Source organism: Cornus florida, unplaced genomic scaffold (assembly GCF_030987335.1).
Source record: "Cornus florida cultivar Cherokee Brave unplaced genomic scaffold, ASM3098733v1 CherokeeBrave_3.0.0_Hap2_Chr05, whole genome shotgun sequence".
NCBI lineage: Eukaryota > Viridiplantae > Streptophyta > Magnoliopsida > Cornales > Cornaceae > Cornus > Cornus florida.
Window position 1 is genome coordinate 85,620,468 of NW_026775575.1, and position 72,089 is coordinate 85,692,556.

General features: G+C 36.3%; 2 protein-coding genes and 2 long non-coding RNA genes across 4 annotated transcripts in view; all 4 read left to right on the forward strand.

The window, feature by feature from the left end:
* Positions 1 to 13,786: 13,786 nt before the first annotated feature.
* Positions 13,787 to 16,856, forward strand: LOC132307323 (probable terpene synthase 12). The gene is made up of 7 exons (XM_059805043.1): positions 13,787 to 14,038; positions 14,280 to 14,538; positions 14,690 to 15,065; positions 15,350 to 15,568; positions 15,678 to 15,816; positions 15,994 to 16,242; positions 16,326 to 16,856. The coding sequence occupies exons 1-7, from the start codon at positions 13,793 to 13,795 to the stop codon at positions 16,653 to 16,655; spliced, it is 1,818 nt and encodes a 605-aa protein (XP_059661026.1). The 5' UTR covers positions 13,787 to 13,792; the 3' UTR covers positions 16,656 to 16,856.
* Positions 16,857 to 50,392: 33,536 nt separating this feature from the next.
* Positions 50,393 to 52,057, forward strand: LOC132309606 (uncharacterized). Its single transcript, XM_059807898.1, has 2 exons — positions 50,393 to 51,345; positions 51,424 to 52,057. The coding sequence occupies exons 1-2, from the start codon at positions 50,393 to 50,395 to the stop codon at positions 52,055 to 52,057; spliced, it is 1,587 nt and encodes a 528-aa protein (XP_059663881.1).
* An 18,158-nt stretch (positions 52,058 to 70,215) lies between these two features.
* On the forward strand, positions 70,216 to 70,597 carry LOC132310297 (uncharacterized). Its single transcript, XR_009482588.1, has 3 exons — positions 70,216 to 70,275; positions 70,378 to 70,477; positions 70,567 to 70,597. It is a non-coding gene; the product is annotated as an uncharacterized LOC132310297 (long non-coding RNA).
* A 1,059-nt stretch (positions 70,598 to 71,656) lies between these two features.
* The window catches only part of LOC132310298 (uncharacterized), a 1,465-nt gene continuing 1,032 nt past the window's right edge, over positions 71,657 to 72,089 (forward strand). Inside the window, exons 1-2 of the long non-coding RNA XR_009482589.1 lie at positions 71,657 to 71,858; positions 72,016 to 72,089. The exon at positions 72,016 to 72,089 is cut by the window's right edge and continues 83 nt beyond it. This is a non-coding gene — a long non-coding RNA (uncharacterized LOC132310298). The remainder of the gene's footprint in view (positions 71,859 to 72,015) is intronic.

Here is a 72,089-nt window from a genome sequence, read left to right on the forward strand (position 1 = left end):
ACTTTTTCTTCAAATCCGGGTGAGTACCTAGACGGTGGTGGATTTGGTTCTTCATAAAATGGTAGGGGAAGGTAATAGTCATAAGAAGGATTAAAAGAGTGATCAAGTTCATAATATGATGATGCATGAAATAAATTGGGCTCAATCTCATAAGGATTAAAACATGATGGAGGAGCATAAGGTGAAGGGAAGAAATTCCTCCCCAAACTTGGATCAAACAATTCCTCCATTCACAATTAAAATCCAAATACAAGAAAAAAAATTTAGCCTCTACACGGGCCGATGCTTGGACAAAAATTTAAGCAATATAATTAGCCTCAACAAGGGCTATCACAAGCATGTAAAGAAGTGCATAATTAAAATACAAGAGTTTCAAAAATTGCTCACAAAGGTCCTTAAGCAATTCCAAAATTTAATGTTAAACATTAAGCTCCAATGATTGCTTCAAGTTCCAAAGTTTGCCTTTCTTGTAGTCAAGTACCTAATTGACAAATAATAATAAGAACAAGATAAAAGCATATACAATAGAAAATAAAATAAAAATAGAAGCAATCAAATGAACACTATTGTCTAGTCTAATTCTAACAAAACCGTTAATCCCCGGCAATGGCGCCAAAATTTGACGAGCATCTTTCTATGTGATAGAAAACTGACTTTTTAATGCTAGAGGTCGCTTCACAAGGTCAAAATATGATTGTGGTTTAGGAAGCCTTTAAAAGTCAAATTTATATTTATAAAAACCACTCCTATAACTAATGAAGTATAGTGAGTAGGGATCGTCTATAAAGATTATAATGCATTAATTGATTGCAAAGGAGAGATAGATTATTTGATTACACTAAAATTCAACTAATTAAAATATACTAAGTTGAGATAGGGATTCAAGAGATGAGAAGTGAGGACTTGAGGTGTATTGGAATTGCCACCAAGCTCGTTCACCAAACCACACACTTTCAACTAATTTGGGGAAAACCTTCTTGTGAACAAAATGTGACTACCGATTGCAATATTAAGCATGGACTATAAAATTCATGTATGAATTGTTTACCTAACTGACAAATAAACTAAGTGTAGCACAACCCATCAATTTTAAGCATGATCCATCAAACTAGTCACAATTGTAGCACACATCAATCTAGAGAATCATGAAATTTGCAATAATAAGCTATGAAAAATCAAATCAAGTAAAGATTGTCTACCTACCTACAAACATGAATTAAATTGTAGAACAACCCATCAAGTATAAGTATAATCCATTAAATTAATTGACAAACCCATCTAATAAAAATCATGTCTGGCCATCACTAGATTCTCAATCAACCACACATAGACATGTAATTAATATAAAAAAAAACTAGTGTAAAGATCAATTCCCAAATAATCACACATAAGACAACATGTAATCACAAAGAGAATCAATAGGAAGAATTAAACCATATGAATCATGTGAGAAATAATTCCCAATTTAATCACACATAGACATGTAAATAAACTAGAGAATTAATAGGAAGAATTAAACCATAAAAATTATAGAAATATACCAAGATTCATTAAATTCACAAGGCTAGAACACTAATCACAAGATATCATTCCCCAAAAAGTATGAAAAAGATAGAGGTTTAGATTACAAACTTGGGGCTCATCCAAGTCCCAAAGAGAAGTCTAGCCAATCATGGAAGAGGTAGATGTGATCTTGGAACCCTCAAGGGTAATCCCCAAACATGGCTCCATCTTCTTCATCTTTTTCTTTATTGAATTCTAGAGAAAGAGTGTGTGTGTAGATGTTTAGATGTGTTCTTGGTGCCTCCACTCTTTTATTTTCTTCCAACCCTAATTTTTAACTTTTCTAGAGAGAAAATAAAATTACAATGTAAAAATAAAATGATAAAAAGCTCTCTTACAAAATGGTTCAATTTCCTTGAAATATAAAGTCATTTTCTTAGTCACTAAGTTAGAAATATAGCTCCAAAAATATCTAAACCCGCAACTATGTGGTAGGTAGAAATCGGGCGCGCGGAAATAAAACAACTCGCTGCCAGCAATTTTCGATCGATCGAATGAACAGGGTTCGATCGATCAAAATTTTCAGCATTTTTGACCTTTTTCCAAATTTGTCTGAAATCTTCTAAGAACCTTTGCTTAACTCCAAAAAGGCTATAAAACTTCATTTTTAGCCCGTTTGAACCTTATTGACCTGAAATAGACAAAAATACAAATAAGTACTAAAACGGCAAAATAAAGATAGATGAATGAACTAAAATACCCTCGCTTAGGTGCTAAAATGCGTCACATTTAAGCGTTCATCAGTACCCATGGGTTAATAGCCCTAAAGTTATTACAAGAGTACGGTTTTAATCCGGACGATATCCGAGTATCCACATTGGTTGATTTCACTCTTTAAATTTCAAGTCGCTATTCCTTAAAAATTTAAAACTTGTCGTGTTATGTGAAATGCTCCAATCTTGTTAATTGCATAAATATTATGCTTTATTCTTGATTTCATGTATTATTCTTGTCGTGTTAATTGGAATGTTCCAAACATGTTAATTGCATTGATAATGTGATCCTTGTATTCAAGTACCCTTTTTATCGTGTTATATGGATTATTCCAAACCTTGTTCAATTTTATTAATAATGCGATTCATGCAAAATTATAAACTTGTCATGTTCTTTGGATTATCCCAACCTTGTTCAATTTCATAGACATCTTGATTCATGTTGATATGACTTAGGAATGATCCTATATAAGCATCTTGACTTAGATTCTAGGTGGCATGAACCGTTTCAGTAGTTATCACATTTTAGGTTAAAAGTTGATAACTTTGGATACCTATATCTTGTTGCGTTACACAAAGTGCTCTTATGTCGTTTAAATTGCATGAATGATGTGGTTTATGCTAGAAATACTCTAAGGTAGCTTGGGATGCTCCCTGAGTCTCACTTTGACGTAGACGTTAGGTGGCATGAGCCCCTTTAACATATTTCACCTTAAGGTGATAAATTTGTAAAATGCTAGGTCTATGTATGCTCATCTCCTACGAGTTGCTTTATGTTACTCACCTGAAAGTTACCGGGGACATTTTTCAGGTACTAAGACTTGGTTCGTGATACTCATCATTCCTTGGATGACTTGTAATTTTTAAGTTTCCATTTCATGCAAATATTAGCATGAAATGTCATTTTGTAGCCTTATATGTCAAAACTTGTATCATTGATTCCATTTATGTAATGTGTACATAAGTACATCTTTTGTAATGTATTCGACATGTATAAGATGAGGCCGAATGTAATACCCCGATAATTTTAAAAGATTTATTAATTAGGATTAATTATTTTATTTTATTTTTCAATGATTTATTTTATTTTATTGAGTGCTAGATTAATTATCTTATTTTAATTAAGTTATATTTCGTGATTATGTATGATGATTGATTGTTTGTGTGGTTGATTATTGATTGAATTATTGGTGTGTTGATTTTATTGGTATTATATGACCTAGTTGTAAATTCTTGTTTGTTTATGTGCTTCATGTAATTAGTTATTTTAATTTCTGTATTTAATTAATTATCTTATTTATTTAAATTAATTGGATTGGGCTTAAGGAAAGTTGGACCAAAAGATGTGGTCTTGGGCTTGTATGAAACCTTATTGGGTTAATTAATGAAGGTCCGTGGTTATTTAATTATTTAAATGATCACTTTTGTATCAATTATATATATATATATATATATATATATATATAATTATATATAAATATAATTAATTAATAATTGTTATGGAAAGATATATATATAGATATATATTTATTGATATTTATAAGTATATATGATTTAATTAACTAATGAGTTAATTATGGAAGGAATATATATTTATATATATATATGTTTATAGATATAAATTATTTAAAGATTATCATTTTAATTCATAATACTAGTTGGAATAGGATTTGGAATTTAAGGTGTATAAAAATACACATAAGGCTTTAGGGTTAAAGGTTTTACACGTTAGAAAAATAAAACAGACAGAGAGAGAGGAAGAAGAAGGGCTGACAAGGAGGAGGTCGGATCTGAAAAGGAGGACGTCGGAATTGGAAGAGATAATTAAAGCTTAAAGCGTCGGTTTCGTTTCGAAACCTTCAGGCGAGTTTTCTCTAACTTTCCTCTTAGAACTCATAAGGATTTCACATTGAGTATCAAGGCTTTAATTAAATTTATTTGTTTAAAAATTATGGTTAGATCGGAATAATTAAAAAGTATAAACTATTATATTTGATTTTTAGATTATTGGATTTTAATTGATATATATAGGTGTTATGTATATTTTAAAATCAATCTATAGGTGGATTTGTGACCCAAGAGAGTTAATTATGGTTTCTTTATTTTCTAGAATTGTTCTGTAATTTTCTGGAATTTTTCTGATATTTTTAGGAATTTATTAGGATTTATTTTCCTATTATTTGTTAGGAAAATAATTATATATATACTAGGTAACTGGCGCATGTGGAGCGGCGGCACAATAAAGAATTGATCCAGTGCGGCGCGGTGTAGGATAATAGGGTGTATACGCCAATTAGGGCCATTTGATTAATTAAACTTATGTGAATTGATATGGTGCATCGCGGCGCATAAAACTTTGGTGCGCATGTGTATCTGGACCATAGAAGTGGTCTGGTCAACTATGAGATTATTTGGTGTATTGCAGACCATGAGAAGATGGTGCACTCGCTGATCTGGACCTTAGATCTATTATAGTTAATAGAAAATAATCTAGTGTGAGCGTGTTCATTTGCGCACTCATTTATGACCATTGGATGCGGCATAAAGGAAGTGATGGATTCAGTGTGGTGAGCTCACGGTAGCTGAAAGAGCTTAGCCAATACCAGCACACAAGGAGGCTTGAATCCAGCGCGTGCAAGTGCATAGTAAGCACGTGGGCGCGCGTGGGAAACTATGTTGGCCTAATTCGACACTAGAAATTAAAACGGTCATAACTTAGTCATTTTAAATCGAAATTGGGTCATTCTTGAGCTCAAATTCAAGGATTTTTCGTCTTCTTTCCAATGGTACCAATTTCATTATCAGATTCCCATCCTACTAGGAGATATTTATGTTTTAGTGAGAAAGTGTCGGAAAACTATTTAAACCAATATGGAGTATTTAAAGGAAACTATTTCTGACATATTTAGTTGCACTAATTTGTGTAAATATAATAAATTAATAATTTGTTATGGAAGGAAGTGTATATATATATATATATATATATATATATATATATATATATATATATATATAATTATTTATATATGTGAAATTATAGTTTAATTTGTCTATGAGTTGTATGGAAGGATGAATATATATATATATATATATATATATATATGTATGTATGTATGTATATTGATTTTAAATAATCAAGGATTATTAAAGAAGGTGTTAAACACATATATACATTAAATAACATATGTGTAAGTATATATATATATATAAATCATTTAAGATGATTAATATTATCATTCTTATTTGGCATATCTTAATAGGCTGGTTGTTAAATTAATGATATGCGTATAATATGCATGTGATGGCTATGTATGATTTAGCGTATTGTTAATTTTAAAGTTAATTCATGGTTAAAGTGTGGGCATGGATGAATTGTCAAATGATTAAATATATTACCTAAATATTTGTATGAATAGAATACATATATGGAAAGCATGGATGAATTGCTAATTAAATGTATGAATAAATATACCTGTGGAGGCATGGTTGAATTGCCAATGTATAAATATACATACACGGAGGCATGGTTGAATTGCCAATGTATAAATAAATATACTTATGGAGGCATGGTTGAATTGCCAATATATAAATAAAAATATTTACAATGGCATGGTTGATTTGCCAAAGCATAATTACGTTGTTATGTGTTAGATGATTAAAATATCATCTATGGTTGTTGTATGTATGGATTGGATTAGGGTTAGATATTCTTAAATGAGAATAGTTTAGTACTTATTGGTTAGTGTATTATTTTACATTAATAAAATAATATTGGGGAAGACGTGGATGATTTGTCAAAACTTGAATTTTGGATATGTGATTTAAACAATTAAAATCATTATCGGGTTGGGATTAAATAGAGTATTTCTTTTATTATAATTTGTTGTTTAAGTGATTAAACAACTGACTAGGATGGGATTAAGGTCAAATGAGTTTTTATAAAATGAATTGGTAGATTGGTCTAGGTATGAATATTATTTTAATAATTATTTAATAGGTATGGAAATTTAATAAACCTATTAATGGATGTGATTAGTATAGTATATATAATTATATATAGACATGCGTATCATTGTTTAGTAAATTTAAAATTTTATTAAGTTTGGTTTTGATCAGAGATGATCTACTTATTGGTTTTCAGAGGTCTGGTAGAGTGAACTTGCTCGTAGGGTTTAACCCACGATTTATTTTTCAGGTTATTTGAAATTCAAGTCTCAAAGTTGAGGATCCGCAACTGGAGGACTTATCCATTCCTTCTATTTTTATTTCAAAGTAAGATATTTTTACTTCAGTAATTATTAATGGATTTATGCACTGTAGATTTTTATTTATTCTTTATTATTCATCTTTGTATTTTGTGCTTGTTAAATACTTAAATTGTTTTGATATCCCTTGATTTTGTGCGCGGACTTGATCAATCCGTGTTCCAAAATTAGGGGGTATCACACCGAAGGCCAATGACATGTATCTTGTATCCTATGTAATTCTTGATTTTATGAAATATTATGAAAACCTTAAAAATTCATAAGTCATTACTTCATTACTTTTGCATCGGGTGTGGGAATTCCGTTTTTATTCTTACATAGAGTCTAATTAATCATGTACGAAGTGTGACCAAGGGTCAAACGGTAATTTGACTCCATTTCATATTTTTGGATTTCAAAATTTCGATTCTAAGTTCATTTTTATCATTTTTGGCCGTCGGGGGGTTGAATTTTGAGTCTGGACTTCTTAGGAGTTGCGGACCATTCCCGCGCGTTTAGAATCATTTATTACACTTGCGTGCACATTCGTTTCTACCTAGAAATGCATTTAGAGTCAAATGCATACTTGGTGCAAAGTTGCATTTTTTGAGTTTTTAAGCTTTTACTGATCTAGGGGCATTTTGGCCATTTCACAATGTGTTTTTTTCATTTTTTTTGGCGTGGATGGGTAGAAAATTTGATTTCGGGAGGGGTTTCTTCTTCGTGTTTTTCTAGAAAAATTCGTTTGATAGCCCGTTTTTGCTCTCAGATGTGTACAGTTACTGTAGCAACTTTTTGGCCCTCTTGACCTCTTCTGATCTAGGGGCATTGTTTGGATTTTGCAGTGAGTTTTTTTCGTTTCCTTTTGCAGAGTCGAGTAGAAAACTGAATTTTAGAGAGGTTTCTTCTCTGTGTTTTTCCAGAAAAATTCGTTTCGGACCTCATTTCAGCTCTCAATTCTGGCTGAATCTTTTTCTTCCCCTAGCATGTCAAGGTGCTTGTCAGGATGCGTGTGGGGTGCTCGTGGTGCCTCGTCTCGACGTCGTAACGTCGATTTTTGTTTTTGCTCGTTCTCCTTCGTCTGGACTCCAAATTGAGTGAATTTTTTTTTGAACTTGACTAATTTTTTGCTGTCTTTCCAAAGATGTATTCGGTTACACCTGGATCTTCCTGGATAATTACCAGTTTACCCTTTTAGCCTTAAGTACTCGTTTTTTTTCGTCTTGCCGTTTCTCCTTTGTTCGAACTCTGAATCATGCGATTCTTGAGTCCATCTTGATTAGTTTTTCGTTGTCTTTCCAATGGTGTGCTCGGTGGTACCCGAATCCATATTTTCAGAAATAACTATTTTGCCCTTGAGGCTATTTTTGTCCTGTTTTTCTTGCTTTCAGTTTTCGCTACTTTTTTTTTTTTAGTTCCGTGACTTTATGGGAAGTCATGGATGTGTCTTGGGAATGATATACATTCTAGGGACGTCATTTTCATGTAAAATGACTATTTTGCCCCTGGGGGCTTAATTGTCATTTTTTTGATCTTTTGCTTCCGCGTCAGTTCTCATTGAGTTCCACGACCTCATGGAAGGTCAGCAAAGTGTATTAGAGGTGTGTTGTGCCTTGAGAGACCGTTATCTTATTTTTTGCTTCCGCATCTGGATCCGCTACAAGGTCAATCTTTGGTTCATCACAGGACGTACTGGCTTGAAAAACCAAGGTCGTCACATTTCGGGCCTCATTAATTTGCATTAAAAGCTTGAAGAATATAAAAATGGTGGAATCGAAAACTCCAACCACCATCTCCGCCAACATCAAAATCGCCACCATCGCATCTTCGTTGCTGTTTCGGCAAATCCAATCGCAACCTGTGACGACGGCATCGGTTAGGCACGGAGGTGATGGCGATGAAGGCACCCAGATCAGTTGAGCTCCACCGCATCTTCATTGCTGCTCTGGGAAATCTAATCACAACCCACGACGACAACATCGGTTAGGCACGGAAGCGATGGTGAAGAAGGCACCCAGATCGGTTGACGATGACGTGACTGATGGGCTCTCTGCAGCCGTACACGGCGTGGTTCTTCAGGCACCCTCTGCACTTGGGTTTCCTCAGCGCCCCACCATCATCTCTTGCGCTGCCCTGTTGCCATTGTCTTCTGCGCCTGCCCTGCCGCCTCCTCTTACCAATATATATATATATATATATATATATATATATAATTTGGTAAATTTACAAAAAATAAGGTTTTGGTACATTGTTTTTAGACTTGCTAATAATTGTACTCAGTTTTCAATACTGTTACAACATAGAAAATTACTTGTGCTTAACTTTGTAGTAGAAAATTTATGGTTATATGAAAATTTACTGGCTGTATATATCAAACAATATATAAATTAGGGCAACATTAGAATCAGCTGACTTGATATATGGCTTATTGAATACTATGGAGTAATAATACTTAGGTCATATATATGTCTGTGTGTGGGGGGTAAACATGTCATTTGAATATTTAAAGAAATAGGTTAGTTAGTTAAATTAAAGTCAAATGAGGATAAACATGTCATTTAAATCATTAAAAAAATAATTTAGTGGGTCAAACCAAAATCAAAGGATAAGAATATCTTTTTACATATAAAAAGTGGTCTAACACACCTATCAATTAACTTTTGGGGTGCGGATAAAAAACGGAACAAACGTTTGTAATGTGAGTAATAGTTATTTTCGAAAAATGTTTGAGAGTGATATTTGACCAAATCTAAGAAGGTTTCACTGAAATTATTCCTATTTTTTATTTTTTGAAACTTTCTTAATTCTTGCGTTTATCAATAGTTTTTAGGTCACTGAATTTTCTTTTTTTGTACCATCAACCACTTATCCACCAATGAAATTATGAATAAAAATAAAAATGCGGCCACTTTTATTGAGATTCAATGAGATTTAAGTACATCATCATATTGTAAAATCACGTGTACCACGCAAGTTGAAAAAGTCACTAAATCGCGTGTATCACGCAAGTCCTTGCGTCTGTATGTAGTACAATTATTGCTACCAGGTGGTCCAGATATACCAAGCACTTGTGTCTGTATGTAGTACAATTATTGCTACCAGGTGGTCCAGATATACCAAGGACTACCGACTAATTTTAATTAGTAGGAGCAAAACCTAGATGCACAAGATGGAGGAAGAAAAAGAATAAATAATGATAAAAACATTTAGTTAATATGTGAATATCGTATTAATGTGTAATATATTTATATATAGCACATTATATGTTATATGGTCAAGTGCAAAAAATACTTCTATAATATATTTAATTTGGTGTATATAAATCTTTCTTGACACATTTGAATTATAATTTGACTAAATTGCCCTTATATACACATTTTATATATTATTTAAAAATGCATCATTTTATGAAATAACAAAATAGTCATTTAGTACAGAAGGGGTGCGATACGCACTGTAAGCATATTATATGGATGTTTTCTGCACTTTATAAATTGTTGTTGTTTTAAATCTTTTTATCTTAACTGTTAAATTTAATTGAGAACGTAATTTTATCGCGATTTGAATTGTATAATTATGGTAGGTGATTGAACACCAATTATTTATTTATTTTTTTAATAAAAATTGAATACCCATTTGTTGCTATGTAAATAAATTATATATATATATATATAAATTTATTGCAAATTCTAAAAGTTTAAAAATTAAATGTATATTGTTTATATATAATGAATAAGTATCTTTAATTTATTTTTTTAATTATATATTTAATATAAACTTATAACTATATTAAATTTTTAATTTTTTTCGAAAAGGTGAGAGAAAATCCTTAAAAGTAGGTTAAATATAATTAATGTGCACATAACACCTCTATACTGTGAGCTTATTAACACACACACTCTTTTGGGCATTTTTGATAGAGAAAAATGACAAAACATGTATTACAACATTACTTTATGTTAGATTTATGATTGAGGGGTATTTTCGTATAATTTTATAAGAATAGGAGTATTTTTAGCACACTTTTTAAAATAGGGATAAAAGTACTAAATAAAGTATACATTATGAGTATTTTCTATACTTGACCCTATGTTATATTATGTTGGATTGAATTATAATCAAATTGAATCTGCCATAATTTAAATTTGATTTGTTTAGTTAATCGATTATCCAATTCCATCGAATTATCAGGTTAATTAGAGAAAGATGAGAGAGAAAATGGATATATGTTGGATAATTTTAAAATAATTTATTATTCTTATCATGTATTCTAATTTATATATATATATATATTCTAATATATATATATATATATATATATTCTAATTTTTATTAATTTAATTTATATGTTTAAGGATACATTAGTGAAATATTAAGGGTTTTTTTTTTTTTTACCTGGGTCCTATCCTTTTGTATAGATTTTGATATTAGTCCATTTTTTAAAATATGTTAGGGATTGATTCTATTTTTAGATTTTTCCGTTAGTAAACAATGAGTAAATAATATTAATATTAAAAGTGCCTTGTTAAAACAAAAAAAAAATAAAATAAAATAAAATAAAAAAAAACTACTCTATTGCATCTTTGTTTGCTTTCTATTTCACCACTTTCATAGTATAGAAGGGAGGGAACTTTTTTGGATAAAAACTAATTGGGTTGCGAGAAAAAAACTTTCATCCTTCCACATGTAAAATTTATTTTATAAATATTGTTCTTTCAAATTGAATTTAAGTTTTAGCCTGCCGACCTATCAGTAATTAAGTAGTGCTCCTACTCTATGAATTTCTAACAAGAATTACACCCTATAAAATCTATCATTATACTGATCACATCCGCAAGATTATATATATATATATATATATATATATATATATATATTATACACATATAATAATTATTATTATAATTATAATAATATTATTATTATCAAGTTGTTTACATAACCATAAGAACCCGGATATGAGATATGAACCGATACTAAGAAAGTTCAACACCTTTTTGTTAAAAGAAAATAAAAATGTACGGAAAGAATTAAAAGGGCCGGCTAGTCTGAATTCTTCTTGGCCGCTCTGATAAACTGATTCAGTGGTGGGGTGAGAGAGAGAGAGAGAGAGAGAGAGAGAGAGCGAGGTGGGCTCCCAAGGTGATTAGGGATTGATAGAAAAAGTTACGTCACATCGAAATTAATTATCTTGGCCCTCATGACTTGTTTATTAAATTGGTTAGAAGTGTAATTTGTTTAATGATTTTTTATTTAAATTATTTATGATCTTTAATAAAAAATAAAAAATAAAATTAGATGTGAAAAACTCCCTCAATATATACAAGATGTGCAAAAATATCCCTCTAAGCAACAATTATATATATACACACACATTGTAACTCTGATCTCTATCTCTCCTGTCCACTATCTTTCTCTCTCTACAATAGTACCTCCGAAGACCGAACCCAGTGCTTTAACAAATTGGGATTAGAATTAAAGAATTTGATGAGAAATTTTGAGAAGAATTATTAAATATGAAGTTTTATAAAGAATTGGGTTTACAACGTGAACACGTACCATTGGCATTGCAGATTGACTTGTAAAATAATGGGGCAAGATTGAAGTTACGGATCCGCTTCGGTCCAAACAAATTTCTTTCTTCTTAATTTTATTTTATTTTTTTTTGGTGTTAATTAATCAATTGATATGGATGGGTATTTGGGTGTTAGAGAAACAGAGGGGTAGTGGTGGTGGTGCCGGGAAAATGTAGATTGAGAGAGAGAGAGAGAGTAAATTGAGGCTTATATAAGATTTAATAGAAAAAATGTCCCCAGATCATAATAAAATATGAAACAGGGAGAAAAATAGAGAAGAGAAAACATTTTATTTATTTATTATTTATTTATTCTTTTTATGGGGGTATTTTAGACATTTTAATTGCTAAATTGACATAGAATTTGTTGGGTCCTTTTGGAACAGCTCTTCCAATTTATAATTTTGATTCATTTTACCATTTAAATTATATATATATATATATATATATATATATATATATATATATATATCAGAGAGAGAGAGTAAATTGAGGCTTATATAAAATTTAATAGAAAAAATGTCCCCAGATCATAATAAAATATGAAACAGGGAGCAAAATAGAGAAGAGAAAACATTTTATTTATTTATTATTTATTTATACTTTTATTCCTTTTTTTATTCTTTTTATGGGGGTATTTTAGATATTTTTATTTCTTAATTGACATAATGTCCTTATTTGCACAAATTGAAATAACAGGGATTCTTACACATCCTGAATATAGTGAGGGTGTTTTTTGTACTAAACTCTTAAAAAAAATTATAAATCCCAATCCAACCAAGTTATTAAATAGTCTCTCGTCCACAAGATAATAAATTAAAAACACAAGTTTATATAGTTATTATTGAAGCCAATTAATAATGACAACTAAGAAGCTAATGTATATTTTTGCCAAGCTTTATATTAAAATGACCTAATATAAATGGGTTAAATTTACAAGACCCCCCTTATACTTTTAAAATTGTGCATAAAACCCTAATAGAATTGAAAAACTTACTGAACTAAAAAAATTTATCAAGTTACCCCCATATCAGTGACTCGTTAACTTGGTTGTGAAATGGTAAAAATGACTTTGCTATTTCCTTTTACATTACAATGCTGATAATAAAACTTTAAAATAATTTTTGTAATTTTAAACAATTTTGTAATTTAACATTATTTAATGGTCCTTTATTATTTTTGTAAAATTTTAAAATAATAATTTTCAGTATTTTAATTTGACATTAAATAATAAGGTCAATTTTGTTATTTTACAACCAAGATAACTGATCGGTCATGGATATAAAGGAATTTGATAATTTTTTTAGTGAGGGGTTTTTAATTCTACAAAGAGTTTTATGCACAATTTTAATAATACGGGGAGATTTTGTGATTTTAATCCTATATATACTCTCTCTCTTTTTTCTTCCCTAAAAAAGAAAAGGAAAAAAGATTTCTGTCACGTTTTGGGACAAGCGACGTCTCAAGGTAGGTCCAGTAACAAAAACAAAACCTCAAAAGCTAAGAAAAAATGCGACAAGCCATCTCAGTGGTTCATATGTTACATAATAATTTCGTGATCAACTGGATTTTTAATCACAATTTCTCCACTTGATTACGCCAAAATGCATGGCAGTGTCTTGTCTACTCCAGTATACAAGCTCTATATATAGGGTTAACATTGCATATCAGTTTGCACCAAACTACTTCTACAGAAAATGGCACTCCAACACTTCAACACTGTGCCATATTCTATCCCACACAAGCCTTTAACATATACTCTACCCAAACATTCTATCCCACACAAGCCTCTTAATGCCACTCATAAGAAGTTCTGGCAACTTCAATGCTCAGCTATCTCACAAGCTTCTTCCCAACCAGCCACATCCGGGCGACGATCCGCCAATTACCAACCCACCATTTGGAGTTATGATTTTGTGAACTCCCTAAAAAATTATCATGAGGTATGTGATTTAAATGTTGCATTTGAGAGCAGCAAATCGGTATCTTGAAATTGGACTAAATTTACTCCAATTTGAAGACCCTGATTCAGTGCTCCAAAATATAACTTAATTGTGAAACAGTACGTTTGTGTTTATCAAATGATGTACATAAAACTAACTCATTAGCACTGTGTACATTTGGGTGGGTATTAATTTAAGAATTCATGCCCCATTTTTTTTTTTTTCAACATAATTCATGCAGGATGAAGAAGTATACAAGGAAATGGCAAAAAAGCTGGAAGAGGAGGTGAGAATTATGCTTGATGAAGAAGATGCAAGGCCATTGACAGTGCTTGAACTGATTGATGACATTCAAAGGTTAGGCCTGGGCTATCGTCTCGACGTCAATATAAAGAAAGCCCTTGACAGAATAAGATCTAATGGTACAACAGAGAAGAGTCTTCATGCTACTGCCCTCAGCTTCAGGCTCCTCAGACAACATGGTTATGAGGTCTCTCATGGTACTCATTCTTTTTTTGTAAAAATTCCAACCCCTATAAAAGTTACAGATGAGGCATCTTCTTGGCCTATCATTTTACTTCTTGGCCTAACAATTTGTTCATCCTGACAAGCTTGTTATTTGATAAGATAATATTTCGGTGAGACATGCAGAAGTATTTAAGAGATTCAAGAATTCCAAAGGTGATTTCATGGCGTGCCTGTGCGAGGATGTAAAGGGATTATTGAGCTTGTATGAAGCTTCATATCTTGCTTTTGGAGGAGAAAGCATCTTGGATGATGCCAAAGCATTCACAAGCTTGCATCTCAAGAACCTCAATGAAAACATGGACTCAAACTTTAAAGAACAAGTAAATCACGCATTGGAGCTTCCATTGCACCATAGGGTGCCGAGGTTGGAAGCTAGGTGGTATATTGATTCATACAGTAAAAGGGAAGATGCAAATCACTGCTTGCTACTTGAACTTGCTAAGTTGGATTTCAACATGGTGCAGTTAACACACCAAAGTGAACTTAAAGATATGTCAAGGTAAGATCAAGTGCTTATGAACTTAAAGATAATTACTAAATATATATATACAATTTTTTAACTAAGATCATGCTCAAACTCTATAATCATCATAATCATATCCTTGCCTTAATTCAATAAGAATTGGTTGGCCACATAAATTTTCTGTCTCCAATCATTTTTCTTAGATGCCATTTTAATTACTTGCTATATCTAACTGTTTAGTATCAATTTTAATGATCTCATCTCATGTTAATTGTTTTTTGTCTCCCTCTCCGTTTCTTCCTTCTATCTATATGTATTAGGTGGTGGAAGGGGGTCGGTCTGGCAAATGAGTTGAGTTTCGTAAGGGACAGGTTGATGGAATGCCTTTTTTGGTCCGTTGGAATGGTCTTTGAACCTCAATTCAGTAATTGCCGCAAAGGGTTAACAAAAGTCACAGCACTGATAACTACCATCGACGATGTCTATGATGTTTATGGATCTTTAGATGAACTAGACCTTTTTACAGATGCCGTTGAGAGGTTTGCACTGCAAAAGAATCGCTTAGATCCATTATTTTTACGTACGTTCAAGATCGATTTACTAATGCCTACAAATTTCATTGTTTTGCTTTTTGAAATGGTGTATTAGATGGGACATTAATTCTTTGGAAACCCTTCCAGACTATATGAAGTTGTGCTTCCTTGCTCTCTACAATACTGTCAATGAAATGGCTTATGACACTCTTAAAGAACAAGGAGTGAACATCATTCCACATTTAACAAAAGCGGTATATATATATGTGCACATGTTGATGTCAATTAGATGTGACCGCCCAACTATAAAATGAAGTTTTTTTAGATTTTATGTTACAGTATATTCTTGTTGTCTACTACTAAAAATTTATATTTAATAGGTTTTATTTGTTTTATATAGATTCATCTTGTTTTCTCTTCATCTATAACAGTGGGCGGATTTATGCAAAGCATTCTTAATAGAGGCAAAGTGGTGTCACACCAAATACACTCCAACATTCGACTCCTATTTTGAGAATGGATGGCGTTCAGTTTCTGGGGTGCTTATACTAATTCATGCCTATTTTTTGATGAGCCGAAATATCACAAAGGAGGCTATGGACTGCATAGAAAATTACCATGAACTTTTACAATGGCCATCTGTGATTTTTCGACTTTGCAATGATTTGGGTACTTCAAAGGTAGGTAAAACACTCCCCTGGTTTGAAAATATTTTATTTATTTATTTTGTTCAAGACCGCCCCTCTCAAATAATTTTGTGTAGGCCGAGTTAGAGAGAGGTGAAACAGCGAGTTCAATACTGTGTTACATGTGTGAAAGTGGGCTTTGTGAGGAAGATGCCCGCCAACACATGATCAATTTAATGGAGGAGACATGGAAGAAGATGAACGAAGCTCGAGTAGCTGATTCTCAATTCGGAGAACCGTTTACTGAAGCAGCTATTAACCTTGCTAGAATTGCCCAATGCACGTACCAATATGGAGATGGGCATGGAGCTCCAGATTCAAGATCAAAGAATCGGGTATTCTCTATCATAATTGAACCAATAACGACACATACAAGACAGGAAAAAATGGTAAACTTCAATTCTTGAAAGCTGTCTTAGTAAGCAGACCTCAGAACTGAAGTTACCTATTGTGAGAGTTTGTACGTGTACTTTTTTTTTCTTTGGGTGTTGGGGGTGGGAGGTTACTCCCTTAATTGTAAGAAATTACAAAATACATTCTTACAATTACTCGTATTTTGTTTTGTTTGCCAATGAACCGAGTAAAGTGAGTTTTAGTTTGGTGGCTTCCATCTAAAAATTGAGCTCCGACTTGACGTGGTCATTTAATAGCAAAAAGTCAAATTTGATGCTATATTTGAACAATATCATCTTGGCCCGTGTATGACTGAACGTGGTCATTTCAAGAAGTTATACAAAATTATGATTATGAAAATAGTCATACGTTTATGTTCAAAAACATATACCAGTTATGTGGAATGGAAGTTTAATTTAAAGTTAATTTAGAAGGTTGAACATGTTTTACTTGCTCATTTATTTGATTTTTAAATTATTTTAATTTTATTGCAATAAAATAAAAATTAAACTCACAAGACAATAAATAAAGTAAATAAAATTTGAGAGATAACACCACATATTTCTAGCATAAGAATCATTGTTGGAAGATATTTGACAAACTCAAATGAACTACTAAAACTTTCACAGTCTCGAGCGAAATAATATGTTATCTTTGAAGCAAAATATAATGAACTCTGATTCGAGCTCACACACACTCATCCTACCAAAAACTAATTGTTGAACATCTCTCTGGCTTTGTGATTTTCCCGTCCGAACATTCTAGATTTCAGGCCTACTCCCTTAATCCTTGTAAATGGATTGCTATAGATATTGAGCATTCTGCAAGTGGTCTCACTCATTCGTAGTACGATTGAAAACTCCTCTAAACTTTATTTGAATGTGTAGTCGAAGATTATGGGTGTAAGTATACCCGAGTCCACATGGCAAACACCACAACATCAACAATGGCTCACATAACTTGATCAAATTAACGATCAACGGGCTACTCCACATTAGCAACAATAGCCTACATTTTATGGTCAACGGTCAAAGTTATCATGTCATCAGCATATAAAACTTGAATAGAAGATCGAAGATTTGAAGACCTGAGTTATGAGCAGAACTCAGGTTTACATGGGATCCGAGGAGGTACTTGGTTTGGTGGTTGAAATTCAGGATCCGCCGAGTCGACACTCAACCTAACTTGTAGAGAGATAAATACCATTTTGACTCCCGAACAAATTAATCATATCTTAATTAGTATTGCTTTATAATTATTTGTGATATTTATCTCTTTCAATTATTAATTCATATGTGATGTTACATGATGACATCATCGAGCCTCCCCCTTGGCTTATATAAGGAAAAGCTTTAAGGCCAAGAGGGGTAGAGCAAGAAATGAGGAAGCTAGTAACCTCTTACACATCGAGAGCTCTCTCAAATCCATATGTTCCCCACATTCCACACCTTCACTAAGAGAGTCAATGGTATATTTGTACATTGCTATATTCTTTCTCTCTCTTGAGTTTGCATGGATTTCCACCTCTCTCATTCCACCTTAGATCCTATTATGTTTTGTTTGATGCCTCACAATTTATATTTTAGTATGATTCTGAATGCGATACATACAAAGATCAAACCATGCTCCTGAACGGAACTTTGAATTAATCTTCGCTATATATCAGATCAAATAGAGAACGTCACCCTAAATCACTTGTGTCTTTACATGTGTGCTCTCATAAATATAAAATCAAATTTCTCTGAAAATCTCTCTAAAAACGCTCCAACAATAATCTAAAAATAAATAAATGTTAAAAGATGTTTTAAAAAAGGACAAGGACTTCTCTAAAAGTTTTGGTGCAAACAAGAAACTAAAAAGTTATCAAAAACTAAAATTCCACACATTTAGGAAAGTTCAACCGGTTAGAAATAAAGTTCAACTAGTTGGACTTTTAGAGAGAGTAAAATTGGGTTTTAGGAAAGTTCAGCCTATTCAGTTTGAAGTTCAGCCTATTCAGTTTGAAGTTCAACCTGTTTGACTTTACATACTTTGGAAAATTGCTTGTGTCCAACTTGCTACCGTAAGTTGGGCACTACCTAACTTAATCCTAACATTTACTTTTGGATATTTATTTTAAATTTATTGGGTTACGTCAGCAGGTTGGACACAAGCATTGTCCTTACATTAATAAGAGTGAATTTCTAAAGTATTCTTGTTAAAATATAAAATAGTATTTCGTAATTAGTAATAGGTGAATGTTAAAAGGATAATTTAAAAATGTTAAAAAAAAAAAAAAATAGCGTATCTATTTTTGAAATGTGAACATATATTTTGATATATTTCACAATAGAAAGATAAACAAAAATTTTGAAATGTAGGGAATAATATGTAGTATACAGATATACAAAAAGAAAAAACATGGTGAATATTTCACTGAATGACAATTTTTTTTTTTCCTTAAGTCATGTTTGACGGCTTGTCTCAACACAAGGATGTTGAAGGGTTATTATTATTGATATTATAATTATTTTTTAAACGATAGTAAGAATTAGCCTCCGATTTCACTCCACCAATTAAATGTCAAAATATAACATTCTATTTTTGTTTTTTTCCAATGTAGAGCATCATGCTTAGAAATTTTTAGCACCATTATATCTGTTTTAAACATATTATATTTAATTATTTCAATCATTTTCAATTTCAACGAGTTAAAAAGAAATAAATATGTTAAAAATTAAAATAAATATATCAGCACTGCTACACCACAAATCACGACAGCAAAAATTCACCCGCATGATACAACGAGATATTAAAGCATTACAGGACTGTCTTTTCCAAACACGTGATAAATAAAAGTAAAGCTTGAAAATGAGCTCTTAAAAATCAACATTCAATCAGTGTTGAATGACACAACAAAACGTTGTATGACTTGTATCACATTGAAAAGTAGTGAGGTGGACATTGTGAAATTGTAAACAAAGCCGCCTTACTTTGTCGAATTTGTTTTAGCGAAATTTAAATTTATTTGATACGGACATCTGATTTTTTTTATTTTTTGTTTTTTTTCTTTTTCCGACGACTCTAGTTAGTCAGACATGAAGTTAGCTCCGCGGCCTTCACAATCGATCTCATATCAACTCTTGCCACTGTGCCCCATTGTATTGTTTAAAATCAAAGTGTACCAGATTAAATATTGCTAAAGCCTATGGGCTACCACATAATCTACCTTTATATATATATATCGCCTAACTTTGTAGAATTTGTTTTAGCGAAATTTAAATTTATTTGATACGAACATCTGATTTTTTTTATTTTTTGTTTTTTACCTTTTCCGATGACTCTAGTTGGTCAGACATGAAGTTAGCTCCACGTCCTTCACAATCAATCTCATACCAACTCTTGCCACTGTGCCCCATTGTATTGTTTAAAATCAAAGTGTACCGGATTAAATATTGCTAAAGCCTAAAAGCTACCACATATTTGTCGACACCCATTTTGATATTTGGACAGTAAAGACATTGGACTGGAAGTATGCGGTATTAAATTTGGACTAAGCAATGAATTTGGGTTGAGACCTGAATTGTTGTTGGGCTGAAAATATGATAACATGATAAGCTTTGAATGTAGAGAAGAAGTTCGGTTTGATATATGGGCCGATTACAGGGTGAGTTTGAAGGAAACGGTTAGGCAGGTTCACATGGGGTATAACTAACATGCAAGGATATGTGTTGAATTTAAAAATGGATAAGGATTGCAGTTTTAATTTTTATCTTTTGGTTAAGTATAGCTAAGTGTTTAGGTTATCAGTAATTTAGTTTGTTTTACATTGATAGTTAGGAAGGCTATCAATGAATTTGATTTAAATTTAGTAGTTAATTATGTAATAGAGTTTGATGTATTTAAAATGCTTGTATTTATGAAGTTAGTTTACGTATTTTTCTATAAATAAGAAAAGAGGCATACTGAGATAGGGGTCCATCACCCTCAGAATCATTATTATTATTTGTTTGTTTTCTCAAGTTTTTTCCAATAATATATTCTTGCTATTTCTTCTCTCTTTCTATCTATATTAATCAATCTCTCATTCTATCTATTTCTCTTTTTCCTTCTATCTTTCTCTTTATCTCTCTTCTTGCTATATCTATTTTCTTCCCCTTTCTATTCTTTTGATACGTTTCTATAAATTTTTTACTAGAAAGTCCTTTTAACTAAGGCATTATTGAACTCAAAAGAGGAATTTTATTGTTCCCTTTTTCCTCGCATCGTTTGAAAGTCAACCTTCTCAAAGGGACTAACGTTGACTATTTACAATCGAACCACACAAGTGGTTCTAGCAAGCCCGTTTTACATCAAATTAAGATCGGCTCTAACTGGCCGATTTTAGGGTCAACATTTTTGGCACGCCCAGTGAGACCCACTAGGTGAGTGATTTATTTACAACAACGATGCCTCCCAAGAGGAATACAAAGAATACGAATTCAAATGAAGAAGAAGAGGAGGAAGTCCAACTAACTGGTTAAGCCGGATCTCATACAGCAAGAGTTTCCTTCCCATCAGATGCTCCATTTATGCAAATACTTGAATCCATTCGGTAGGGAATGGAAAACTAGGAGGCCCGTTTGGGAGCTCGTATTGATAGGATGAATCAAAAGGTTAATGCTCGCATGGATGGGATGAATCGAAAAATGGATGCAGTATCAAATCAACTATCGGTGGTTCAAAGCCGATCTGATCAGGCTGAAGCTTCAAATGTGCATGAGTCATTGGTTCGACAAATTTCTTCATTAAAGGTGATTATTCCTGAAGAAGTAAGGACAACAATGACGGGAGCAATGCTGCAAAATCCAACTCTCGGAATGCCAATCAGCATGATGCCAATTCAACCGTTGGGTATTACGGTCGGCAGTGTGCCGAATCCTACTCTTGGTGTGCCGATTGGTAATCCACCAATATTGTCAGATCCGCCGGCAGTAACTGTAGTGCCGATGTATCAACCACCGGTGATTAATCAACATAATCAAAATGTGCAGCGTCCACCAGTGCAGCCGATTCTAGTGGGGAGAGATCGGCAAAAGATGGTTGAAAACCAAAACCAAGGCAAAGCTAATCTATTGGTACCTCTGGCGGCTGCTGGGGGGCAAGGCAATGCGAATCAACAACGAGAATGGGTTAATCCATTCGTTCCATTGCACCCAAATGATCTTCCGGGACAAAATGCAGGGATCGATAGGGCTCAAATTTTGGCTTTAATACAGGCTGAGGTAGCATAGGGACGCAGACGTGCTCGGCCAGTATATAGAAAGCCCTATCCTGATCATGTCGATACCCATGAGTTGCCTAAAAATTATAGATATCTCGATTTTTTCATGTATAGTGGTGAAGTAAATTTTTCTACGGTGCATCACATTGCGAGGTTTACAGCACAATGTGGTGAAGCAGGCCCTAGTCCTTGGTTGAGGATGAGGTTATTTTCTAGTTTTCTCACTGGGGTGGCATTTGAATGGTACAGCAATTTACCAGCCAATTCTATTCGGACATGGGATGAAATGGAGGAGGCTTTTCATACTCAATTATACCGAACAGAGACAGAAGCTACGTTGACAGATATATCTCATTTAACTCAGTTGTCGAGTGAATCAGTTGAAACTTTTATTGCTAGGTTCAGAAAGGCTAAACTCAAATGCCGAGTAAGTTTGCCAGAACCAGAATACATCAAGTTGGCATTGAATGGTCTAGACATTGAACATCGCAAGATATTTGATGGGGTTGAGTTTCAAGATCTCTTTGATTTAACAGACAGGGCTTCTCGGTATGAGAAAATACTAAAAGAAGAGAAAGAGAGGAAGAATTCTTCTAAGGGTACTTGGCACAAGGACCCTAATTATGAGGTATTCTCGACAGAAGTTGGAGATGAATTAGAAATTAACGTTGCAGAAGTCAATATCAAAAAGCCCTACGTTTGTGAGGCGTTGGTTAAACCTAAACCAACCACGGGGGGCAATGCATCATCAACACTAACATTGGTAGCAAGGAAAGGTCCTGCCGATACCGAGAAGAGTTATTCGTTCGACTTGTCAAAAACAAATCAAATCTTTGATCACTTGATGGCCGATAAGATGATATCTTTGCCTAAATGGCATAAGATTTCATCGGCAAGCGACTTGAAAGGAAAAGAGTTTTATAAGTATCATAACTCTTGGAACCATGCTACTAATGATTGTACTGTTCTACGAGGTGTATTACAGAAAGCTATTGTCGAAGGTACTTTAAAATTCCCAGAGAAAACTTCAGAGACTATGAAGGTAGATACCAATCCATTTCCTACAATCACATCTACAAATGTGATAAGCTTAGCCAAGCGAGAGAATAGGCAGGAGGCTGAAAAGATATCCGGTGAGTTTCTTTCATCAACTGTGACACCTGAAAAAATGGCAAAACTGCAGAAACAATTAAGGGAGGCTCAATTGGCATTGATTGACCATGGTTATTGCCCAAATTGCAAAGGAAAGCAAAAACCAAAGGAAGTTGTGCCAATAGAGGTTCAACCAAAGAAAAAAGGTATTCTTGAAAGGCTTATTTTCCCATTGAAGCCTGGGGAAGAGCTTCGGCAAGGTGGTCCAAGCAGCAGTCCTGTGAAGGCGGAGAAGCAGAATTGCCAAGAAAATATATTTAGTCGATTTCATCCACAAAATCGGCTTCCTAGTTTCAAGAGGCGGTTACCAGTTCAATCAGAAATTTAGGTACAAAAGGGAGCCGATTCATATAAAGTGCGGACTGTAAAACCCAAAACAAACTTAGCAGAGGACAGATGGTCTCGAGTCAATCACCCAAATTCCCTAAAGTTCAACAATATCAGAATGGAGGCCTTACTCGATCTCAGAAACGCAGGGAACAAAGGAGAAGGGCTGAGGAAAAAAGGAAAACTGAAGAGGTAAGCAAAGAAGAGTTAACTGAGGAAGTTAATATTCCAGATAAAAACCAACCGGATGAGGAAGAGGAGCATCAGCCGACATAGCCCAGACACAAAAATGAATTCAGAATTCAATTTAGCAGTTTCCCAGATGAAATGTCATATAATATGGCATTTGTTTTACCAGCAATGTTCCAGGCCCCATCGTCATCAACTGCAAATACAGAAAATAAGAAGAAAACAGAGGATGGATGTAAAAAAGAAAGAAGAACTCAGCCGATTCAAAATTTATCAATTCTTTCCTCAGAATCAGCAGAGAATGTAGTCTTCAAGAAACCTTTGCTAGCAATGACTCAACAACTCAGGCCTTTGTATGTTAAGGTATGGGTAAAAAGCCAACATATTAACCAAGTTTTGGTAGACAATGGCTCGGTTTTAAATGTTATTCCGGCTAATACTTTGAAGAAACTCGGTAAGAGTATGGAAGATGTTATTCCTACTGATGTAGCAATTTGTGGGTTTAACGGAGGATCTACTAGCACAAAAGGAATTTTTCCCTTGGAGGTTGAAATTGGAGGAAGAACATCTTTTGCGGCATTTTTTATTATCGAGTCCACGGCTTCCTATAATTTGTTATTAAGCCATGACTGGATTCATCCAAATATGTGCATTTTATCATCATTACACCAGATGCTGATCTTTTGGGATGGAGATAAGGTGAAGATAATAAATGCTGATAACAAGCCATTCGTGGCAAAAGTATACTCGGCAGATGTTATTTTGTATGACGAAGAATGTGTTCCTATTCGATTTGTGGGAACAGCAGCCGATGGAAGACCTACATCGGCAACCATGAGAAGAAGTCTTGCTGATCATGAAATCGGCGAGTTGTAGCAGGAGAATTCTAGGCCGAAGGTAGAACTCCCTCAGCATAATATAACTGAAGAAAAAGTTGTTGATGGAAACGAAACTTAAAAGAGAAGCTGCTCGACAGCAGGCCTTTAGAGCCACTTGCATTAGGTTACAAGCGCACATAGCCGAAAAATGGCTAGAAAAAGAAGTAACAATAGAGCCAGGACCATCGGTCAATTTTGCAGTGGCTGATCACATCGATAATGAAAAGTTGGATACTATTCAGTTGGAAGACTTGGAATTGGCACCAGCTAAGCTTGGTGATCTCAAAGCAGAAACTCAGGATCCATTAAAGGAGGTGAATTTAGGCACTGACGCAGAGCCTAGACCAACTTACATCAGTGCACTGTTAGAACTAGAATTGTAAGTCGAGGTTATCGGCATGCTGAAGCAATACAGTGACTGTTTTGCTTGGAATTATGAGGAAAGGCTGGGTTTATCCAGAGATTTGGTGGAACATCGGCTGCCCATTAAAGATGGCTACAAGCCATATAAACAGCCACCTCGTCGAATGTCTCAAGAGGTGGTAGACAAAGTCAAGGTGGAGATCAAATAATTATTGGGTGCTGGCTTCATTCAAACTACAAGGTATGTTGAATGGTTATCAAATGTAGTTCCTGTCATCAAGAAGAATGGAAAATTACGTATATGTGTTGACTTCCGAAACATAAACTTGGCAACCCCAAAAGATGAGTACCCAATGCCGATAGCCGATCAACTGATTGATGCGGCTGTAAAACACCAAATTATGTCTTTTATGGATGGACACTCAGGCTATAATCAGATTTATATAGCCGAGGAGGATATTCCAAAAATAGCTTTTAGGTGTCCTGGATCAATTGGAACTTTTGAGTGGGTGGTAATGCCTTTTGGTTTGAAGAATGCTGGTGCTACATATCAGCGGGCTATGAATTCTATTTTTCATGATATGCTTGGCAAGTTTACGGAGGTATATATTGATGATGTAATAGTAAAATTAGCAACAAAAAAAGAAGCACTTGGTTCATCTCAAAGCATCTTTTGAGAGGATGAGGGCATAAGCTAAAAATGAATCCAATAAAAAGTGCCTTTGAAGTCTCAGCAGGAAACTTTTTGGGTTTCTTGGTTCATCAAAGGAGTATAGAGATCGATAGGAATAAAACTAAGGCAATTATTGATGCTAGTGCACCGAGAAGCAAGAAACAGTTACAGACGTTACTTGGGCAAGTGAACTATCTTAGGAGATTTATTGCTAATACAGTTGGGAAATTACATGTGTTTTCCCCACTACTCAAGTTGAAGCCGATGGAAGAATTTAAATGGGATGATACACACCAGAAGACATTCGATCAGATCAAGGAGTACTTGTCAAGTCCTCCTGTTATGATGCCGCCAAGGAAAAAATGGCCGATGAAGTTGTATTTATCGGCTGCTGAAGAATCAATTGGAGCTATGCTGGCGTAAGAAAATGAAGCAGGAAATGAACAAGCAATATATTATCTTAGCCGAGTTTTAACTCCAGTCGAGTGTAGATATACGCCGATTGAGAAATTATGTTTGGCATTGTATTTTGCAACAATGAAATTAAGAGTCTATATGTTGCCTGTTTTGGTTTATATTATTTGTCAAACAGATCTTATAAAGTATATGCTATCAAGACCATTAATCACAGGCCGGATCGACAAGTGGGCTCTAGCAGTAATGGAATTCAACTTTCCATATGTTCCACAAAAGGCAATTAGGGGAAGAGCTTTAGCAGATTTTCTTACCGATCATCCCTCGCTTGAAATTGTGTCACAAGTATTTGATGAGCTCAATTCGGCATCTATATTCATGACTCTATGGACTTTAATGTTGGATGGGTCGAGTACCAGTGAAGGCTCGGGAGCTGGTATAATCATGATATCCCCAACAGGGAATCAAATTTTGTTTTCCTTCTTTTTGGATTTCAGGTGTTCAAATAATCAAGCCGAGTATGAAGTATTAATTATCGGCTTGGAAATTCTGCTAGAAATGGCAGTCAAAGACGTCCACATTGTGGGAGATCCAATTTTGGTGATTAATCAAATCTCAGAAGATTTTAGATGTTTGAATTGGCAAATGAGACCATTTCATTCGTTAGCAACCCAATTGGTCAACCAATTTCACAATGTGACTTTAGAATACAGATCAAGGATCATGAATAAAAATAACTAATGATTTAGCACAGCAACTTCAGGAGTCAGGGTGCCAAATGGTATGAAGGAAAGGATAATGAAAATTATATGCCGATCTCTTCCATCGGCTAAAACAAGAAATCAAGTTATGGAAGAAGTCTTTGCCACTGATGTTGCCGAGTTGGATGATGATGATTGGCGAATCCCTTACATCTTGTTCTTGCAACATCCAACTCCAGAAGCTGATCGAAGAATAAAAAGAAGTGCAGTCGATTATGTGCTTATGGATGGAGATCTTTATAGAAGATCGGCTGATGATGGTTTGTTATTTTAGTGCATTAGTAAGTTTGAGAGTTTGAAGATTATGGCCGAGGTACATGAAGGGATATATGGAGCTCACCAAGCAGGCATAAAAATGAGATGGTTGAGACGCCGATATGGATATTATTGGCCTGGAATGATAAAAGATTGTTTGACCTATGCAAAGGGTTGTACAGATTGTCAAAAGCATGGCCCAATGCAGTGGGTTCTAGCAATAGAGATGCAATTGTTAGTTAAACCGTGGCCTTTTAGAGGTTGGGCCATGGACTTAATCGGCAAGATTAATCCTCCGTCATCAAAGGGTCATCATTGGATAATTTTAGCTACCGACTATTTCACTAAATGGGTAGAAGCCGAGGAATATGTCTCAATAACTCATAACACAGTGATACAGTTTTTGGAGCGACATATCTTTCACCGATTTGGATTACCAGAAACAATTGTTGCCGATAATGGATTTGTGTTTCTAGCAAATGAAGTATTACAACTCGGCATTGATATGCAAAAAAAAAAATGGTAAATTCAACACCCTATTATGCTCAAGGGAATGGCCAAGTAGAGGCTTCAAATAAGGTTGTTATTGAAATTATTGAGAAAATGATAAAAGATAAGTCAAGGCGTTGGCATGAAACCCTTTCAGAAGCTTTGTGGGCTTATAGAAATTCGAAACAAACAAGTACAGGGACAACTCCTTATCAGCTTACATTTAGCCATGATGTTGTGCTGCCGATGGAGTTAAATGTAAAATCGGCAAGAGTAGCCTTACAATACAATCTTATACCTGCCAATTACAACAAAGCTGTGCTTGCCGAGTTGGAAGATTTGGATGAAGTCCAAAAATTTGCTTTGGACCACCTTATGGTCCATAAAGCAAAGGTAATGAAGGCTTACAACAAACGGGTGAAGTTCAAGTCATTTGCAGAGGATGATATGGTTTGGCAAACAATCCTTCCACCTAGATAGGTGGATAGAGTTTATAGCAAGTGGTCACCTACTTGGAAGGGTCCATATTTGGTTCATCAAGGATTGCATGGAGGAGCTTACAGGTTAAAAGATCTAAATGGTGAAATCCATGAGAGACCAATAAATGGAAGGTACCTTAAAAAATATAAACCAACTATTTTTGAACTTATGGAGGAAAAGAAAACCTCCACTAAGTAAAAATAGTTTGAATTGTATTTATGCGATTTTGTTTGTAAGTTGTTTTAGAGCAATAAGTTTGTAGTTAGAATAAAGATGCATTAAAATAAAAGGCAGTTATAGCAAATAGTTCAAAACCCATATTACATACCAAAAGGTCAAATTGTTCATAAAAAAAAAAAAAAAAAAAAGGACATAAATGTTCAAGATTGCTTAAAACTTTGGCAAATATCTTCAAATTTGGCCTTCATATCTGTCCATGAGGCCTTGGTTTTGGTGAGCTTCACTTCTGCCTGTTTCCTCGACTGTTCTAACTTTGGTATTTGAACCTGAAGTGCTTTAAACCTGGGTGCATCAAATTTGGTTTGTTTCTTCAGATTTGTCACCTTGTGGTCAAGCCGGGCTTTATCTTGTTGAAGCCGAGCTAATTCTGCTTGCAGTTTTTTCTCCCTGACATCCAAATCGGCTGCCTCTTTCTTCAACGACAGAAGAAGTTCTCTCTCACACTTTAAAGATTGAGAAAGTTTTTCTTTTTCTTGGTTCTGGGCAGCATATTGGTTGATGGTTTGAATAGAATAAGCATAAGAAGTGATCATAGAGGGAAATTGAAGCTGGAAATTCTTGAAAAAGGATTGGTCAATTAAAGAAAATCATGGGTAGCTACTTAGAAATGAGAGGGTCTCAGTAAATTCTGCTTTAAAGGTAGGAATGGAGGATAAGTCCTGTTGCAACATTTGGGACAATAGCTGAATGGCTTTCGTTATTTCTAAGGGGGTTTCAGAAATCTTTTCGGCAGGAGGTTCAAGATCGGGTGAATCGAATACTGACTCAAATAAAGAGTCAAGGGTTGCGAAAGGGGAACTTGGGTTGATGCTGGCAGGAATGGATGGAGTAGCCGAGTCTTTTTGTACCTGAAATATTTTGATCAGTCTCAATCCTTTCAAGTCTAAATAAAGTAAGCTATGTAGATCACAACTTATTTCATCGGAGTCCCCAATTTGTTCATTCACGAAAGCTGCAGTTGGTTGTTTAGCAGAAACTGGAGAAATTGTTATTGGAGAGGGCCTTTGCTCTTTTCCTATCGACATTTCCATTTTTTCATCAATACTGTGGCTTGTCTGTGGAGTTCCTTGGAAAATAATGCCGATTTAGTCATAACAATCTAATAAAAATGCAGTGTGAAGATCAAGCATAAAAGAAGTGTTACCGGAGGGGTTTTAAAGACGGGTTTCCTTTTCTTAGACATGACTTCATCCTCATCTAATTCATCATCATCAATCAAGACAAAGTGCCTCTTGGCTCGTGATTTTTTGACAGGTTTCTTTCCAACAGTTTTCTGTCTTATTTTTCTCTGATAAAAAGTGTTAGCAAAATAAATGGTGTGCATTAAGAGAGTAAGGATGAATTAATTATGAGTATTACCTGGGTAGTAGCCGGTGATGGGGGTATACTTTGCAAAGGGACATGAAAATCAATTTGGGTTTCTTCAGATTTGGTGGGTACTGATTGCTCTGGTATATTGGAGTGTGTGCCTGGAGTCATATGAGTGAGCATATAAACGGAATGCAAGCTTATATGAAAAGATTGAAGGTGTAAAACTTACTCTGTCGGGACCGAGACCTGGTCCTGCCTGCAGGAACTGCTGGAGGAGGATGATTTGGTGTTGGGTCTATTATGTTCTCTGGCTCAGGAAGGGTAGTAAGAGCAACGGGATCAATTAAGTCCATGCCTTGAAAACTGAGGGAAATGAATTTGTAGGATCCAAGAAGACTGCATACAAGCTGGCTAGAATCTACAGTTCTAGTAAAGTTGATGTATGATGACCACCAAGTCTCAAAAGTTGGATCATTATATGGTTTTTCCAGAAAGGGTTTGAAATGGAATTCTTAAAGGCACTGAGTAAATCGGTTGGTTATATCCTGAAACTGTTCACTGTTCGAAAGCTTGACCCGCCGATGGTAGTTTTTGTTATAAGAAAAGTGGGGTGGCACTGGGATTATTTGGGTCAATCCAAATTGTTGAGCTAGCTGAGCCGGGTTGTAGAATTCTACTTCGGTTCGGCTCTTTGGAAGATGGGGAGCGACTATATTACAAGGAATATCCCTAGCAGTCAGGAAATGACCCCAAGAGTTGTTGTAAAGTTCAATTTGTTCTGTCGAAGACTCGGTAGTGGGAGGAAACAACCAGGATGGAGCTAACCGACATTTAGAGAAAGGAAGAAATTGAGACGGAGTCCTGATTTTACACTGATGATAGAAAAATTGAAAACAATCATTAAAGGAGTGATCTTTGAGCTTTAGTTTGGCATTCCCGAATAACAGTAAAGGATCACTAGTACCAAGCCGAATGGGGGAAGATAATTCAAGGAAGTACACATGTAGTCAGAATTGATAAAGCCAAAGAGGGCCTCCAGATCTTGAGAAATTGGAGGTAATAAGATCAGATAGACCTGTATACAAAGAAGCTAAAAGAAACGGAGCTAAGGCCATGGGATTTCCCTTGGATAATGTAATGGCCAACTGGGTAAGATCTTTAGCGATTTGAATAGCAGGTGCACACAGTAAATATCTACACAACCACAGCAACAAAAAACTTATGTGTTCTTATTTATCTACTTTAGTTCCCTCTTCCCCCAACATTTCTTTTAAAAATGGGTTATGCGACTGTACAGAGGGTTTAGACCCTTTTTGTTCTGGACAGTAAAAGGAAGTGTCTTCATCATAGAGGAGATAGTTGATTTCATCCCCTCCAGATTTTAAACCCGTTAGAAAGAAGACATCCCTCAATGTGGGGGACATCATGCCACAGTGCAAATGTAGTGAATTGGTCATGGGAGACCAAAAGTGCAGAGAAGCAAAAAATAAAGCTCGATTAAAGGTAAGAGGGATCTTACAGAGATGGATGAGGTCAAAGATATCCATCTTTTTCCATTGATCTCCTTTCACGGCAGACACACGATCTACCCAGTCGTTCCATTGGAGCATTGGTGGATACCAATTTCTGACGGAGAGGGTTGGTTTGTCCCCTTTTGCTGTCAAGTAGAGAGGTTTAGAGAAAGGAAGGTGTTGCTCGACTTGTGGATATATCGGCGATAGCGAAGGAGGGAATCGATTCAGAAATGCTGGGCCAAGCCCCTTAGCATTTTCGGAGATATCGATTAACGTTGTAATATCTAGTTCATTTTGGTCTAGGGTTTTGATCACTGATTTGGTCAGTTGGGTATGTGATGTTGCTTCTGGTAAAGGGGATTCCAAATTCAAATCACTCAGTTTCGTTTGTTTTGAAGTCATGATTAAAGAAAAGAAAGATGAAGTTGCAGAAAATTTTGGGAACGAAGTACTTTGGCATAAGCGAGTTTGTTGGTTTGAAGGGAAGCGTTTGGTCTTTTGTGGATGTGAAAGAGACGTGAAGTATAAGGATACCAAAGGGTTAGACGCAGAATTAAAGACTGAAAGGATAGATTAGTGCAATCGGCGGTTTTTGGAAGTCCCAACAATCATGATGCTTAGGAAATTATATGGTATACTCATGTTTTTAATGTAATGGGTGTTATTTGAATTTTGGAAGCCGAAGGGTTAAAACGACTACCAAAATTGGGGGGCATTGTTGACACCCATTTTGGTATTTGGGCCGTAAAGACATTGGGCTGGAAGCATGCAGTATTGGATTTGGACTAAGCAATAGATTTGGGTTGCGACCTGAATTGTTGTTGGGCTGAAAATATGATAACATGATAAGCTCTAAATGTTGAGAAGAAGTTCGGTTTGGTATATGGGCCGATTGCAGGGTGAGTTTGAAGGAAACGGTTAGGAAGGTTCACATGGGGTATAACTAACATGCAAGGATATGTGTTGAATTTAAAAATGGATAAGGATTGCAGTTTTAGTTTTTATCTTTTAGTTAAATGTAGCTAAGTGTTTAGGTTATCAGTAATTTAGTTTATTTTAGATTGATAGTTAGGAAGGCTATCGATGAATTTGATTTAAATTTAGTAGTTAATTATGTAATAAAGTTTGATGTATTTAGAATGCCTGTATTTAGGAAGTTAGTTTACGTATTTTTCTATAAATAAGAAAAGAGGCATGCTGAGATAGGGGTCCAGCACCCTCAGAATCATTATTATTATTTCTTTGCTTTCTCAAGCTTTTTCTAAGAATAGCATTCTTGCTATTTCTTCTCTCTTTCTAGCTATATTAATCAGTCTCTCGTTCTATCTATTTCTCTCTTTCCTTCTATCTTTCTTTCTCTCTTTCTCTTCTTGCTATATCTATTTTCTTCCCCTTTCTATTCTCTTGATACGTTTCTATAAATTATTTACCGAAAAGTCCTTTTAACTAAGGCATTATTGAACTCAAAAGAGGAATTTTATTGTTCCCTTTTTTCTCGCATCATCTGAAAGTCAACATTCTCAAAGGGACTAACGTTGACTATTTACAATCGAACCACATAAGTGGTTTTGGCACGCCCGTTTTACATTAAATTAAGATCGACTCTAACTGGCCGATTTTAGGGTCAACAATATTTTACTTATATATATATATATATACCACATATGTGGAAATCATGAAAGTACAACTATTTCCCAGCTGGCTAAGAACAACTGCAGCGGGCTCGTGAAGCCCAATTTTCGCAAGCTTACGGCCCTTTGCCCACGCAACGACCTAACTAAAAAAGATGGAGCTTAGTTTGCCTCGCCCGCAATTGCTGAATATTGTTTTTTGTTGCAAAACGGGGCCATTTTTGGTTATCTTTTTTGTTTTATTCTGACGCTCCTGGAACAGTGGCTGAATAGTGTCTTAAGGCACTGTTTGGCAGAATTTTTTTAAAAAAAAAAATTTCTAAAAATAGATTATTTTGAGCTCTTTTTTTAAAATAAAAAATAAAATAAAATTCATTAAATAAAAAATATATTATTTAGGCACTGTTTGTAGAAAATAAATTTTATTTGGACTAAAAATAAATTAAAAAAGCTTTTTTTTTCCACCTTAAAATTTGTTGTTGTTGTTGTTTTTTTTTTTTTTTTTTTTTTTTACCTTAAATTTTAAATGTGTACCACAAACAATGCATTTGGTCATTAAGGCACTGTTTGGTTGATAAAAATAGTGCCTTAACGGCTATATTTTTTTTAAATATATATATACATTTTTAAAAGCTTTTTTGTAAAAAAATAATTAAAATTACAAATTCATCTACTTATTCCCATAGGATTTTGTAATCCTTATTTTCTTATTCCAATTTATTATTTTTAATCTTAAAAAACCATTACATAATAAAAATTCTGGTACACGAAATGTCATAACATCTTAAAAGCAAACAAAATGCAACAGAAATTAAACATCTTAATCAACATAGTGGCTCCACAAATTTTTCATCAAATTATTCCTCAACCGGGTATTTGTCTCTCTGTTGCGAATCTGAATGTAATGTTTCCATTTTTCATCATTTTCTATTTTCTGGAATTTTCAATTTTTGGCAAAGGTATTTTCGTCTTTTCACGTTTTGCGTACCGGACACCGTGGGGTGTGCCGGGTGTGTCAGAGAATTGGTTGGAGCATTCCATTGAGTTCAGGACTCTTGGAAATGCAATGGTTGCCATTTCGGCATTTTTTCATTTTTCGGGCCGGAAGGTCCCGTGTGGGACCCGCTACCGGCATTATCTTATACGGGAGTTTTGGTGAGGTTCATTTGCATTTTATTCACTTTATTTTAAGGTGTTTCATATGATTTTTATTATGGTGTGTATGCATATATGTGTGTGTGTGTGTGTGTGTGTGTGTGTGTGTGTGTGTGTGTGTGTGTGGGGGGGGGTTGAAAAGAAAAAGGAAAAGTCAAAAAGTGAGTTTTTTGGTTAGACCCACTTTCCACTTATTCATTAGTGGCCAAGAGACCACATTTGGCCTCTCATGTAATGACCTGAATCCACTGGATCCGGATCATTAAACCGATCATTACCCGACCCAAAATCATCCGAGGGTAAAACGGTCTTTTCACGTTAAATTTAATTATCAAGGTCCAAAAAGGACAAAATGGTAATTTGCACCAATATTCGAAATCCTCTAAGCCCTTGCACCTTTGGTCTCTAATGAAAGCTCATGCCAAGCTCTCCAACATCCCTTCTTCCTTTCCCTCAAAATCTTACCTTAAACTCTCCAAATCAAAGTTTTTCCTTAGAAGACATAATTGTGTGCTTATGTATAGATATAGAGAGAGTTAGAGAAAGTGATAGAGAGAGAGGAATAGTGTCCGAAAATTAGAAGGGAAAAGGGTGAAAAGTGGTCTTGCATATTCCATGGACAAGATTGTGCCAAGTGTCACCATTTGTGCAATTTCTAAATCAAGCTAAGTTACTACAATGTCCCTCCTCCTTTAATGAAATGCCATTCTTACCCCACAAATATCTACCTCTAATATATAGATATAGATGTATACATATATATGAGAAATGTCCATTATACCCCTTTCTTAAAATGACAAAACCAGGAGAAATTCCCGAGTTTAGAAATCGTGCCAACCTCCCAAAATTTTAAAAATGACACCGTCGCTTTTAATTGACTTATAATGATTAAAAACAAACACTTCTAAAACCCTCGACTCAACAATTGACCAAAACGCCCCTCGAAGCCGTGTGGCACGCAAAACGAGATAAAGATTAAAATAATTTAGAAAATCAAATAAATTCCAGAAATTAGAAAAACGAAAACGAAAAAAAAAAAAAAAAAAAATCGGTAACGTCACAATCTCCCCAACTTCAAAAGATTTCGTCCCCGAAATCAATCCTCCTCACAAGAGAAAGACGAGAGGATACAAAAATGGAGTACGTCTTCGAGTACCCCACGCAACACATTATACCTTAAAATCCCAATCTAAAGAATCTGACGTTCTATGTCACTCACAACCCTATGCTTATGACCCCACATAATCTCGACCGAACAATAACCACAGTCACATGCGACCTTTCCATCTCGACAACCAACTGAACGAAAAAGGCATCACAGTGCCAAACAAAACTCTTTACCACCACCTGCATACACACGAGGAACTAGCCCCCAACCAACTCCATGACCCCACCGAGTCCCATCCACTGAGAACTATCCGACCTGTCAAAAGTACCATCAGGTACCTGGGAAAACAACCCATCAGCATATCTCAAGGATCAAGGAATCCTACAACTGAAACTCCTTAGACACGTAGTCCCATACCAAGTGCACCACCATCCATAACAAACGACCTGGATATGTACAAAGAATACCATCAACCCTAAATGAGACTTATTCTAAAACGAGATCGTCCTACCACACGTACACAACGCACAACACCGTACTCCAACTGTCACTAAATATACTAAAATCAATGATCTTTGACCTTTGACCCAACATTATGTTAAGGAAAGATTGACATCAGAGAAATGGTTGGCCAGGCCATTCCCATCGTCCATCCGACCTCAACACTAATGTCGTTCTTGTCATCAGGTCCAATCCTCAAGTACACCCACACACCAATCTCTATGTCCACTCTAGACACACGGTCTAACCATCCTCAACACACAAGTCACATCACAACTACTAGATACTATCACTAACTCTAAGACCCCAAGAAAACGTACACACCGGTAAACAAGTCGCGTCTCACGCCGTATCAATCACAACCTCTCAAAACGAATCCCATAAAACTAAGGACTTCACCTCTTATCATGGAGCTAAGTTGAACGATTAAGATCAAACCTTCACTTGGAATCCCTAATAAAAGAGGGAATTCTACAATGTCCTTCCGTTCGCTAGAACGCACAACCCCTACATGGATAAACAAAACTCACAAACAAGAAAGTCCTTACCAGTACCAACACAAGAAGAAGGAAGATCAAGTTCCACTACCGCAACAGAGCGTAAGTTATGCCAAGAAGGAGGATCTAAACAGAGACGAAACAACGCGATCCGTAACTTGTACATTTCACATCCATATGTAAATGAGGGCAGTGCCCCTTCCCAAACACTAGGGCTAGACAACGATTCCTAAGACATCGCGTCCCACCCTGTCCAAAGTAGAACCTTAACAAGTGAAATTCCAAACATTCCATTCATAGTTACAACTAGGTAATGTTAACCACTACATCAATAACCTTTAAAGTAGCTAAAACCTTTCTGTCATTAATCCATCATCGAAACCATTACATAAGAGCTCAAAATACACATCATTATCTGATAAAACTGTCTGGAATACTTATATAGTCTTACAAATACATCATTACTTTAATACATTACGAGTACAACTGATACATCATCACAGCTTAAAACTCATACAAAACTCCTTTATCTATATCCTGTCCCAAGGGCCCACACTAAGCATCATCAACATCATCCGGTACGGAACCACACTACGGGATATGTCCACCATCCTGGTATAGATGAACCAACACTGCATAAAGTGCACGGGCACCTATCCAAACTCACAGGTAGCCCCCGTTACCAGAACAACTGTGTGAAGGTACCTCCTGTCACACCCAAACTTGCAGGTATCCCCCGCTACCAGAACAACTGTGTGCAGGTACCTCTTGTCACACCCAAACTCGCAGATATCCCCCGCTACACAATCACAGGTAACCCCTGTTACAGAACTCACAGGTATCCCCCGCTACACAGTCACAGGTAACCTCCGTTACTGTACCGGACTCACAAGTATCCCCTATTACAATATGACATGATGCACTGACAACAACATGACAAAATGCACATATGATGATGTGACATGACTACCCAATAACTATGCAACACGACTGACAAACTACTGTGTAACTCGACATGACTCACAGACAATAGTGCAACACAACTCATAGACGACAATGCATCACAACTCATAGGTGACCATGTGACGCGACATGACTCACAGACAACCATGCAACACAACATGACTCACAAGTAGCCCCGGTTACAACACGACACGACTCACAGGTATCCCTCGTTACAACACATGCCGGCTCACAGGTGTCCCCCGTTGCAACCGACACAACTCACAGGTATCCCCCGTTACCACAGTCATAAGTAACCCCCGTTACAAAACTCACAGGTAACCCCCGTTACATCTAGCACAACTATGCACAGGCAACTGCCTAATCTCAAAGGTATCCCCCGTTACACAAGAATCAATCACAATAATATCTCATCTCCTCTGTGGACAATCCCTCTTCATATGGCCCGACTGACCACATCGAAAGCAAACTCCGGAACTAGGTCTATCAGGAGGACACTCCACCTTGCGGTGTCCTGGCTGCTTACAGTGATAACACACTAAACTTGTCCTAGAAGGCTCTGAAGAAACACCAACAATAGGAGTAGCATTTGCCGTCCGCTACTCTTGAGTAAACAATGAAACATCCTTGTGCCTCTTCCTATCCTGACTTCTGGAAGAAGTACCCAAACTCGTACCTCGTTCCTGAGAACCCACGGTACCACTCTTCTCTCGCCAATCCTTGGCTTCTGCTTCTACCATTAATGCTCTCGTAACCGCTTCCGAATAATTCTTTAACCCCAAAAGTGTCAACCCTGGCCTAATAGAACGGTTTAGGCCGTACACAAAACGCCATGTCTTCTCCTCCTCGTTCCTTAACACTTCCGTAGCGAAACGTGAGAGAGAAGTGAACTTATTCTCATACTCTGTTACTAACATGTCACCTTGCTTGAGACTATCGAACCGCGTCCTCAATTCTCGTCTCTTCGTTTGCGAAAAATACTTTTCAAAGAAAAGACTTTTGAATGCATCCCAACTCATACTGTCAATATCATGCGCGTTAGTCATGGTCTTCCACCATGCTGCCGCGTTACTAAAAAACTTGTAAGTAGCTAAGGTGATCTTCAACAGATCACCGGGCACTGTTATTGCCCTGAAATGCTTTTCAACTTCATCCAACCAATCGTCCGCTACCAATGGATCTGGACCTCCTTCAAATGTTACTTTCATGAGCTTGTTAAATTAAAGCAGATATTCAAGATTCCGCTCCATCTCCGTCTCCTGCGGCTGAATAGCCGGTTGCGGTACCACTTAAGGAACTGTGGTACTTGCAATTTTCTGAAAGGCTGAAGCTACAGCCCTTGCCACCAGAACTTCATCCTCCAGTACTTGTGGATTATTATACACCTCTCTTCCTCAATCCTGTCCCATCGAAACCCTTTCTGGTTGGGATGGCCCTTCACCTATTTGTTGTCCAACTTTAATCGGGTCCATCACTTCACGTAGTCTTTAAACACGGTTCTACAATGACAACCAAATGATCAACAAGAATACATAAAGTAGCTCAATCCACGAGCTACGGTGCTTACACTATTCGTTCGATAAGAACTAAACGTTTAGAAACATAGAAGTGATCAAGCCCCTCACTTACATGGATCAAAACTTTCCGCAACTCAATATACAACACTGTCTCGAAACCTCAAACTCATCAACAATGAAACAAACTAGTCACGCGAACATCCACTCCTTAGTGGATGAACGACCACAACACGAATCTAGACGTACAACTACTTCCCAAAACAGGATCATATATATCGTGCTCAATTACGTGCAATAAGAACTCATATACATGCTTTGAATTATAATTACACTTAACAATTAAGCACGTAATCAACTAAGCATTCATTCATCAACAATAACAATTAACAATTAAACATGTAGTAAATCAAGCATGCTTTAAACAAATTTAATCATATAAGTAGCTGCACATATACATTTAACATTAACAGTTGATCATGCTTTTCCATTCAACAATTAATAAACTTAATGAGCAATGAATACGGAGACATATACTGAACATAGTAACATGTAAGCACATAGCAATAAGTCATGTTTTTGAACCAAAAATTAATCATCACATAAGCATGCAATATCGTCAAACCCAATTCTAACTCTTCTAGGTCAACCCTACCTTTCGTCCTTAGGTTTTCGAACCTAAAGCTCTGATACCATTCTGTAACGACCCGAATCCACTGGATTCGGATCATTAAACGGGTCCTTACCCGACCCAAAATCATCCGAGGGTAAAACGGTCTTTTCACGTTAAATTTAATTATCAAGGTCCAAAAAGGACAAAATGGTAATTTACCCCAATTTTTGAAATCCTCTAAGCCCTTGCACCTTTGGTCTCTAATGAAAGCTCATGCCAAGCTCTCCAACATCCCTTCTTCCTTTCTCTCAAAATCTTACCTTAAACTCTCCAAATCAAAGTTTTCCCTTAGAAGACATAATTGTGTGCTTATGTATAGATATAGAAAGAGTTAGACAAAGTGATAGAGATAGGGGAATAGTGTCCGAAAATTAGAAGAGAAAAGGGTGAAAAGTGGTCTTGCATCTTCCATAGCCAAGATTGTGCCAAGTGTCACCATTTGTGTACTTTCTAAATCAAGCTAAGTTACTATAATGTCCCTCCTCCTTTAATGAAATGCCATTCTTACCCCACAAATATCTACCTCTAATATATAGATATAGATATATACATATATATATGAGAAATGTCCATTATACCCCTTTCTTAAAATGACAAAACCAGGAGAAGTTCCAGAGTCTGGAAATCGTGCTACCCTCAAAAAATTCTAAAAATGACACCGTCGCTTTTAATTGACTTATAATGATTAAAAAAAACACTTCTAAAACCCTCGACTCAACAATTGACCAAAACGTCCCTTGGGACCCGTATAGCACACAAAACGAGACAAGGATTAAAATAATTTAGAAAATTAAATAAATTCCAGAAATTAGAAAAACGAAAAAAAAAATTGGTAACGTCACATCTTATTTCTCTCTCCCTGGCTGAACCTCTCTCTCATTCTCTTCTCTTCATTTTTCTTTTCTTTTTGCATCAAAACTTCCATCTTTGATTAATCTCCAACCACTTAGAATTTTTGGATGCCGTTTGCGGCAAATCAAAGAGCTCAGTGAGATCTTCAAGTTAATATAAGCAATTTCAATTTTGGTACATCCTACGATTTTCGAAATTTGGGCATCAAATTTGGGGTTTTTCATCTTCTTGAAGATAGGGGTGTTTAATCTATAATTTCTTAAATCTTAGTGAATTAATCTTCATAAATTGTAGTATGATATGTTAAATTGTGCTTAATTCATGGTAATTTGATTCTATGCTATGTGTATGAGTTATAATTTCGTGTGAACTTCATGCTTAGTGATGTTTATGCTTAATATTGATGATATATGATATATGCAAGCTTAAATGATCATAGTTTTACTTAGAGGTGTAATTATTATGATTTTGTCATGTACAAGTATATTATGTTATGTATGACGTTCCTTATTTTAGCATGCATATGTGTACAATCGTATAACATTTTAAAGCATAAAGCATTCTTACACTTCTCTGGGAAGGAATAGGAGGTTGATTTTTAAGGAAATGAATAAAAGATGGATTTTGGGGAAGGAAAGTTCTCAAATAAGGTTTTATGAAAATCCCAGTCACCTAGGAGTTACTGAAGTGACGTGGTGTTAGTGAGGCTTACAGGGGACTAGGGAAATTTCCTTAGTGCAGTTAAGCTATCTGGCTAATGATGCCATGGGGTTACCATGGGTCAGGGACAGTAGCCAATCCTCCTCTCGTGTCGTCAAGGGGTCACCGTGGGACGGGTTTCACTAACGTTTTGGAAATGACAATGGAAATGGTTTTGGAGACGGGGAGCGACATTGCATCCCATTCCATGGCATTTGCATCTATGATTTCGGATATGTTGATTAAGTTATGTTGCTATTTTATTCCCTGCAAAGCATGACCCCAATTACTTTGTTTCTATTCATTATTTGGATTCACGGGGTCTCAAGAGGTGTGTTTTAAGCACTACCTACTGAGCAAGTTGCTCACCTCTTATATTAACATTTTTAAGGACACGGCAAGGAGTTGGCAGATGACAATCCATCACAGACATAAAAGGACTTGAAGTGTATTTTGAAAGCATCTTGTAAACTTGAGCTCATTTTTGTATAGTACCATGACATGGAATGTATAAAACTTGTTTAGCATGGTCTTGTAGTGGAACTTGAACATGACTCTATTTTGATGTAACTTGGACTATTTGTAATAACTATGTATAATACATATTTGAAAGGGGTAAAGGATGTTGTAATGTGATCAAGTGTTGATGTTTTTATCCATGAATGTAGTATGTTATATTTCAGAGTGTTTGGAACAAGTTCAGATCATTTTGAAAATCTCCATTACAATTTTTATTCATTTCTACAAGTGTAGCTGTTCAGTATCAGGTCTAGGGCTCATCAGAGCCATTTCAGTCGACCGAAATAGCACTTCGGTCGACCAATTCTTTTTCAAGCCTCGGGACTTTGCATTTCGGCTGACCGAAAAGGCCATTTCAGTCGACCGGAGCAGGGACACTTCAAAGGCCATTTCGGCCGACCAAAATGAAGCTGTTTGTGCATCCTTGTTCCTCCTTTGTTCTTGAATTATTCTAAGCCTTGGGATGTTGTCCGAAACCTTCTTAAAGTGTAATTAAGGTACAATGGTGATGTTTTGACACTAGAAGTGATGTGAATGGACTTAGGTGACCTCGGGTAAGGACCCGGTTAACGGTTCGGGCCTCCGGGTTCGGGTCGTTACACTAAAGTTGGCGAAAGAATATGTGTGCTGCTAAAACTGATGGGCATCGACTTAAAGTAGGAATCGAGATTGCATCCTCCGGTGGCGGAGTCCATCTTCGAATATTTGCGTGACGTTCATCTTCAATGATCATATTGTGAAGGATGATGCACGTTTACATTATGAGGCGCAAGTCATCTTTCTCCCAGTAATGCACTGGTCCTTGCGTTATTGCCCACTTGATCTGCAATACCCCAAAATCCCGTTCCACATCTTTCCTGCATGCCTCTTGTCGTTAAGCAAACAAATTTTCTTTTCCAGTGGTTGGGTACGAGATGGTCTGCATCAAAGTTGCCCACTTAGGGTATACACCATCAGACAGGTAATACCCCATTCTATAGTGATTTCCATTCACTACATAATTAACCAGAGGTAATTGGCCATTGACGATGCCGTTGAATACCGGGGAATGATCCAACATATTTATATTATTGTGTGAACCCGGCATTCCAAAAAAATGTATACCAGATCCACAAATCTTGTGAGGCAATCGTTTCCAATATGAGAGTATTCTTACCAGATCGTCCCCTATGTGTGCCGTGCCATTCCCCTGGGCAATTCTTCCACTACCAGTGCATACAGTCGATAGAACAAAGCATACCCTGAAATCCTCTCAGCTTCCCTTCTTCAAGCAGCCTTGCTATGTCGGCATCATTGGGTGGGCGCATATACTCCTCTGCATACACAGCAGTAATAGCATTACAAAATGCTTTCAAGCATTTAATGGCAATGTTCTCGCCGATTTTAATATACTCATCATAGTGATCAGTTGCACAACCATATGCGAGTATACGAACAGTTGTTAAAAATATAGCCGTTAGAAATAGGGCCTTTTCGGAAAAGTAAAAAATAATAAAATAATAATTAATTAATTAATTTTAATTTTAATTTTTCATTATTATTATTTTTGTAGAGCGAAAATTCGGAGAGTCTGATGGAGTGCATATTTCTGGAGAGCGAAAGCTGCTAACGTGGCTCTTGGAAAAGCTGATGTGACATTTTTAGAGAGTCAAAATCCGAAGAGACTGGTACAGATGGCCTAACATGTGAGCACTGCCATCTCTTTTAAGAATGTAACCTTTGAAATTTGCAAGTCACAAGTTGTCTTAATTAGGAGTAGATTCATTGCAACATGCATGGTGAGGTATCAAGAATGACTCAGTGTTGATGTAAATATCAACATAATTAAATGACTTGATATTTTTCTATAAACAATCAATTGGATCGAATTAATTAACAAATTTGATAGCTACATAACTTTATATATATATATATATATATACACACACACACACACACACAGTAGTGTTCAGCTGCTACTTGATGAGCAGGGAGTAGTAATACTCACTTTTAATCCTGATCTTATAATCTAATCCTACGGTAATTAATTAAACAGTTTTTCCTTTCCATATTTTAGGAAACTTGCTTCTTTTTTTATTACCATTATATATTATTAATGGGAAATGACAAAACTAGACTTTTCTTCTATACTATTTGCCGTGAATTCCCGAAAAGAAAATAATAATAATAATAACTTATGCCTGCTGTTCAATCATACCGGGCTAATTAAGAAATTCTAAAAGTATAAAAAAATTATTTCCCATCCATTCAGCAATAGAAGGGAATTCGCAAAGCATACTAATAAAATAATAATAATAATTCTTTGTGATCGGTTCAACCATAGAAAGTTGAAACATAAAAGGCTTCACCTAATACCTATGCAAAGTTTTTCAACTGCCATGATAAAGGACAAAGCTAATGCGTTTTCATAATTTTTATTACATAATTTATCATTAGAATGTATGAAGTATGGGAGGAAATTAAAAAAATGGGACTTACTTATTTCTCTTTAATTAATTTTATTCATCTTGGTTGTAAATAAGAAGACTACCACTGTGAACTATCGGGAATTTTGTATCGGCTTGGCCGTAGCGAAGGGAATGCTTTTTTTTTTTTTTCAATCGCTACTACTGCTACTGATTTGATTTTATTTTATTTTATTTTATTTGTTTAGACACGATTGCCTTCAATGTAGGGGTGCACAAAAATTCGGTCAAACCGAAAATTCAAACCAGACCAAACCGAACCGGACAGTTTGGTTTAGTTTGCTAATGGCTTGGTTTGGTCACGGTTCTAAATTTGTGAAATCGTAAAGATACGATTTGGTCACGGTTTGAGATCCTTTAGGACCGAACTAGACCAAACCGAACCATTATGTAACTATCAAACATATGGTCCACTCTTAATTATCTTAGGTCTTATCAATTTATTAGATATATATATTAGTGGCTGAATTGAATTGTGGTTGATTGTTTGTTGTTGAATTAGTAATTCTAAATATATTAGGTTATTACTAATTCTGAATTTATTTACTTCAGTTCCAGGAGTGATAGAGAAGAATGAATTAAAAGTTCTAAATATATTAATAGTTCTGAATGTGTTGGTAACTTGGTTTGTTGTTGTGCATGTGAATAATATGATACTTCTATAACAATAAAAATAAAAAATAAAATAAAAAATAAAAATAAAAAAGGAGGAACTGAGGAACTGAAACCAAACCAAACCGGTTTTTCACGATTTGGTTTGGTTTGGTTTCTTTGGTCAAATGGTTCGGTTTGGTTCCAAATTTTATGAATCCGTGGTTTGGTTCCAAAAAACTCTTAAACCTGTCAAAACCGAACCGTATGCACTCCTACTTCAATGTTTCAACCTTCTATGGTTGGACAGATTGGAAAGAATTTCATTATTATTTTTTTTATGGGAAATGATATTTTTGACGACTTTAATACTTCGACTTAAAACCGACCTAGGTAAAAAAATTATGACGTGTTATTATAAAATTTCAACTTAAATAAGCATCATTACTGCGCCTGTTTCTTTTCATAAAATACGTCAATTTTCTTTTCTTTATCTACTCAGTTTTTTATAACTCCTTTCCTTATCAACTTAATTGAAGAATTTGATTGGTACAAAATCTAGAACAAAAACTGCAACATTTTTCAATGCTTTGCAATTTTTCTTTAAATTCCTCTCTATGTTTTTGTTTCTAGAGTCACATAGATCATTAGTTTTAATCATTATATCAATGAACAAATGCTTATCTAATTATATATAAGAGATGCAATCTTAAGTATTTATGTGTTAGAGATCGAGATGCAATGTGATATGTATATAAAACACATATACAATTTGATATACATGGTTATTGCAACTTTAATAGCCAACAAAGATACTATATTGAGATGAAACATAAAAAATGGATTACAACGTTCAAAATAGTTAATTACCTTATATTTATAAATGGGTCCCATTATATTTGACATATAGGTAGCCACATAGACTCGGTGAAGTAGTAGGTTTTTATTTATTGGGCTAAATAGCACAGATGGGAAGGAATTTTTTATGTTTAGGGTTTGTGTTTGGGAAAGTTTCTTTTATTACACAGTACACTTAATAATTTAACACTCCACGTTTCTCCAATTGTACTTCATTTACCTTTTTTTTCTTTTAAAGGAAATGACAATAAAATCCTTAAGTTCATTTATGATGCATTTAAGCTCATTTATGATGCATCATCCCTTATTTTAAAATGCCATAACTACCATTTATATATACAACTTTAATTTTTGTTTACCTTCTTTACTATTTTTCTCCTTGCACTATACTTTTATCCTTCTTCTTCTTTTTTTTTTTTTACGGAGGTCCTCTTAAAAATAATTTATGCAACAGAGATAATTTTATTTTTGGCAGTCAAATGAGATCATTTATTTAATAATAACTTTTTTTTGGTCCAATCAAAACCGATAATTTATTCAACAAAGTTAATTTTTTTTAGGTATAGAGGTAACTTTTTTCTTTGGTATTTTTTTATGTGTCTCATCAAAGGAGATGATTTACACAATATAAAAGATACAATTTATAATTAAGAAAAAGACATCTTTAAGACAACTTTTACAATGTGAATAATACAAATAATTTAAATATGCAGTAAGAATAAATAAATTACAAGTGATGAAAACATATATAAAATTAACAATAAGTAAAATAAAGTTTAAGAAAAAGTTGGCCTAATAGAGAGAGTGACTGACCTAAAGAATTGTATGAGAATGGATGGCCTTGAACAACAATAATATATAGTCAAGTTCAATAGAAATTGAGTGGGGGGATTTTAAAGATTTTCACAAATAAGTTGGGACTTTTTAAAATTTTCACAAAATTTGTAGGTAATATTATAAATAAAAAAATTTCAATGCCGCCCCCAATTGAGCCCTTAATGGATCTGTGCCTGTTAGATAGCTATGTGTAAACACTTTATCCTAAAGTTGATAATCCTTCCTTCAGTGCAAATACAAACGACATTAGTGAGTTTTAAGATACAATTCAATCAATTTGCAGCGGCGTCTCCTCTATGTACACGATTACAATAAAACTATGTCCAAATCTACATATGTCTCGTTGCACGTAAACTCGTAAAGTACATAAAATGATACACACATGTATATGCAAACATAGAATAAAAGATACATAGAAAGAAGACAGTTATATTTCTCTATAAAATTATAACCAACCATCTAACAAAGAGTTGGATGTTATATATACACACATGTGCGCACGTAACAATGATTAGGGATGGTGATTTGTATCGTCCCGTCGGAGCCCCGCCCCATCCCGCCTCTAATGGCACAGGTATGGGAGCCGTTTATGTACTGTAGGGTAGGATCGATCGGATTTGAGATTCCCAAAATTTTGAGAGATTGTAGGCGAACTTTCAAATGCTATGCATTTATACATAAGGTTTCACAAGCGCAAAAAATTTATAAAAGTGCGAAATTTTCATTAAAATGAGAAGATAAGCACCGTGGGCGGCTCGAAATAATTTGGTGCCTTAGGCAATAAATAAAAAGTTGCCTTTTAATAATATATTAATATTAAATAATATTTATTTAAAAATCATCCTTCTTATTTTTTAAAAATGCAAAAGTAATAATTAGATTATTGTATTTAAATTTAGTTAAAATATAAAAAATATATGAAATATATATATATATATATATACACACACACACACACAACTTTATAATAACAAAAGCTAATAAAAAATAATTAAAGAAAAAAAAAAAAAAAACAATAGTGGTCATGTTACTTTTCAATCAAATTTTATTGTGTAGATCCCAAAATCGTGTTTTTTCTTTTTTTAAGTGTAAGACTGTTGATTCTTCCGGAATTTCTGTTGGCGGTCTAAATGAATTCGGTTCTTTAACAATTTTGGTTGGTATAGTAGTTTAATCGTTTAGAATTTATTCCAAAATTTCCTTAATTTTTACCGACACTGACAAATTCAACTATTGAATGCGTACTTTCAAGTACAGTATTTACAAATACCCAAAGGTAATGCAACTGATCGACTCTCCTAATTATCTAAAAATTGTAACTTACTCCCAAATCCCCAATCCATTAAAAGTACCGTTAGGGTCAAGTGGTCAACACAAATAAAATAAAATAAATTTAGATTAATTGCATAAAAAGAAAAAGAAAAAGAAAATGGACCAAGCAATTACAGAATTTTTTTAAAATCAGATGATATTGTAATCCTCCCATCTCACATGCTCCAAGCACCTTATAATTTACCACTGAACTCATACAATCCTTCCGTCACATGCTCCAAGCAATTACAGAGTATTCGTTCTACCCACCGGAGCAATTGAATCTGGCTTCTCCTTTTGGGCTTAAGCCTTGCTTTTGTATCCTATGGTCTGGATATCCAGCCCTTAACAATCTAGTTTGTATTTTGTGAACCTCTTATGGCCCAATACGTTGGCTTATTTTCGGGCCTTTTGGGACTAAGGTCCTTTCCCGCTGTACTCTCAATTAAAAAAATTTCAGTGATCACTTCATTTGTAAAATACTTGTGCTTAGAATATTTCATAATTTACCGGTACAGTATCCATTACCCATTTTTTTATTTCTTTTTTTTTTTTTTTTTTTGTGAGGTGAGTACTCACACACATTTCACAAATTATCCACTATGAAGCTCGAACCTCTGAACAGCCCAATGGTGATTTTGGACCGAAATTTGCCAAAACAACTAAATTTCTAACAAAAGCGATTATCTAGTAACCTACATTTAGTCAATGACCAAACATGATGAGTAGTGTGTGATTTTCTTGAAGAAGCATTTTGACATAGCTAAGTGTAAGACCATCTATATTAATTTAAAGGGTAAATTACGTCCAGACCTTCTGAAGTTAGGTCATTTCTCACGTAGATAAAGATTTTGGTTTTAATTTTCACTCATATTTGAAAGAGTGATTTTGTATTTCACTTACACCTCAAATTGATATTTGGGATGTAAGTGAAATACTTTTTAGGTATGAAATGACTATTCTACCCTTTTGACCATTTATTGACTTAAAAAAATTGTATTTCAATTTTTTCGGCATAAAGTACAAAAAAACCCCTTGAACTATATTTGAATTTGCAAATAACCCCCTTGAACTATATTTTGTGAATAAAATCCCCTAAACTATCTCATTTTGTTGCAACATACCCCAAGGATTGTACTATATTTCATTAAATAACCATAATGCCCCTTCTTATTGAATTACATTTAATATATTTTTCTTATCTAAATAAATTATGAAAAATTCATACTAATTTGATGAGATATATTCCATTAAATTTGAATAAATTTACCTTTAATTTTTTTAATTATTTTATTAAATAAAAATTTTTAGTTGAATTTTTTAAAAAAAAATTAATTAATAAATTTTTTAATTTTTAATGAATATATTATATGAAAAGAATGTATTTTTTTCAAAAGTATTTTATTAATTTTTCATCAATATATTGTATGAAAAAAATGATATTATTTTACGAAAAAAAATGTTTAAATTGGTTATAATACGTTTTATTATAAAATAATAAAGTTTTAATAATAAGTTAATCAATTTAGAAAATGGTTGTTACAAATCTATTTATCTTTTTTTTTCATTTTTATGATAAATTGATACTAAAAATAAAATTAAGGTATATAGTATCATTAATATTTACATAAGAGAAAAGATAATAAAAATAATTTACTAGGAAATGAAAATTTTAATGAGAAAGGGTAAAATAATCTTTTGTGATTGATTTGTCCTTAATTGCAATAAATTAATAGTTCAAGGGGGCAATTTTAAGTTCAAGGGGGTTATCTGCAAAAGGGCAATATTTTAGGGGGGTTTTTTGCACTTAACCCATTTTTTCATGACAAAAATACCCCTCAATTTTTTCATGACAAAAATACCCCAATGACCTTACAAGCGGCAACTATTTGCATTCAACATATAACTGTTGCCTTTTTTTTTTTCCCCTGACAATGACGTTAGCTACTATAATTGCTTAATTGCTTAATTAAGAAAGAGTCTTATTTCTTTCTTAATTGCTTGCATATCTTATTTCTTTCTTCATTGGTTGCATATTAGAATGTAAAACAGCTGTTATAATATTAGCATTCTTGTATCTTACACAATCCGTTTTTTTTTTTTTTTTTTGAAAAAAAAAACTGGTTACAATCCTGTAATACAATTGGCTAACAAATTTTAATTTAAATTGAAAACCTGTAAAACAATTGTAATTTTTTTTTTAAACCTCTAAAATCATACCTATTACAGTCTAATTTTTAAAACCTATTAGAGGATTGCAAATTTTTAAAACCTGTTACAGCAATTGATAAGCCAAAATATGTGCTATGTCTATAATCCATTTTTAAAACCTGTTGCAGCAACTCAAAGTCTCAAAATATATCAATACATTTGAGGATACCAAAACGACCCGGGTTTGGATTGATCCACATTGCATAGGATGGGTCGGGTGTGGACGAACAGGATGAAGCCAGTTCGCACCGTATGGGCCCAGGTCCATAAAGCCATTTCAGAAGCCCATGATAATATGAGAGAAATCGAGTCCAGCCAAAGGAGAAAAAGATAGGACAAGCTCAGTGGAGGTTATAACCGTCTATAAATAGAAGGGATTGAGAAGGAAAAGGGGTTGAAAAAATCATTGGGAGTGTAAAGTTTCTCTCTCTACAATTAGGGAAAAATTCTTTGTACTTTCAATTGGCGCCGTCTGTGGGAAGTGAAAGCTGAATCAACATTGGTAATAATACGATCTGTCTTGACGAGTCCAGGTTTCGGTTGATTTCAGAAAATTGGCGTCCGATTCAAGCAGATCAGATCCGTGCTTGATCCGACGGACTACGCGGTTGTGATCCGTTATGATTACTGAATCCGGCCAGTAGTGGACCGAATTCGGCAAGTGTAAGTTCAGATCTGGTGTGCGCGCATTAGCGGAACTCCGATTTGATCAAGAAGCCTGCAGTTGATGACTTTGCTCCGATCTGGAATGATGATCGGAGAGGCGAACTCGAATTCTTTGGAGAACGGCCAGCAGACGAAGCTCAATGAGCTAATGAACATGATTGATGCTTTGAGGAAAGAAAATGCAGAGCTACGAGCTGGAATGGAGCATCGCGAGGCTCCTGCAATTTTGAGGCCGCCTCCTGAAGGAGAGGGAGCTTTACCGTTCGAAGCTGATCGTCAAGGTGATCTAGAAGATGTCAATCGTGGTGGTCCACGTTGTGATGAAGGTATAATCGGTAATCTGCCTCCGAATGTCGGCCGAGTATAGGACCGAGAAGGATCTGTTCGTCTAGAACCGCATCACAAACGGATTATGAGGGAGGAAGTGCCGGAATATGAGCATAGGATTGCGTCACCATGGCGGAGTGAATTTGCGGAGCATAGGTCGTTCGATCCGCCATACCGACCTTCATTAGCGACAGTTGATTACCATAGCTCAGAAAGGAGATCTGCCGATCGAGGGTTTGCATCACGGTTTTCAAGAGAAAACGAAGCATTGTGCTCCTCAGCAAGGACAGTCGCATCGCCGTTCACTGATGAAATTCTGAACGCGCCGAATCCGAAGAAGTTTTCCATGCCGGTCTTCATTCTGTTTGACGGAACAACCGATCTGATCGATCACATATACCATATTCAGTTGAAAATGGCTTTGAATACTAATAATGATCATTTGATGTGCAAGTGTTTCCCTACGAGCTTGGCAGGACCAGCTCTCAATTGGTTCAAGAATCTGGCTCAAGGCTCAATCGCCAGTTTCCAGGACTTATGCGATAAGTTCATAAGCCAGTATTACGGGAATAAGCATCCGGCTAAGGATGTATCGAGCCTTTTTACAATGAAACAGCATGAGGATGAGCGGCTCCAAGCTTTTCTCACCCAGTTCAACCTCGTTAAAAGCATGGTAATAGAGTGTCACCCATCAACAGCGGTCCAAGCATTTAAACTTGCAATGAATCGGGGGACGCCGTTCCACACCAACTTGGTGGTTAATACACCAAAGACAATGGACGAGCTGAACGAGAGAGCTGACGGTTTTGTTCGCCTTGAGGAGGAAGAAGCAGCTAATTCAAGGAAGACGTCAATTATTTCGACGGAGGAGAAGTCCAAAGCCAAGATCCGGCAAAAACAAGCTCAACCGCAACGTCACCCCTCATGGAAGGTAGAGAAGAGGCCCAGGGAGGAGGAATCAGTCACTCCACTCAGAGTCACCTTAGCAAGGCTATACCAGGAGAACAAAGATAAGTTTCGTCCTCCTCTGCCAATCAGGCAACCTCTTGAACAGAGGGATCAGACTAAACATTGTGCTTTCCATAGTGATTTTGGGCATCAGACTAACGAATGCAGGAACCTAAAGAGGCAGGTAGAGATGCTGATCGCAAAGGGGGAGTTTGCAAGCTATGTTCAGGGTCCGGCGCAAGAGCATAACCGCCCAACTGAACAACTCAAGCGGAACCAGAGGCCGAACCAACACAACTCTCAGCCCGTCCGGATTATAAACGCAATTCATGGCCGGCCTGAACAAACGACGGAGTCAAAGGAGTTGCTCAAAACGAGGTTACGCCAGGCCCAGCTGAAAAGAAGAATTGGTAGTGTGCGTGTTTTGCACCAGCAGAACACATCCACGTCGATTAAGTTTGATAAAATGGACCTGCTGCGCGTTCAGATTCCTCATGAAGATCCACTAGTCGTCAGTCTGACGATTGCAGAATGCCTGGTTCGGAGAGTCCTAATTGATCCAGGAAGTAATGCGAATGTCATGCCCAGAGTGACGTTCGACCGACTGGAGATCGAACCCGAGAAACTCAAACCCGCAGGAAATCCGTTGCTCGGATTTGATGGGAAGCGAGTGGAACCCATTGGAATAGTGGAATTGACAATACAAGCCGCTGAGCGGGTTTTGACCGAAAGTTTTGTGGTAGTGGAAATTCATCCATCATACAACCTCTTGATGGGCAGAGGATGGATTCATAGAATTTAGGGCGTTCCGTCAACCTTACATCAAGTGATGCGATGTTTGGGTCCGGATGGGACCAAGGTGATAGATATACACGGGGATCAGGTTGCGGCTAAAGAATGTTATTCAGTAACTTTGAAATTTGCTGGAAAAGGAAAAAATCCCATCCGTCCAGCCATTCCGAAATAGCAATTACAGAACCCTCCTCCCAGCAAGGATGGGGGGGAGGAGTCACCAGTTCTGACCACAGAACCCCTTCATGAAGTAAAGATTGATCATGAGTAACTAGACCGAACAACAAGGGTGGGAACCAGACTCACTGAAGAAGAAAGACTAGAGTTGACTAATTTCCTGATTCGGAATGCGGATGTATTCGCATGGAGCCATTCAGATATGCCAGGGATAAATCCTGCTGTATCCTGCCATTCCTTCAATGTGGATCCGAATACAAAGCCAGTGAAGCAGAAGCAGAGAAGATTTGCTCCAGAACGAAATCTGATTATAGCTGAGGAGGTTGATCGGCTGCTTAAAGCCGGATTCATCAGAGAAGTTCAGTACCCGGCCTGGCTCTCTAACGTTGTAGTAGTGCAGAAGAAGAATGGAAAATGGAGAGTGTGCATCGACTTCACTAACCTAAATAAAGCCTGCCCAAAGGATAGTTTCCCATTGCCCAGGATTGATCAAATGGTAGATGCCACCACAGGATATGAGCGGTTAACTTTCCTGGATGCTTATTCCGGTTATAACCAAATTCCTATGGACCCGGTTCATGAAGAGAAAACTTCATTTGTTACTGAACGAGGGACTTATTGCTATAAAGTCATGCCATTCGGATTAAAAAACGCTGGAGCTACTTATCAGAGGCTGATCAGCAAGATTTTTAAGGGCCAAATGGGTAGCACTGTTGAGGCTTATATTGATGATATGGTGGTCAAGAGTAAGAAGAAGAGCGATCATTTAGCGCACCTGCAAGATGTGTTCGATGTGTTGCGCCAGTATGGGATGAAGCTTAATCCAGCCAAATGCTCGTTCGGTGTAAGCTCCGGTCAATTCCTGGGACATGTGGTCAATCATAGAGGAATTGAGGTCAGCCCGGCACAGGCAGAAACCTTGATCAGGAATACAGAGCCAAGGACAATTAAAGAGGTGCAGGCACTCACAGGCCGGATAACAGCACTAAGCCAATTTATTTCCAAGCTTTCAGACCGCTGTAAACCTTTCTTTGATACAATTTGAGGGCACGGAAGACAAACCTGGGGGGATGAGCAACGGCAGGCGCTAACCAGCCTGAAGGAGTACATGCGTAATCCTCCGGTTCTGTCTGCTCCAAAACCGAATGAGAAACTCTTTCTATATCTCGGGGTGTCCAGTATAGCAAACAATGCCGTTCTGATCCGTTACAAAGAGGGCAAGCAGTTCCCGGTGTTTTATGTTAGCAAGACAATGTCTGAACCAGAGAGAAGGTACTCTAGGGCCGAACGAATGATCTTGTCGCTGGTCAACGCAAAAAGGAAGCTTAGATATTATTTTGAATCTCATCCAATCGTCGTTTTAACAACTTTCCCTCTGAGAATGATCCTGCACAAACCGGACCTGTCGGGGAGAATGACCAAGTGGGCCATTGAATTGAGTTCATTTGATATCGCGTACGAGACCAAGACGGCAATCAAAGGTCAAGCGGTGGCGGATTTCCTACTTGACTGTGATGATGAAGATACGGTGGAGGATTTTAATTGTTCCTGGTGGAAGCTTTTCGTGGACGGCTCCTCGAATCAAATGGGGGCCGGGATTGGAATTCAATTGCAAACACCAGAAGGAACTACGCTGAGCCAAACGATAAGACTAGAGTTTAACGCGACCAACAATGAGGCAGAATACGAGGCGTTGATAGCTGGGCTGAAGTTGGCTAAAGAACTGAAGATCAAGAGTCTTATGGCTTGTAGTGATTCACAACTAGTCATTCGATAATTCAATGGGGACTATGGGGCCAAGGATGAGACCATGGAAGCATACCGAACTGTGGTTCTGCGTGAGGCGAAAGCCTTTGATCAGATCAGGTTTATCCAATTGCCGAGAAAGTGTAACGAAGATGCCGACCGCTTGGCTTGTAGTGCATCCAGTTCTGGAGATACTTTAGCTAGGGTCATCCCGGTCGACATACTAATCCAACCTTCTATTTTTGAAGAACTGCCTAATTCGAGCACTCAATATGTTAACGTTATACCATATGAGCCGAGTTGGATTAATCCAATCATGGCTTACATACGTAATGGTACACTCCCCGAGCATAAGGATGAGGCAAGAAGAATTAGGTCCAGCGCAGCAAAGTATGCCATTGTGCACGATCAGTTATATAGACGCTCCTTCTCGGGTCCATATTTGAAGTGTGCTACCCCTACAGAAGCTAGACAGATTATGCGAACCATTCATGAGGGAGTATGTGGAAATCACTCCGGAGGAAGATCTTTAGCACACAAAGCAATGACACAGGGGTACTTCTGGCCAAACATGGCACGAGATGCAAAAGAATTCTCTAGAAGATGCGATAAATGCCAGAGGTTCAGGTCATTGATACATCAACCACCTGAAGACCTGCACGTAATGAGATACCCCTCGGATCCGAGACACGGGTTGATCAGGCCCAGGCCCAAACCCGAGGGAATATCAAACAATTAATATTTTATAATGTACACGGAATACAACATAAATTAAGAAATGAAATTAAAACTCGAAGGAACTAAAAATAGAATCCGCAAAATATTATAATTATTAAAATCCATCAAACCCAAACTCCAAAACTCCATCAGTTTACAACTTGGGAATCCATCTCTAGTGGACCCCTATTAAACATCCAAACGGAAGATAGAACAACTGTAATAAACGTCCAGAAATAATAGAGAGAGCCCAACATCGTCGGAAGAGTGAATAGAGACCTCTGCTCAGCATGAACACGTCTAAGCCTGGAACTGTCGTGTACCTGAAAAATAGAAATGAGTCAGGCCCACGCGCAAGTTCTATACTACTACAATCCAAACAGAGGCCCGATACGCATGTACATCCTAAACAATTCAACAATAGCTAATAGTCTGTAAATATATATATATATAGTCACACTAAAGGACTCTCACTGGACTACAGGCCGGTCTCAACCTGAATAGAGGTAACATGCTAAAACGCACACGAAGTGGGCATATGTACCTATACCTAAACAGAGTACACCTCTAACCATCGTAGCCAGCTACACATCCCGATGCATATACGCTCCCTAGCCATCGGTCCTGAGGCTCAAGCTCATACCGAGGCACCATAACAATACATATATAAAATCCATCCAAAATCCCTGGTATTGCCGCTCAACAATTAGTTGCCATGACAATACAAATCCACGGGACTTAACTTTTAGTTAATCCCATCCTTATTCCAAGTAGGTGGGTAATGGTATTGTTTTAAAAACCAAACCCACCCTTAGTATGCCACCGTCCCATACCGGTGCCTACTTTCCAATCCTCCAGTAGTTAATAATACCAATAAATCAAGTATATATTAACTAAATTCCAACATCCAACATTCAATGTTAGCAGTGATAAAATAAGCATTGATAAACAGGGTCACAACAACAACATATACATGCCCAATTTAAGTTGTTCCTTTTAGTCTGATATAAAGACAGAATTAATTAAAACTTCCACTTAACACCTTACAAATGACATACAGATATGTAGGGTATGTATCACAGAATCCTAACCTCCACAGTTGATACTAACTGTGATAATGTAAGCATCAAAACAATATTCACAGTATGTATGTAGACATGCTCAAATTATAGTGTTCCACAAAACCGATCTAGTGTTAAACTCAAATCCTCCTAGTATTTAAGTTCCAACAGTTGCTATTACAGAGGTTAAGATAGCTATCATCTAGACCTATCCTTCCAATAATTTATACCAGCAGTGGTAAGGAAAAACGTGAACCACAGAACCACAACGCATCCACAAACATGCTTAGTCTAGGTTGAACAAGCATACAACACTACTGTAACTACCAGTTATATAACAAAACAGATATCATTTTAGTTTGGTTTAATCTTCATTAATCCTGAAATCATTTAAGAGTGCAAAGAGTATGAAGCCTAAGGGAAAGATTAAGGATAGAATCTTGTCTCAGAAACTTTTGTTCAAAGTTTCAACGTCGTCTTCTTAAAAAATCCCGGCGAGTTCCAAAACCTGGTTACTGTTCACAAGTACGAAACACTATTCTCGAGGTCAAACTCTAATCTCCACCGTTCAAATTGTGCGTCACTGAGTCATGAACCTATCCTCCAAAATTCAGCTCGATCGGACCACGGACGAAGTCGGATCGGATGTTTGATGAAATCTGGGCAGAATGGAAAAAACCTATGCGACCCAGTTACTGTTCACGAGTACGAATCACTGTTCCCGAGGTTAAAATTTGATCTCCACCGTTCAGATTGTGCGTCACTGAGTCGTGAACCTCTCCTCCAAAATTCAGCTCGATCGGACCACGGACGAAGCGGAATCGGGGCTTTGATCAAACCTTGGCAGAATGTGAAAAACTGCGTTTTTCCTTCTCCATTTCCACAAAACGTGTGCTTTGTTTAAAAAAACCCTACACAGACGTCTACCTTATACTTATAGAGTTTTCCTAAACCCTAGGTTCATTTAAGTCCAACTCACAATCCTAACCGGCCCATCCAATTAACGTAGAAACCTACGACGGCTATAATATAAAACCCTAATTTATACTGTAATTAAAACCCTAGTTAGATGTATTTACCTAATTACCCTATTCACCATTAAATACTTAACAAATAATCTAATTGAATAAAATAATAATTAGTAAACCCAATTAAACCAAATAAGACACACATAGAATAATTAAACCAATTACACTTAAACCATTAATGTCAATTAAATAATTAAAACACTAACAAGTAATTCCAATCAAATAACTAAACCAATTACACTTAAACCATTAATGCCACTTAAATAATTAAAACACTAACAAGTAATTCCAATCAAATAACTAAAAATAAATATCATTTAAATAAATTAAATCACAAAAAAAAAAAAATAATTAAGCACCTAATAAAAAAATAATGACACATAATTAAATAAAATGCACTTAAATAATAAATTAACTACCATTAAATACCAGGAATATCCTTTTTAAAATTAGGGGTATTACACGTAATGGCCACCCCATGGCCTTTCGCGCAGTGGGGGATGGACGTGGTTGGCCCTTTGTCGACTGCAAGATCGCAGAATAAGTACGTTCTGCTAGCTACTGATTACTTCACCAAATGGGTAGAAGCAGAGCCGTACCCTAGTGTCACCCAAACTCAAGTAAGACGTTTCATCTGGAATAATATTATCTGTCGTTTTGGCATACCAAGGTCAATCGTGATGGACAATGGAACCAACCTCGATAGCAAGCAAGTGAAAGAGCTGCTGGAGGAATATGGAATCAATCAGAAGTTAGCAGCAGTCAGTCATCCCCAGGCTAATGGTCAAGCCGAAATCACAAATAGGACATTATTTGCTTGTATCAAGAAAAAGCTGGAGAATGAAAAGGGCAAATGGTTAGATGAGCTGCCGAACGTCTTGTGGGCATACAGAATAACCCCAAGACGGCCAACTGGAGAGAGCCCATTCACTATGGCCTATGGCACCGAGGCGGTGATACCAGTCGAGCATTTGGTTCCAACGGTAAGGAGCTTGGCGTGGGATCAAGAGCAGAATGATAGAATGCTGAGATTCAATCTTGATTTGTTGGAAGAAAAAAGGGATACGGCTGCAGTAAGGCTTTCCTCTTATCAACAGACGCTTGCGAATAGCCATAACAAGAAGGTAAGGCGCAGGGGTTTTGCTCTTGGCGATCTGGTTCTGAAAAGGAATGTGGGAATAGTTAAAAAGATGTTCTCCCCATGGGAAGGTCCGTACAGAATAGCAGAAGTCATAGGGAAGGGGGCATACGTCCTAGAAACTATGACAGTAAGGGTAGTCAATAAGCCATGGAATGCTACGTCTCTGAAAAGGTCTACCAGTAAAAGTAGAGTTTAATTTCAAGCATATTGTACGTTCTAAATTGCATACTTGCAAGTGTACGAAATTTCCATGCTTTATAAAAAGTCTCTTCTTTGTTAAAAATTTACACCCTTCCCGTTCAACAAGTCAGTGGCAGCTGGCACTTCAAGCCGAACGCCAAATACTTGCTTAAAAAAAAAAGAAAAAAAAAAGAAAAGAAAGAAAGCCAAGTGGCAAGAGGCGTTCAGGCCGAGCGCCAGGCATTTAGCAAGTTAGTGGCAGCTGGCACTTAAAGCCGAACGCCAAACACTTGCTCGAAAAATGAAAAAGCCAAGTGACAAGAGGCGTTCAGGCCGAGCGCCAGGCATTCAGCAAGTTAGTGGCAGCTAGCACTTAAAGTCGAACGCCAAACACTTGCTCGAAAAATGAAAAAGCCAAAGTGGCAAGAGGCGTTCAGGCCGAGCGCCAGGCATTTAGCAAGTTAGTGGCAGCTGGCACTTAAAGCTGAACACCAAACACTTGCTCGAAAAATGAAAAAACCAAGTGGCAAGAGGCGTTCAAACCGAGCGCCAGGCATTCAGCAAGTTAGTGGCAGCTGGCACTTAAAGCCGAACGCCAAACACTTGCTCAGAAATGAGTAAGAAAAAGACAGAATGGTGACATGGCCGAATGTTAAACACTTGTAAAAATACACTGCAAAGCTGAAAATAGAAAACTCAATGGAGGAAAGTGATGCTGAGTAAAAACATTATCATTCATAGCCAAAAAGGCCCCAAGGTACGTAGTACCATGCATGCAGATTTAAAAAAAAAAAAAAAAAAAAAAAAAAAAAAAAAAAAAAAAAAAACTGCTGTTGGGTTTCAGTTCTGATCTTCTCCAGACTGTAGCCTGTCATTCTCGCCACCATCTTCCTCTGGACCATCGAGATCTCCATTCCCATCTGCCCTATCATCCTTAGAAGGAGAGTCGAGATGAATCACCCCCTCAGCAGGCATAGGTCTTTCGGCAGCAATAGAGGAAGAGGGCACGATGGTAGAAAGGGGAAGAATGTTCAGAGGATGAAAAGGTGGGACAATTCCTGAAGATGTGACCTCTAAGCATTTAATAAAAATGTTCTCGGCTAGGTCACATGGAGGATTTTGATAATTGTTTGGGGGTGGATGTCCAGAGAAGCATCTAGTTCATCAGGACTAGTACAAGAGCTTAATTCACCTTCAGGGGGAGAACGGTCAACAAAACCATCTCTGTACCCTTCAGCATACCGGATGGCACTGGTCCTGGTAAAGCGAGCAAGGAGAGCCCCCATCCCCCCTTCGACTCTGCTGATCATGTTCATCAGGGAAGACCGTTTGTTCAGAAGTTTTTCTTGGGAATTCGCATACGATAACCGTTCAGCAATGAATGAGCGCTGAAGGTTTCCCTTTTTGGTTTTGAGAGAGTCCCTTTCTGTCAAAGCTACACTCTTCTCAGTTTTTAAGACGTCAACCTCATCATGAAGAGAATCCCGTTCGGTCTTCAGGGAATCCTGTTCAGCTCTGAGGGAATCCCTCTCGTTTGCCAGACCGTCTTTCTCAACCTTTAGGTCAGCAACTTCCTTCTCGGAGTCCCTAAGCTTTGACTCCAGCTCAGCAACTTTGGCCTCAAGAAGAGTCTCTGCTTCAACAGACCTTTTAAGGCCCACAGAGAGAGACTTAAGTTTTTTATTCAGAGTTTCAATTGTTTTCTGAAAGGTGAACATCCCGAACAGAGTCTGCATGAAGAAAAAGAAATTCAGGTCAGACTAAGTACAAAGGAATCATAACTGAAAAGGAACACAGTTCAGTGGAAGAAGGGTCACCTTCATAGCAGTGGTCGGGAACCGTTGGAACATCTCACCAAAGGACAGTTTGTTCTGGATTTCAAGGTCTTTGGGGGTCCAGAAGCCCTTATAGAAAGCAAACGAGGTGAGGGGGTCTTTATATATTGAGTCAGTGGGGCCAATGGTTGATCCATCTTCACGACTAAGCAAAGGTCGCCATGGAAGAACGGATGGAATTGGACCAGAGGTTCTGGCCGACTCGCCTTCAGGAATGAAGAACCGGGCAAGGGGCGATGGTTCAGTAACCCTGAAGGAAGCCATCCTTATCCTCCGGGTCGGTGGGATATCACTCTGATCAAGACCGCCCTCTGGCATTGGCCTTTTTCCCAAACTCTTTTCCAACAGAGCAGCATTAGCTGGCCCCCCATTGTCCTCAGAATTTCCAGCATCCTGAGTGCTTTCTGAAGAAGTGTCCGACGAAATGTTTGATGGCATAATGACGGGGACAGCAGGACGGACTTCAGCAGTATGGCCCACAACAGTGTTCTCAGCATGGGTGAGCTCTAAGGGCGCATCAGCAGAACGGGTTGAGACTTGAGTCGCAGCTGGGGCAACCACAACTTGCTCTGGGGCAGAGACAGCAGGAAGAGATGATGTGGAAGCAGGTGTAGGTGATGGAATAACGGCAAAAGCGTTAGAAGGGGTGGGAGCAAGACGCCTCCTCCTGCTGAACGACGGGATCTGAATGTTCTCCATTGTAGACCCTAAAAGAGAGATGTCAGAAAGATTATCAGATGTAAGCAAATCAGTAGCTGAAGGGACATCGTTCAGCACGTTTTCTTGCAAGGTATCTAGCCTAGCCCTGCAGACGCTATAAACCAGTTCATCATGGGGAATTTGAAGGCATCTACAAAGAAAAGTGCAAAAACAGGGAAGACAACTTTCACAGTGGCATTCAGAATGATGTGTTTTCAGCTTTTTGTAGTCAGAGACAGAACAGGTTCCAAAGGAAGAAGGGATAGGGAAGGAATGGCCGAGCGAAGTCCGCCAATTCCCACCAACCACAATTAAATTCTACCTCCAACCCTTTTCAAATGAGATTTTATCAGTGCAGATCGACCGTTTGTCAATAGGAAAGAAGTGATAATACAAGTCGTTTTGTGAAATCTTGTTAATCCAATAGCAGAGGAGAAGGTCAATAATGTCAAGATTGAGACCTCTATCACGATTCAAGAGCAGGAGGACTGAAATTACCCTAAGAAAGTTTGGGTTAACTTGCAGGGGGCAGAGCCCCAATTTGTTGAAAGCATAACAAAAGAATGGGTGTACGGGGAACCTAATGACGTTCAAGTGAATGGCAGAGAATAAAACTTCCCCAGGAAGCAGACCCTCACCAGATCTCTCGTCTAAGTTTGTTGGGTAGACTCTGAGAGAAACGTCACGAGGGATACAATTCTTGGATCGAATGGCGTTCAGGTTAGGGGAAGCCATGAAAAAGGAGAAGAGTTCTAGGCAGTAAAGGCGTCTTTTAAGGGGAGTTTTTTTTTTAAAAAAAGAACTAACCTTGAAAGTTTGTGATGAACTCAGCAACGGCACAGTAGCTAAAAATAGAAAAGGAAGGACTTGCCGGAATAACTTGCAGGAGAAATTAAAAAGGATCGCCGGAATGTGCAGGAAAGCAACAGGGAGTAGAAGCAAGAGGTAAGAGAGAGGGTGAAAGAGAGAAGGATCAGAATTTATAAAGAGGAGAAGTAAAAGCGACATGGAACTCCAAAGGTCAAGGCAAAAAGTGGCACTGCAGATCTCGAAACCTGGGTTCTTGTGCCAGCCGTTCGATTCCTCGAGTTATTGCTCCAAGCCGTCAGACCAAGATCGTGTCCTTTCAATAATCTCACCCTCATTAATGAGGAAAGAGATTACTGGGGGCAGATGAGGATACCAAAATGACTCGGGTTTGGAGTGATCCACATTGCATAGGATGGGTCGGGTGTGGACGAACAGGATGAAGCCAGTTCGCGCTATATGGGCCCAGGTCCATAAAGCCATTTCAGAAGCCCATGATAAAATGAGAGAAATCGAGTCCAGCCAAAGGAGAAAAAGATAGGACCAGCTCAGTGGAGGTTGTAACCGTCTATAAATAGAAGGGATTGAGAGGGAAAAGGGGTTGAAAAAATCATTGGGAGTGTAAAGTTTCTCTCTCTACAATTAGGGAAAAATTCTTTGTACTTTCAACATTCCCAACTTAAAGTCTCAAAATACATAAATAATTCCCAACTTAAAGTCTCAAAATATATCAATATATTCCCAACTTAAAGTCTCAAAATATCATAAATACCAAATACCAAACTTAAAATACTAAATAACTGCAACAAATAGAGAATACCATCAAATTCATTACATCTTTAGTTGGGACTTCTAATTCATATTATAATTAAAATATGTGCTCTGTGTGTTAAAGTCAGCTCATATAACCAATTAATTGGTGTTAGCACTGTACAAAAAATCCCATCTCAATGGTGTTTATAGGTCCTACTTCCTGGTGCAACATGAAGCCTGAAATGAAACCAAAAATATTTATTATAATACAATTATATACCTGAGAGCTTTGTGTTTTGTTGTTATTAGGATCAATAAATGAACTACATACCTAATCGCCTTGTGTTGATGTGCCTTGAGTTGCTATTGTTGCTGCTGCCCTACCTGAAGCCTAATATGAAAACAAAAACATACATACAACAATGCATTAGAAATCTGAATAATAATAATAATAATAATAATAATAATAATAATAATAATTGAAATAAAGAAATCTTTATTCAATGAATTTAATACCTCAGAGCCTTGTGTTGTTGTTGCTGCTGCTCTAATCCTTTTTGATCTTTTTGGTGGACGTTTTTTTCCTCCTCCTCTTAGGCCTACTGCTGATGATGATGATTATGTGCCTACTGCTGCTGCTCTTGCCTCTTTTGCAGTAGGAGCCTTTTGACATCCCCTCTTGTTGTGTCCAAAATGTCCACATACGCTGCATTGCACAACAGTTGACCTTTTCCTTGCTTCTGGTTCACCATCTTCCTTCTTCCTTGACACTCTTGGTCTGCCACAGGGTCTTTTGAACTCTGGTGGATCCAATTCAGGTTTATCAACCTCAGTCCACATACTTTCGTGGTGCATGGGGTGGATGAAAGGAGTGTAAGTCTTTGTATATGTATCCTTGTTGTAGAAATCTGAACATAACTTCTCAATATCTACCCTTGTGGTAGTAATGGCTGCACATGCATGCATACAAGGAACTCCACTCACTTGCCATTCCCTACAACAGCAAGTCCTCTCCCCAAGCATAACAATATAACTCTTCTGTTTTGCATTATCAGTTCCCTCATACACACCTTCAGCGGGCCATGTCAATTTACATGTACCAGCTTTGGATATATTAAAGTTCAATTTTCTCTTAATTTTTGGCACTACTGTGTTTGTCTAATCTACTGTCCTTTGAAACCTTTTGTTGAATTTGGACATCAGCTTTGTTCTTATACATTCAAAAATAGGAGTGATTGGTTTTGCTCTAAGATTCCCAAACCAAGAATTAAATGACTCCACATGATTATTGGTGACATAGTCACACTTCACCCTATCATCAAATTTGTGTCTTATCCATGTCTCCAAAGGATGTTCCATCAGCCAATTTGAGGCATCCTGACTAATTGACTCAATCTATCTCATTGTAATATTGAAATCTTCTTCATTATATGCATTTACAACTTCCCAGAATAGTTTCGTGTACTTCACACTAGGCCACCGTGTCCTAAAGTTAGCATATATGTGCCCGCAACATCTTCTAGTTATTGCCTGTGGAAAAATTGCAGAGAGAGCAGTTGAAATGCCTTTTTGGCCATCTGACATAAAAGTCCATGGCATATTAGTTGTTGTATCACCTAGGAATTTATGCAAGTGATCTAGAAATCATTTCCAACTGTCGTTAGTTTCAAACTCAACTACAGCTACTGCAAATGGATATAATCCATTATTCCCATCAAGTCCTACTACAATCATCAACATACCCCTAAATGGCCCCTTTAAAAAACAGTCATCAATACCAATAAATGGTCTGCAACTATTAATAAAACCATTTTGACATGCTGCAAATGATAAAAAAATAAAAATAAAAAAAAAAGAAAAAAAAAAGTCTCTTGAACTTGGGAGGGTTATCTATAGTTGGTCTTATAAAAATTAAACTCCCGTGATTAGTTTTAACCACCTCAACAGCATATTTCCACAGCTTTTTATATGAAGTAGAATGGTTCCCTAGAATTTGTTCTTTTGCTATATTTCTAGCCCTCCAACAAGCAACATGACTTGCAATTGCAAGAAGTTTTTCTCGAACTTCTTCTTTCACTTCTTTGACACTAATATCAGGATTCCTTTTAAACTTCTCTGTAAGCTTTTTTGCTATGGAAGGTGCAGTCACACTCTTGAGCTTACTTATTCTGATGCAAGTGTGCTCTGGGCCTACAGATTTCACCTTATATGTTAACTTATCAGCCAATATGGTTGCATGAATTCTCCAACTACAGCCTGGGTTGGCACAATGACAAGTAATTCTACCAGTTTCATTTTTTTCCCTAAAAAGGTTAAAACCTTTCTGGACTGAATACTCCACCAAAACCTCTCTAAAATGGCTGATGTCATCAAAAATATGGTCCTTCTCAAATTCAATTTTTTCCCCTTCACCACATTTGAACAACTTCCCCTTTAATGATTTATGTAAATAATTCATGGTCCTTGTTGCTTTTCTTCTTCTCCCTTTCCTTACATTATTGTCTATTTCATCCTCACTTTCTCTAGTCAAATCTTGATTTTCACTATAATTAGATAACCCATCACTGCTCACATCTGGAATTTCATTTTCCAAGCCAATGTTTTGAACATTATGATCTCCCAAATTCTCAACTTTTTCATGAACACCAGTCCAATCTTCATCATCACTGTCACAAAAACTATACTTCGATCCACCACCATCACTCTCACTATTCTCTTCTTCACTCACTTCCTCGCCAACATTCTCTTTTTCACTCACCTCTTCACCAACATTCTCTTCTTGCCTCACCACTACTTCTATCACCTCCTCAACATCACTGTCCCCATCCAAAATATTACTAGCACATGAAGCCAAACAATATTGAGCCACTTCGACATCAATGTTGATATTAGTACAGCCTTTCAACATCTCAAATATGATTATTACATCTTCATCTACTTCTACCAACATTCTCTGATCAATTCCAGGATATTTAAAGAAAAAATTCAATGCCGCACTTTTCTGAACATCATTTTTCAGCAATTCAATAACATTATTTTACAGAATGACATAACTGAACTTGTCTGGATAAACATTCCCTATTACATGTACGCGTCCCTCAGAGTGAACAATGATATCATGAAATCTGTTATATGCCATTTCAAACTAGAATAACACAACAAACATGTCAGATAATATCTTTCAAAAAAAAAAAAAAAAAAACTTCACTGGAATTAGAAATGAAATGCAGACTCGCAAAAAATTATATATATATGTATATATGTATATATATATATATACTCAATACACTCAAAATTCATCAATTCAATTCAGTATAAGATCAACTGAACATAAAAATTATAACCAGAAATAAAAATGGCATATTTTACACGACGAAAAAAAAAAAAAAAAAAAGTGTAAAACGAGAACTAGAAATTTCATTAAATTACGGTTAATAAACCTTAATTTAAGCAAACCCCCAACAAATTAGGGTTAATAAGAAATGAAATGCAAACATAAACATTTACGGTATGATCGTACCTGAAATTAGGGTTCTTCAACCGTCCAAGATTCAGTCTTTTTCATATGGGAAAACAAAATTCAGGAAGATGATCCGACAATCCCTAAAGAGAAAGTAGTGGATTAGTCCGATTCTCCAAGCATCTATTAACAATTGAGTCAGTTGATCCGGTTTGGGATCCTTACCCGAGCATCTATTAGCAGTTGAGTCAATTGTATGCAGCGCTTTCTCCCTCGCCAGAACACATTCTGTTTTGATCTTCCCGATCCAGTTGCTTCTTTTCGCCTCTTCGTGTGTCAGTTGGTGGCTAAGTCTGTATTTCGTTCAGAGAGAGATGCAAAGAGGTGTGGGGGGTGTTTATTTGGTGTGTGTCATTTAGTGTCACTACAAGAAATATCATTTTTATTGGCAGTTTTTATGTGTGTGCCGTTGTTAATTAATTTTTACCGGCAGTTTATAATAAACTGCCATTATTGGTTATAATACCGGCGGTATGATAAAAACGGCCGGTATATATGTAGTATTTCCGGCGGTGTTTATAAAAGCGCCGGAATTAATTAAATAATTCCGGCGGATATAAAAAATATGCCAGAAATTATGTAATTTTTATTTAATTGTTATTATTTTATGTATTATTATTTTTTTCCTAAAAATCACGTTTAGGGGAGGCTATTACTATTCACACGATTTCTATTCCTCCCTTCTATTCTCTCACTGACTCGATCACGGCTTCAAACCTTGGTGGTGCGGTTGGTGTGGCGCAGGGAAGATCACGGTGGTGGTGGCCGATTGGTGGCGCATCAGAGATCTGCATAGTGGTGGTTGTTCAGTTGGCATACGGTTAGTTCTAAAAACTTCTAACCCTAATCCCTCCCTTCTTAAGAGCTCCACTTATCTCTCTCTCTCTTAAGTAATTAGCTTATATTGTTGTTAATTTCTTAAGTAAAGATGAACAATTGCATATATGTTTTGGGTTTTTCTCCATTCTACTCTTTCTTGAATGAATCAGCTCCAACTACTGCATATATAATTTCTGGTATGTTGTTGCCGATTTTGGGGCTTCTGATTTTTGAAGGAAATAGGGTAATGTTGTTACCGATTTTTGGTATGTTGTTGCCGATTTTGGGGCTTCTGATTTTTGAAGGAAATAGGGTAATGTTGTTGCCGATTTTCGGTATGTTGTTGCCGATTTTGGGGTCTTATGATTTTGAGGCTTTCATGTTGATTCTGCTGCTTTGGCTTGTTTCTTTTCTAAACAGATGGGTTTTTATTGTTCTTATATTGTAGTTTGTATTTTTGTGGCTTGTATTATGTTAATAGGGTCTCTTTCTTAAGAATTCATTGATTGGTGAGATACATGGGTTCTTCCAATTTGTCGTATTCTTTAAATTCCAGCAACTTTTGTTATGGATGTGAACCCTAACTTTTGGTTTTAGTGTTCACAAAACAGATTAACTAGTCAAGCCATAACTTTTTCTCATGAATTAAAGTAAACTTGTACTATTAAAACTGAAAAGGAAAAATGAAAAAAAAACTGAAAACTGAAAAAGCAAAAGAAAACTGTAAAAGGAAAAGGAAAAGAAATCCAATGCATTAAACTTGTATTTATAGTTAAAACCAACACTCTCTCTCATATGTATTATTCTTCATGAGGATAATAAATAATTTTTATTACTTTGTTACTTTTGTAACTTTGTTGTAATATATTTATTATTTTGTAGAGATTCATGTATAATTTCTTTCATTAGGTTATAGAATCTATCATAATGGACAGAAGTTGGATTACGGAGTCAAGGTACTTTAAATTTTAGTCTCGTCAATTTTCAAAAAAATAATAAATAAATAAAGCTTAATTCTCATTTTGGTTTAGATATTTACGATAAATTTATTTTTACTTTTGTCTTTCTTACTATACAAATAGGATAAGTACTACATACTCGAATGGAGTTGAACAATTTCTAGATACATCGTTTGAGCGAGTTGGGCAGAGTGGACGCATATATTGTCCTTGTAACAATTGTGGGAATTGTATCAAGAAAACACGACAAGAAGTTTTGGATAACTTGATGTGGAATGGGTTTATCCAAACATACACAACTTGGATTTATCATGGAGAACAATTACCTTCGTCTTCTAGGCATAATGATGGGCACACTTTATACGAGCACATCGACTCCAATGTAAATAATGATGACATGCACGAACTCTTATATGAGGGTTTTGGAATTCAAAATGAAATGGGTGAACAAGCTGATAGGGAAAATGAGTATCATCAGGGCCCTAATGAAGAGGCAGATAAGTTTTACAAGCTTCTAGATGATGGAAAAACAGATCTATATCCTGGGTGTAAAAACTTTACGAAGTTGTCTTTTATAGTGAAACTATATTTGTTGAAAACTTTGCATCATTGGACTGATAAATCATTTAGTGAGTTGCTAATGTTTTTGAAAGATGTACTACCAGAAGGTGAGACACTGCCAAAATTTTTTTACGAGACAAAAAAGATAATTAGTAACTTAGGTCTCAAGTATGATAAGATTGATGCATGTCCCTTTGATTGTATGTTGTACTGGAAGGAGCACGCTAATGATGAAACATGTCATAAATGTGGCAAGTCTAGGTGGAAGGATTTTGACACTCATTCCGAGGGCAGTACAAGTACATCACCCCGATCAAAAAAGACAAAAATTCCAGCCAAAGTTATAAGGTATTTCCCTCTTAAGTCAAGACTTCAACGGTTGTTCATGTCAAATAAGACAGCTTCAGATATGCGATGGCATGAGGAAGAACGCATAAAAGATGGAAAATTAAGACATCCTGCTGACTCTCTAGCGTGGGATCATTTTGACAAAAAGTATCCAGAGTTTGCTAGGGATTCTAGAAATGTTAGACTTGGCCTAGCATCAGACGGTTTCAACCCATTTAGGACTATGAGTATTGCACATAGTACATAGCCTGTTGTTCTTGCTGTATACAACTTGTCAGGGTGGATGTGCATGAAACAACCTTTTTTCATACTGTCCACCTTAATCCCTGGTCCTAAGGGTCCTGGAAATGATATTGATGTATATTTGCAGCCCTTGATAGAAGAATTAAAGGAATTGTGGGTTGAAGGGGTGGATACCTATGATACGTCGAGAAAAGGGATGTTTCGCATGCATGCAGCGTTATTGTGGACTATAAGTGACTTTCCTGCTTTTGCAAACTTATCTGGTTGGAGTACAAAGGGGTATTTGGCTTGTCCAGTTTGTCTTAAAGACACTTGTTCTTGTAGGTTAAAGCATAGCAAAAAAATTTGTTATACAGGCCATAGGCGTTTTGTTGAGCAATGTCATAGATTCAGACGCAATAAAGCAGCTTTTGATGGAACAGAAGAGACTAGGTGTGCACCACCTATGTTATCTGGAATAGAAGTGCTACATGAACTAGAGGGCATTAGTTTTCCAGCATTTGGGAAAAGGGATAATGGCAAGGGGAATGCTGCACAAGTGGATGAAATAGATGAAAATCCAATGTTCAATTGGAGGAAGAAGAGTATATTTTTTGAATTGCCTTATTGGGAGCACCTTCTTATTCGTCATAATCTTGATGTGATGCATATTGAGAAGAATATATGCGACAATGTACTTTATACTTTCAATAATGAACCAGGTCGAGGAAAGGATGGTTTAAAATCAAGACTCGACTTGCAGGAGATGCAAATAAGGCATTCACTTCACCCCCAGGAACGTGGTGCAAACAAATATTATTTGCCTTCAGCAATTTACATATTTTCTCCACTTGAAAAGAAAATCTTTTGTCGTGCGTTGAAAAAAGTTAAAGTTCCAGATGGATATGCAGCTAACATATCACGTTGTGTGAAATTGAAAGAGCGAAAAATTAGTGGTTTAAAGAGCCATGATTCCCATATCCTAATGCAACAACTATTACCAGTATCCATTCGCAAGCTATTGCCAAATAATGTATGCTCTACACTTGTTGAGTTGAGTAACTTTGATAAGGAATTATGTTCAAAAACTCTCATACCGGCTGAGTTGGACAATTTGCAAAATAAGATTGCTTTAACACTTTGTAAATTGGAAATGATATTCCCACCATCTTTTTTTGATGTGATGGTCCACTTATCAATTCACTTAGCTCAGGAAGCAAAGATCGCAGGACCAGTGTAATATCGTTGGATGTATCCATTTGAGAGGTTTAACTTTTTTGCACTATATTCGTAGGCTTTTTTCCCCACTAAATATTGCAAATACTTCTCATTTTTTTGTTGTATCCTATCAGGTATCTTTTAACCTTAAAAAATTATGTGCGCAATAGAAGTGGCCCAGAGGGTTCAATTGCAGAAGGGTATTTAGCTGAGGAATGCTTAAATTTTTGTTCAAAATACCTAGCAAACGTGGAGACAAGGTTCAATAGGCCCTCAAGGAATGATGACAACCTTCATGATGGAGAAGAGATGTCTAATTTTGGCCCTAGAGGTCGTGCCTTAGGAAAACAGGAGATGATTGTTTTAGGTGATGATTGTCAAACACAAGCTCATCGGTATGTGTTATTTAACTACGACGGAGCTACACAATTCATTGAGTAAGTGAAAAGTTTACAATATTTGACCTAGATGTTATTATTATTATTGTTCATTTGTTGTTAACAATATAACATATAGAGTATGATATTTTTTCATTACAGAAAGCATAAGAAATTTCTTAAAAGAAGGCAACGGAATTTAAAGCCACGACAAATACAATCAATGTCTCATCTATCATTTCATAAGTGGTTTAATGAATGTGTAAGTATCTACACATAGAACGGTTAATTAAATTTTATATTATATATGCTATTTACTTTATTGTAAAACTTATATCTTTGAAAATACAGCTGCGGAATACGGAGGATCCTATCCCTAATGAAATTCGATGGCTAACTCGGGGTCCCAATGTCGTTTCCAAACGATTTAAGTCGTTCGTGATTAATGGGTTTAAGTTTAATGTTAGAGATCGTGATAATCAGAGGAAGACCCAAAATAGTGGTGTTGTTTTAAAAGCACACACATCAAGTTATACAAGAGCCAGTGATCAAAATCCTATTGCAGGAAATGTTCATTACTTCGAATTATTGATTGATATCATTGAGTTGGACTACAATGAAGAAAGGAAGGTTGTATTTTTCAAGTGTGATTGGTTTGATGTACTCTCTAAGGGTAGAGGGATAAAGGAGGATGATTTTGGGTTTACACTTGTTAATTTTTCACGTGTAATGCGAACTGACGAACCATTCATTCTAGCATCTCAGGCTGAGCAAGTGTTTTATGTTCAAGACCCAGTTGATACAGATTGGCATGTTGTTATAGGGACAAAACCTCGTGATTTATATGATATTCCTGAAGATGATACTGAGACCTATGGATTTGAGCAACCATTTAGTTCTCTACACTCGGATGCAACTGATGATCACATTCATTGGGATAGAGGTGATGTGCCTGGAACAATGGTTGATAAATCTTCATCAGCAAACACGGAAAAAGAAGATATTCCGGATGAATAACATACTTAGAATGATGATAATTTTTTCTTAAATGTTGCATTTTCTTATTTTCATCTTTTTTTTGGCTTCGTGCTTATGGAATATTATGATTTTTTTTCCATATCTCCCTCCCTTACTCATTTTCTTATAACTTGGTAAGTAAAAAGAGTACACATAATATTAGTTATTTATTTATTTTTTTTAACATATTTCAAATTGATATTGTCCTAAAACAAATAAAACTATGGTACTATCATACTTAAGTAAATTTATACTTCCTTCTTGCATATTGTAATTGTTCTCAAGTGTGTTACTTTTCCAAATTTTGATGTTTTTGAAGACCTAATATATTCAGCCTAAATTTCATCTTAACTACCAGCTTGAATAAACATGGCAACAAAGGTTTGTTAGCTTTATGCAGGAACATAATGAAACGTAGGGGCAACAACAAACTTGGAATTAGAATTGCATGGAGGACTTTCTCAGGGTTCAAATTCGCAGTCCCATACTTCCCATGGTTCACAAGAAGAGGACGTGGGGACTACTGAAAGCAATGAGTTAATAACACCGAAGAAGACTCGAGGACCCACACGCTGCGCAAATGTGGTACAACATGACACCAAAAAGAATGGCCTGATACCATTAAGGTGACTTTATTTAAATGATGGCATTGAATGACTATAAAGTTTTAGGAAATGCATGCAAGTGAAGCCATTTTATAGTGTGAATGACTTATTTATTATTATACCATTTGACTTATTTGGTCCAAATCGATGACTTATTTATTATTATACCATTTTACAGTGTGAATGAGCATGGACAGCCTAATGGAGCCGATGAAAAAAATTTCGCTAATTATTTGGGCACAATTGCCCGTA

Coding starts and splice junctions, on each gene's coding strand:
- LOC132309606 (XM_059807898.1), top strand. CDS start 50,393: ATGAGGGAGGAAGTGCCGGAATATGAGCATAGGATTGCGTCACCATGG. Junction 51,346..51,423: donor CGTCCTCCTCTGCCAATCAG/GCAACCTCTTGA, acceptor TAACGAATGCAG/GAACCTAAAGAGGCAGGTAG.
- LOC132307323 (XM_059805043.1), top strand. CDS start 13,793: ATGGCACTCCAACACTTCAACACTGTGCCATATTCTATCCCACACAAG. Junction 15,569..15,677: donor TTTACAGATGCCGTTGAGAG/GTTTGCACTGCA, acceptor ATGGTGTATTAG/ATGGGACATTAATTCTTTGG. Junction 15,817..15,993: donor TTCCACATTTAACAAAAGCG/GTATATATATAT, acceptor CATCTATAACAG/TGGGCGGATTTATGCAAAGC.